The sequence below is a fragment of the Girardinichthys multiradiatus genome, chromosome 10 (genome assembly GCF_021462225.1).
Source record: "Girardinichthys multiradiatus isolate DD_20200921_A chromosome 10, DD_fGirMul_XY1, whole genome shotgun sequence".
Taxonomy (NCBI): Eukaryota; Metazoa; Chordata; class Actinopteri; order Cyprinodontiformes; family Goodeidae; genus Girardinichthys; species Girardinichthys multiradiatus.
Genome location: NC_061803.1, coordinates 14711772 through 14783860, shown reverse-complemented (window position 1 = coordinate 14783860; position 72089 = coordinate 14711772). Strand labels below are relative to the sequence as shown.

The 72089-nt window shown below is 38.4% G+C and overlaps 1 protein-coding gene across 2 annotated transcripts; it reads right to left on the bottom strand.

Annotated features, from left to right (window-relative positions):
* Positions 1-18367: 18367 nt before the first annotated feature.
* On the bottom strand, positions 18368-68008 carry cpxm2 (carboxypeptidase X (M14 family), member 2). Of its 2 annotated transcripts, XM_047376338.1 has the most exons (15): positions 67522-68008; positions 64277-64375; positions 59027-59136; positions 47471-47610; positions 39641-39725; positions 39402-39530; positions 38578-38728; positions 37382-37470; positions 30514-30637; positions 30142-30338; positions 28871-29050; positions 25850-26147; positions 25401-25540; positions 24245-24344; positions 18368-19603 (listed from the first exon to the last, which is right to left on the bottom strand). In XM_047376338.1, the coding sequence occupies exons 1-15, from the start codon at positions 67796-67798 to the stop codon at positions 19347-19349; spliced, it is 2376 nt and encodes a 791-aa protein (XP_047232294.1). In that variant the 5' UTR covers positions 67799-68008; the 3' UTR covers positions 18368-19346. The 2 variants fall into 2 exon arrangements, with proteins under 2 accessions (XP_047232294.1, XP_047232295.1); XM_047376339.1 differs by lacking the exon at positions 39402-39530 and having other exon boundaries at positions 67522-68006.
* Positions 68009-72089: the final 4081 nt, after the last annotated feature.

The following is a 72089-nucleotide window of genomic DNA, read 5'->3' as shown; positions in this document are numbered from 1 at the left end:
TTTGTAGGACATTTTGTTGCAGTATGAAGCTGCAAATCTTTTGTGGGATCGTGCTACCATCTTTGCACATCTAGACTGAAATCTTTGCCCATTCTTCGTAGCATCAATATGCTTTGAACTCAATCATCTCATTGTAGCTCTGGCTGCTAAAAACTGCTTTTAGCTCAGTTTAGCTTCTGATCAACGCTAACCCTGCCCTTGCTTTAGAAAAGAATCCACACATGATACTACTACCACCATGTTCCTCAGTGAGGATGGTGCATTCAAGCAGTGGCGCTTCTAGACCAAGGGGGCCAGGGTGGGGCCAATGTTTTTTCATGGGGGCACAGAGCACAAGAATAAAAGCAAAAAAAAAACAAAAAACGGGGCAATATTTCATTGATTTAGTATTATGTCTTCAATAAAGGGGCCATAACAGGGACCAGTTTTACAGGGGCACTGGCCCCTGTTGGCCCCTGTCTAGAACCGCCCATGCATACAAGATGACTAGCAAAATTATTTTCTGGCCCACACAGTGTAGGCCAAAAAGGTCCTTTTTGGTCGCATCTAAGAGCACCATCTTCCACATGTTAGTGGCAAACTGGACCTTATATGACTTTCTTTCAACAATGACTGTCCTTTTTACCACTCTTTCATAAACAGTAGATGCACAACTACTACCTGTCCTATTGACAGTTTCTCTCGCTTGAGCTGTGGATCTCTGCAGCTCCTTCAGAGTCCTCTTGGCTCTGGTATAAATACTAAAATGTGATCTTAAAGTGCAAGGCATTGCAAGATCACATTTGCCCCAAACCTAGTCAGTCTAGCCAAACAGTAAAGCCTTAACACTTAATTTGTAAATTTCTGCCTCTATAACTATGGAGGCCACTGTTTTCCTCTGTAGTTTTAAAGAAATTGTTTATGCAGAATGTGTTAACTTTTACAAGATGTGTTTGAACATTAAATATGTGGGAATACCCAGAAATGTTTGTAATTAAAGATAAATCTCCATGTTCAAATTACTTAAATTAATTTCAATTCACTGCAGCCCTAATCAACAACAGATCATCTCAAGGCACTTTATAAATGAAACAAAAATCCAATTTATTTACATAAATATTTGAATAAATTAGTCCAATTCGTTCCATTCATAAAGATAAATTCAGTTTCAGTTTTTTACATACCAATTGATCCTAGTTCTAATATAATGCAGTGAAAGTTTGATTATAACGACAAATGGTAAATTTATCTAATGAAGCCCAGGTGAATGCATAAGTCAAGTTATTAACTCTCCAGAAATCTTTGAAACAGCTATTTTAATTCTAAAACTGTTTCTGTTAAACATTTTCTGTACAGATTAAACTGGGAAACTGATACATGCATCAAATAATTACATTTTATGATATGAAAAATATACATGCTTTTCATATATATATATTTGTTTTCTATTTTATTTGTTGGATCTGGAGTTAGGTGTAATTTAGTACACGTTGATCTTTGTTCCTCATATATTGGTAAATAAATCCCATAAGGGTAACACACTATTTGGGTGTGAAATTATACAATACTGCAGCCTGGTGTTGAGTGGTCCACTATTCAGACTTGCGAACAAGAATTTGATCATTGTTTTTCATTCCAAGTCTTTTTGGAGAAGTTATTTCATGCAACTGAATCTCCATCTTTGTAGTGTATGTATTCTCTTAAATCAAATGGCATTTAGTGAAGGATTCCAGGAGACCATTGGTGTCTTTCATACGGTATATTGTGTAGCTGTAAAAGATGACAGTTTGATCTTTTTAATCTCAATGAATAGATTCTATTTTGTGATTGTTTATTAAGTCACTTTGCTTCTTCCATCACTTATTGCAGCTTCCTGTTTATGTCATGAAGTTCTGTCTAAGCATGAGTTTTTCTGACTTATTTGTCCACCTTAATGTTAATCATTTTCTTTCTGTATCAGAAAAGAAGTAGCTGACAAGATTTTTTTTAAATATAATTTACCAAAGAAAACTGAATATTATATGTACAACGCCTTATTTCTACCACTTAAACTTTTCCATGTTTTGTGAAGTTATAACCACAAACTTCAACATATTTTAAAGGAATTTTATGCGACGCACCAACAAAGACGAGCATAAATGTAAAGTGTACGGTTTACAAAGAATTTCTGAGAAGTATGGCATGCATATGTATCCAGACCCTTTTTTAATCTGATACACCTAAAGAAAATCCAATCAAGTTAACGGAGGAAGCCTGTGTGTAGGCTTATTGAAAGAAAGCCATAAGATGTCATGTCTGCAGTTTGTGGAAGAAGGTGTTCTGGTCAGATAAAACCAAAATCTAACTGTTTGTCCACATGCAAAATGCCATTTGTAAAATAAAACTGACATTGCATCTCACCCTGGTGGCTGCATCATATTGTGGAGATGTTCTCTTCATAAAGGAGAGGGAGAGATGTCGGACACTTCAGAAAAAAAAGTTTGTGGTTGTACCATGAGAAATGTGGAAAGGTTCAAGGGATATGATTAGTTTTGCAGGACAAGGGATTATTTAGTGACATGGATTTTAGTGGACTATTGTACATTTGACACATTTTAGTGAAAAGTGTCAAATAAAGATGAAACAGTGCCAAAGTGACTCCTGTTAACCAGTGATTTATACACCACACATGTATCTACATTTCTAAATGCAGATATTTGTTTTAAACCTAATGTTGTAAGTTAACACGGATGCTCTTCAATACGTTGAAGAGGCGATGCCTTAACTTTTGTAACGTGTGGTGATTTTTCCATTTACTTTAGCACATATACTCTAGAAAGAGAGTCAAAGACTGCCTTATTTATTTCTGTCTATTTTGTTACATCTGCTTCTGTATTTTTCTGTAAACACATGCATTACAAATATCTTCATTATAAAGGAGGTACATATATAATATGTCAACAGACTGAGATTCCTAAAATTATTTTTGGGTCATTTGATACCTGTACTTGTAATTTATGCCGTAATTTTACAGAATGTCCTGCTTCAAATGTAAATGAGATTTTAGTTGTTGCATATTGGTGTAACATACCTCATTCTGTTTGTTGGTGACTTGACTGATTCAAGTGTTTTGTTATGGACCTCTTAATTTATTTAATAAACATCAGTTGGAAGTTGCTAAATATGACAATAGATAACAATGTGACTTTATTTGGAGATGAGGGATTTTGTTGATTTTGGACGTTATTTTGATGGCCACATTGCAGTAGGTAGTTTTTTAATCATGCTGCCTAGAGTGTATGCTTTTTGTTGACCTTAATTAAAAACATAATAAAAACTGAAACACAAATCATAAAGCACACAGAATAAAAAAATAGTACTTTTATGTTTTGTCATTAAATCCACACTTATTAAAAGATAAAATTATTTCATAACTGTTTTTGCATCTAAACGCTCGTAGATCAGGGTTTCATACCTCACCTGATGGTTTAAACAATTAGTATTTATTGACAGTGTTTTTTTTTAAAGTTTTTACAAACAAAATGTAGCAATCAGAGATCACAAACTGTGCTCTAAAGAGTCAGTATTTAATACAGAATAATCTATTCCAGATATTTAAAAGAATTAGACTTTAATATATAATATATCTAAGTTTGTAAAATAAACCCCAAAAAAGTGAAAATTGCCTTTGAGGTCCACAGAGGTTCACATATCTCAAAGCCAATTCCAGCATCATGTTGTTTCATGATTTTTGGGTCATACAAAGAGTATAAATCATCTGCACAAATGTTTTCCTTTCAAATCAGAATCAGAATCAGAATCAGAAAAGCTTTATTGCCAAGTACGTTTTTGGACATACAAGGAATTTGTTTTGGCGTAGTCGGTGCAATACAATACAAATTAAACAGTATAAACATATCTACAATATAATATAAATATAAGTGCACAGTTTTAAGTGAGTGAGAGTAAATATAGAGCAGTATAAGATGCAAGTGCAGCACGTGGGACGGCGTGATAAGCGTCTCTGATGGTGGTGTAACAGTGATCCAGAATGTTGTCCTCTCTGGTCGGACATTTTATAAACTGTCTGTATTTGGGGAGTTCGTGGGTGAGATTACCTTTGTTAAAGTCGCCAACGACGATAACTAAGGAGTCCGGGTTGGTCCGCTCCACACTTAGTATCTGGTCGGCGAGCATGCGCTGTGCGACCTGCACGTTAGCTTGCGGCGGGATGTAAACACCGACCAGGATGAATGAAGCGAACTCACGGGGGGAATAGAAAGGCTTACAGTTTAAGATGAAGGCTTCCAGGTCTGGAGAACAGTGCTGCTGAATCACTGTCACGTCGTTGCACCAACCACTGTTGAGGTAAAAACAGATTCCTCCACCTTTCGCTTTGCCGGAGAGTTCCGTGTCTCTGTCCGCTCTGTAGAGCTGGAATCATGCCAGCTGCAGCGCAGAGTCCGGTATTAATCCACACAGCCACGTCTCCGTGAAGCACAAAACTGCCGATGAATAAAAGTCCCTGTTTTTCCCCAACAACAGTTGTAGTTCCTCCATTTTGTTGGGAAGTGAGCGCACGTTAGAGAGAAATATTCCAGGTAACGGTGTTCGTAGTCCACGCTGGCGAAGACGTACCAGCACCCCAGCCCGTTTCCCTCTCTTCCGGCGTTTCACCGCGTGAACAAAGGTGAGCGCACCTTTGACCAGAATGTCCAAAAATTCCAGAGCAGTAGGCAGAAAAGTGGGAAATAACTCCTCTGGTGTAGTAGCCCTGATGTTCATGAGTTCTTCTCTGGTGAGAGAGCTCCGGGTACCATCACAGAAGACCGTTTTAAAGCAAAAAACAAAACAAAACAATGCACACCAACACGCCGAGGCGACCATCTGCGGCGCCATCTTGTTGACAAGGTGGCGCCAGAATGTTGTTAGATATGCCAGAAGAATTTAGAAATTTGAGTCTGGAATAGAATTGAATTTTGAAATGGAAGATTTGTAAGAACCCTGACACTGGGGTTCTCACACAGTGCATTTAGAGAATTACCTGTTATGATTTGGGGGTTTTTTGGTTCCAGCTTTTTTCTTTATATGTTTTTCACTGCTCAAGTTTTGAATCATGCTTTTGTTTATTATTTTTCTGGTCATGTTTTAGTCTTGTTCATGTTTTGTCAAGTTTGGTTTTGTTTGTATATTAGAGTCTCTGTTTTTGCTGCAGGCACGTTTTGTTCTGTCTGTCAATTTAAGTTTATTCGGTTCACCTGCTCAAAGTTAATCTGTCTCCTTGCTCCACCTGGTTTTCACTCCATATATACACACCTGTTCAGTTAGTCGTTGCGGAAACATTCTCAAACCAAGTCTTGTTTTTTTGATCATGCCATGCCTGTCTTGCCTGCCCGTTTGTTTTGTTCCTGCCTCCTGCTGAGTGTGAGTTTTTGTTATTAAACCTTTTTTCACTTACCATCACACTGCCTGCTCGTCTGCATTCTGGGGTTCTATATCTCACAAACCTTAACATTACCCCAATTTTCAGATTATTTACAGCTTTAACCTTCCAAAACAGTTTATCCCAGGTGCTATTTATATTATAAATAATGTCTAAAACAATTTAGGAAATGCATTGTTGGCTCACTAGTTAGGTGTAAAACTTGTCTTAAATGCACTATGTGTGACCAGTTAGACAGATAGTGGTTTTGTGGTGGTTGGTAGGCCATGGTATCATCTTTTGGGCCCCTGTCAATCTTTAACTCGCGCAGCTGAGTTTAAGAAACTTAACTCAACTGGGACTTTAATTGGAACTCTGTGCTCAATTGAGATTAAGACTGAGCTTTTCACTGTCATGTTTAATCATTTTTAACCTTTATATCTTTTTATGTTATGTATTATCTATTCATTTTTCCATTTTGTCCTTTTCTCCTTTATATTTCTAACTTTATTTCGCACTGATGAGTACTGTGTGTAGACTGGTGGAGTGTTGTTTGTTTAATCGGCCTGTTAAGGAGGTTGTGGCATAGCAGACAATGGCCCTGACAAACATCAGACATGGTTGCAACCTGCTGGTCAATTACGGTTTCATTGGAATTGACATTTGAGCAAAAGCATTTTAAATGCTTTCACCTTCTCTATAGTGCGCCTTTGATCATTTTTATGGCCATTTGCTCTTTTCTCACAAGGGCCTTTATTAGAGAAACCAAGAAAACTCATGCATTACCTTGAGAAGCTAGGATACCTGAAGCATCAAGAGAACACTTACATGAGACTATAAAAAGGATTCAGTGATTCCAAATTCTCCATCTCCATGTGGCCAATTCAAGACAAAAATAGTTCACCAGACAAGGACTCAACCTTCTATGAGTATCTCAATCCCCAAATCCTGTGAAAAAGCAGTGTAGTGAGATCAACAGAACATAAGAGAGGACTTGGTACTATAAACAATCTCGAGGGATTGTGCAATAAGAATGATCTGAATGCTTCAGGCTTGTGAAATGTTACAGAAGACTAAGTGCTGCAATGCTGGCAAGGGGGTTGTAGAGAGTTTTGACAACAGGAGTACTGATGAGTCTGGCTCCAGTGTTGTTAAAAAAGATATCTCATTGTAGTTATCCTCATTTAATAAATTTATTTAAAGTAAGGATTGAACTTTCCTAGATTTTACATGTAAGTATGCTGTTGCAGAAAGATGCATTTTAGGTTTTACACACATTTTTGCAAGGGTCTTAAATAAGCAACACATCACATATGGTACACATATAACTATCAATCTATCTTTCTGGGAAGAGTTAGAAGGGGCATTTCCAAACATCATTGTAAAACTTGAACTTTATGCACTTCTGAAAGGGTCGTTGAGGTCAGATGAGCAGATGCTTCTCCTTGAAATTACTGCACAGAAGAGATCAGACTTTCTCTGTGACTCCAAAAAAACCTTGGAAAAAGTCTGTCCTTTCTCATTACATGCTCACTGACACTCAACACCTTCATAACTTGCTTATAAATGAATGAATAAAAAGGAGATAGTTCAGTTCGTTGAGTCCAGTTGGAAAAGGGACACATGTAATACATAGTGTTTTTTATTATTTTGATATGCCTTTATTCATTTGCCTTTTTGCATTTATCATTACACTTACGTGCGTTGTATTTTTGATTTGTCAATGAAATGCAGTCCAAAAATGAAGTGAGTCTTTAATATTAACTCAAAGTCTGGTAATGTACAGATGCGCAGGGAAGCAAGAGGGAAAACCTCAGAGTCCAACAAGGTAGAATCCAACCAAGAGGAATGATGCATTATAAACTGATGGGTCTGGTTATGAGATGGAAAATTGCTGAATGGGACTGCAGAGTGTTGAACTAAGGGGGAAATCCAATGACTGACAAAAAAGATATGGAATTCCAGGGGAATAATAACTAAACAAAGACAGAGTGACTAAAAACACAACAACAAAGAGATGAGAAACAAGACAACAGGAAGTAAATGAACCAAACAATGCATGAGAGAAGACAGACTATCAAAACAGGAACTGAGAATTAGACTGAGGTTGACAACTAAAGAACAACAAAGAGCAAAATATTCAAACCCAAGCTGAAAAAAACTTAAGAAGTAAATTGAATTCAGCTCGCAGGGAAAGTAGAAAGGAAAATTAAGATTAGAAGAGTTAGCAAGTCCTTAAGTTTGTAACATCAAGTTTAAAAACTCTGTTTGCTTGTTTGTTTATATAAGAATAGATCACAAAACTACTTCTCTCTGTTGAGAATTTCTTGAGGACTCACAGTTTAGCTGTACACGATCTCTCTCTCTCTGTATAGTTCACTGCACACACATATTTAAAATAATCTTATGAGATATTCCTGCTGTGTGTGGTGTGTCAAGAGTGATCTAGTCTGCTCGGAAGGACATCGGAACTGTTCTGACCTCAAAACAGGAAAATACAACATGTTGGATTGTCTTGGCCCGATATCCTACCATGTGGGGTGTTCCTTGAGGACAAACAAGCATGCAGCCTATTGAATGGGACGTATAGCCAATCAGAAAGCAACATGACACAAACACGAAAGCGAATTACTCTGTACTCATGTTTTATCTTGTGAGGGTTTGCAAGATCTGAAATTTGAACGTTTGTGAGTGAAATCTGTAGGACCTAACCTCTTATACCTAAGATTTTTTTATCATGACGTGTGATGTCTCTCAGGTTTTGAAAATTAGCCAACAATTTGAAAATCCTGCCAAGTGAACAAGGCCTAAAGCGCACAAAAAAAGAACAACAATCATTCTGTGCATACATGTTTAATACAATGGATGACGTAAAACAAAATTTTACTTTTTCACTTTGAGGTTTATATAAAGTCCACCCAGACAACCTCATGAAAGTCTGTGTCTTAGTAACAACAAAACATTGTCTTTCCAGACCGAGTTACATTCATGGGAACGAAAAACTTGAATGCCATGCATCAAACCAGTAGTGCTGTGGTGATTATTGTTCTCCAATCATCTGCTAGGTCACAGTCCTAGAGACAAATCTTCACATATCTGTCAGGTGTTCTGTGGAAATATGAAAGAGGGATTTATGTAGCATCTTTAAGTACACAGCAGATAAGATTAAACACAGTGATTTTGTATTTAAATAAACACATTTCCTTTAGTCTGTAGCTCAATATTAACTGTTAATTACAATTAAATATAGATTAAGTTTGAGGCTGCAACATGGAAAAAATGTAAAAAAGGGATATTACAACTTTTCTCAGGCACGGTGGGCTTAAAAAATAAATAAACTCCTATCTGATGATGATGTCTTTCAAAACACACCAGAGTCAGGTATAAAAGCAGCAATAGAAAGGTTTGATAAGAGTTTTATATACCTGCAGAGAATTCACCTGCAATCAGTCCTAGTCACAGGGAGGCCATTTTTCCGTTCACACTGCAGCCCAGGTAGTAATGAAATAACATCAGCAGCTCACTGAGATAGCCCCGGTTGGAAATGGCTGAGGTTCAGTACAGTGATTACCTCCCCAGGAATCAACAATTATTCTCAGATGGGTGGCGCTGACCCTGACACAGCTTAATCATGGTTGGCTTCAACACGCTCGGACAACTGACCACCCTGGGAGACAAATAAGCAACAACTCGTAGTAAAAAAATGACACCTCTTACTGGAAAAGAAAGAAATAGAGTCACTGAAGCACTTAATGTATTGAAACAATACTCATAAACTCCATTAATAGTCTAAACTAATTTAATGCTGTGATGCAAGAAAGATTTATTTTTTAATTAAATGAATTAATAAAATATATTTATTTAGAGTGTTATTTAAACAAATTTTCATTTCACCAGTGCAATAGGAGCCATAAATGGCAGTAACAGTAAACCGACAAAATATTTATTTAGTATTTTTTTTCAGATACAGATACAAAATTCTCAAATTTAAAACAAAACTCCAAGGACTTACTGCGCCCTACATAGAGAAAAACTTACTCTTACACTTTTTTTTTCTCTTTATGCCATATTTGCTTTTTGTTCAACTCTTTATGCTAAAAAAATGTAGGTCATAAATTCTCATTATGCACTCAAATACAGATTCTTACATGAACTTAATAAAAAGACAATATATTAAATCATACTAAATATTTACTGTAGGGCTGCATGGTGGTGCAGTTGGTAGCACTGTTGCCTTGCAGCAAGAAGGTCCTGGGTTCGATTCCCGACCGGGGGTCTTTCTGCATGGAGTTTGCATGTTCTCCCCGTGCATGTGTGGGTTCTCACCAGGTACTCCGGCTTCCTCCCACAGTCCAAAGACATGCCTGTTAGGTTAATTGGTCACTCTAAATTGCCCTTAGGTGTATGAATGAGTGTGTGCTTGGTTGTTTGTGTGTTGCCCTGCGATGGACTGGCAACTTGTCCAGGGTGTACCCTGCCTCTCACCCATAGACTGCTGGAGATAGGCACCAGCTCCCCTGCAACCCACTATGGAATAAGCGGTAGAAAATGACTGACTGACTGTTTACTGTTTGAGGTAGTTAAGGTTAACACAATTATTTATATTTTTTCAGTGAAACAAAGAATAAGTGAGAGATTTTTTAACTTTATCCAAAATCCTAAGTTATGCATTTCCGTAGTATTCAGTGTGATTTGTGTTAAACGTTTTCGTTGTCCTTGCACAAGCTTCTCACGGAGGTTTACTGGAATTTTGACTTCCAGAAGAAATACAATGCTAAACTTTTTTATGTGGTTTCTGGTTTTGATATTGTATTGATATGTATCACACATTAGCTTAAACTATAAATAATAATTGCATTGTATTTATTAATACGTAACACCTGTCCCTAAAGAAATAATCTAATAAACTCTGAAAATAACAGTCACAACACAATACAAATTATTAAAATATCAAATATTACTGAACACAACTAAACCCTTTCCACAATTTTTTGAGTTAATATGAAATTGAATCGGATTTCATTTTTGTGGCATTTGCTGAAATAAAAATGTCTCTTCTTTTAATAAATTTGTTCTGAAAAATATCTCAATCTTTGCTAATGTGCCTATCCACTCTGACCCTGGTGTTTAAAACGAGGAAGGTTGAGAAGTAGCTCAGCAACACTCTGTGGCAACTCACCTTCCTGGTATCCAGGTCGGTGCTGTAAAATATCAAAGACTTGACCAACATCTAAAGAAGCCTGTATCTCTGTGCACATCTGCTTAATATCAGTGCTGCAGACCACATTAGCTACACTGCACATTGGGCACACTTTCCAACCCCCTTACCTCTACTGACACTAGCTTTACTCACAGCAATTGTCTGCAGCACATATGGAAAAAGTCTGGACAGCAATTTGTCCAACAAGCTCTTATTACAGATGAAAATAACTACCATTTCAGCATACTGCACGTCTTGTTTTACACATATTCAGCACTGTAGCTGGCTTTTTTGTTGTATCTCTTATTACAGCATGTTACTGTGGCATCAAAGTTCTTCAAGTTGTTAAAAATAAAAGCAGACCAAATTCACTATATCATTATTTTTGATAGAAATTATATTTTCACATGGCAAATAATTCATTTACTTGTGTGTTAGAAAATGAAGAGACCCAATAGTCACAATATACTGATTTTGTGTGTATGACTCAGTATTGAAAGGGAGGAATTCACAATAACAGCAGTGTATAGTTCAACCAATGAAGTCATTTAGTCTGTGAATGAAAAGGTGGGCCATGTTTAATGATGAAGATAGCAGATGTTTAACATGCTGGTTTTAGACATGAAGAGCGTACCTAAAAGGATTTAAAAGCTGATCAGAAAGAAGAAATACAAAAAAAAAAATGGAAAAGGAGGTTTACAGTTACTTCTGAGTAATCTAACAATTAGAAAATGCCTATGTGAAGCTAAGTTATCCACAAGTCCCACTGTTAAAAAAATGATATCCTGAATAGTTTGCAAACACACTAACTGGCCTAAAGAGAAATGTGTCACGGAGTGACATTTTTGGACTCTGTTTGTGGCTTTGTGTTTGTTTACCTTTTGCTTAGATGTTTCCATTTCGGTTTTTGTATCATGTTTTCTTTTCTCCCTCTTCCGCCTCCTAGTGTTTTCTTCTTAAGTTCTTTTATGGTTGTTTTCTTATTACTTGGTATGGTTTATTATTATTATTATTATTATTATTATTATTATTGTAATTATTATGTAGTTCTTAGTCTTCCCTGGATTCTCTAGTTTTATTTCTCTTTAGTATCTTTGTGTTTAATTGTGTTATATTATTGGTTCCTTTGTACTCTTCGTTTACTAGTTTATTTTCTGTTTCCTTTCCAGTTAATTCAGTCAGTGTGGTTAGGTTTGTTTACTTTTGTATTCAGGTTTTCTTTATGGGTTCTTTGTTTGTTCTTAGGTTGTTATTGTTGTTCCTGTTCCCTCTAGTTTCTCTGTTTACTTTAGTCATGATTATTCTAGTTTTCTTATTCCCCATTTGATTATTTATCTTTGTCTATAGGTTTGCTTGGTCTGTGTTTCTGTTTATTGTTTATTAGTTACTTTGCCCATCCTCAGTCTTTGTATTTGTTTCACCTGTTCCTTCTGCTTCCCTGCCTCCTTGTCGCACCTGTTCCCTGTTCCTTTGTTATCTCACAGTATATAAGTTGGTTTTGTGTCTTTGTTCGTGGCTGGTTCCTACTGTCATAATGGGGTTTGCGGGTGGACCAAAGTGCAGACAAGAGCTCGGCAGGATCATCTTTGTAATTCAAAGATTTATTTACAAGGTCAAAAAACGTAGCAAAATCACTGCAGGTTTCCCAAGGCAAGGCATGGCAAAAAACAAAGCATAATCATGGACGAGAATGAGGTGTGACGAACACAAGGAACCAGCACTGAACAAAGACACAAAACCAACTTATATACTGTGAGATAACAACGGAACAGGGAACAGGTGTGACAAGGAGGCAGGGAAGCAGAAGGAACAGGTGAAACAAATACAAAGACTGAGGATGGGCAAAGTAACTAATAAACAGAAACACAGACCAAGCAAACCTATAGACAAAGATAAATAATCAAATGGGGAATAAGAAAACTAGAATAATCATGACTAAAGCAAACAGAGAAACTAGAGGGAACAGGAACAACAATAACAACCTAAGAACAAACAAAGAACCCATAAAGAAAACCTGAATACAAAAGTAAACAAACCTAACCACACTGACTGAATTAACTGGAAACAGAAAATAAACTAGTAAACAAGAAGAGTGCAAAGGAACAAATAATAAAACACAATTAAACACAAATATACTAAAGAGAAATAAAACTAGAGAATCCAGGGAAGACCAAGAACTATAATAACTACAATAATAATAATAATAATAATAAACCATACCAAGTAATAAGAAAACAACCATAAAAGAACTTAAGAAGAAAACACTAGGAGGCGGAAGAGGGAGAAAAGAAAACATGATACAAAAACCGAAATAGAAAAATCTAAGCAAAAGGTAAACAAACACAAAGCCACAAACAGAGTCCAAACATGTCACTCCATGACAAAATGGTGCAAAACAGCTTGTTAGACAACCTTCAAACATGAAACTCATGCAGCAGAACACTACAAAGATGGGTGGCTCACACATCATGATATGGTAATGTTTCTCATACCAAGATGTTAGGCTTGTTTATTGTGTAGCAGGGATAACAGATCAGTTTTAATGTAGCCGTATACTTCAGGTGGTCATGTTGCCTTATAGAAAAGAGAAAATACCCTTGAAATTCAACAAGATAACAACCCCAAACAACAAGCAACGTTTCTTCCAGACCAACAAGATTTATGGTATGCTTTGTCCAGCCCGATCCCTGGACCGTAATCCAACAGAAACCTTGTGGATGACATCATTCGTGCTGTTTCTGAGGCAAAAGAAGAAATACTGAGGAAATTGTGGAATGTCCTCTATTTGTAATGGGCTGAAATACCTGTCCACAAGTGCCAGAAGTTGGTTGCCTCCATCCAACACAGATTCCAGAAACAGTGCTTATACAACTATTTCAGAATGTACAGAAAAATGCAGACACTAACGTGATTTTGAGCAGGTTATCTTCTTTCCTCACTCTGTGTATGGCAATAACAAACCTGTTAAAGTCTCTTTATTTTGTTCTTCATACTAGATGCTGTAGTGTTCTCAATGCATTTGTGTCTGTATGAACGCTATTATAAGAATCTTTTTTTAAACACATTGCCATTGTGTTGAATAAAACTGTATGTGTAAAGTAGAGATGGACCTGTCAGAGATGTTGTGGCCAAGTTCCCTCTTCCTGTTGTGTTAAGCTGTGACCTGCGGGTTCTGGTTTTGGCCACATCCAGGAAATAAAAAAAACAACAAAAACACTTATTTTCTTAAAATTGTAAAATAACATATAATATGGCCACATGATTTTCTCAGAAACAGCCTAAACGTGGAGAGTTGTTTCCCTCCTTTACTGACAATCTACTGTCATTGAACAGAGGTATCTATACCTGAAAAAATAATTACATTAATCTGCTTTACCCTTTAAAAAGACAGATCATAACTTCTTCAACAGAGTTGATATTAGTTAAACCTAGGATGGGTGTTGCATTGTTTTCGGTTTTGCTGCAATAACATGAAAAACCTTGATGTTCTGAGCATGCTCTATTACTAACTGAATGTTTAATAGCTTTAAGCAGCAAAGACTACTCCATCTCTCTGACTTACAAATGTATGTCTCCTGCTTCACAACCAGACTTTGATGTATAGCTGCAGAAAGCATCGTAGTATTAACACTTTCTGACAAGTCTCACACAGTCCAGTGCTTTGAGATGATGACAGGTGTGTGAGACTTTGTTCAACTTTAGAAGATGAGAAAAAAAGAGGCTGGAGTCTTCTACTAATTACATGGCGGCCAAAGAGAAGGAAGCCAGAGTTGTCAGAATGAGCCAGTGATCCGTAAAAGTACCGGCAGAGCTCTGATAATTAAAGTCTTTCCATCCTGACACTCCCAAGATGCAATCTCACTTCTGCAGAAATCATCTTTAAAATCTTTTAAATTACCCACTGTCATTATAGCCCTGTTATGGGCATGTAGTTGACTTTATTTTCCATCAGAGATGATCAGTCAAGCATCATATTTAAATAAAGTAATAATGAATGTTTCGTACCAATTACCGGTGGAGGTAATGTCCATTACTGCAAATGTATTTACCTTGATTCAGTTTCTGGCCTTCCTGTTATGAGGTTGATCCTAACAAAAAAAAAAGATGTAAGCTTAAGTGTTAGCATGCCAATATCTTCTTTAAGTGATCAATTGTTAATTCAATCCATCAGCCTCCTCAACTTCCACTTGAGATTACTGGGATGAAATCAAGGAACTTAACCCTTTCATGCACATACTATGATAACCTCTCTCATTTCTCACATATACCTAACGTTGTCAAACAATTTAAATTAGCTTTTTTTTATTGCAAAAATTAAGTTTTCAACTAAAAATAATGAACAATACTATACAGTGTTGGAGTTCGTTACTTAGAACTCCTGCGTGTTGGTTTGTTTTGGAAAAGCTATCCTATACTTTATAGTACAAATAAAAACACAAAGACTGCGCAGTCAAGTTTTTCTGGCCAGCCAGGAGAAACGCTGCAGCCCCGTTGCTGCTCACCACGAACGCTTCTGCTTTCCTCCCCAACTTCAGCAGGTTTTTTTCAAACGTAAGGCATGTACATGCAAAGAAAAAACATACACTTTTATCAGATGTCAGTTGAACTGTAATATGTCTTCACTGTTGCCGAGCAAATTATATCTAAGTCAAACACACACAGAAGGCCTGTTAGCCAGGCCACTAAGTTACACAATACATTTTATTTCACACATTATTAAACATAAGTTGAGCATAGCAATTCAGACCCTATTAAGTATTTTAAATGTTTCCAACAACAGTCATAGTCAATAAATATGGTATGTCTGTTATGCCGAGACAGGAAATGTGAAAAAAAGTAAAATGATTGCTTTATAGATTCTTCTTCTGCTACCAGATGTTTAATACAGGTGGATTTGATCTGCAGCACCATCTACTGTTTAAGTTAAGAACAGCAATGCTGCTTATCGCAAGCAAGAGTAAAGACGCCAAAAGGATTTTTTTATGTTCATACCCTCTCAAGATGTCTGATGCGTGAAAATCATACCTTCACGTGCCCTGCATGCCACTTATGCAGCTGTAATTGCAGCAAAGGGTGGCGCTAGAAAGTATTAACGCAAGGGGGCCGAATAATATTGCACGCCCCAATTTTCAGTTTTTTATTCGTTAAACAAGTTTGACACATCCAAAAAAATTCATTCAACTTCACGATTGTGTCCCACTTGTTGTTGATTCTTTACAAAAAATTAGAATTTTATATCTTTATGTTTGAAGCCTGAAATGTGGCAAGAGTTTGAAAAGTTCAAGGTGGCTGAATACTTTCGCAAGGCACTGTATCTAGCGTGTTGAAGGTGAAAACCGAGAAGCACTGCACTGCTCCTATTGTTCATTCAACCACTGTTAAACTATGTATTTTAACAATCAAAATATTTCTATAAAAACAAGAACAATATTGTTCATGGTAGGGAAAAAAAGAGTAAAAAGAGTAATCACCCGCCTCCTGCCCATAGACTGCTGGAGATAAGCACCAGCTCCCCCGCGACCCACTATGGAATAAGCAGTAGAAAATGACTGACTGACTGATAATGACTGAGTAATCACCAAACCCGGTAACAAACCCAAACAAAATCTATCAGTATGCACACTGAGAAAGGGCTGAGTTTTTAGATTTACATTTTTTTTATCCTTAAGATGTTTCAGTTGAAAGAACTCAGTTTGCTCAGTATATATTAACTACTTCAGCCTCTTCAGCTCCACTTTTACTACATTTAGTATTTCTCAATGCTTTCTCAGAGAAATTTATAGACATCATCATTACAGCATCATCTTCATTTGACTTCAAAATGTCCTCCAGTTGCTTACTTATAGATCTTTAGCCTTATAAAACAGAAAGGCACTATCTTCAACTCCCTTGACAAAAAATGCGGTTTTGGCTAAAAAAAAAACAGGAGTTACAGCCTATCAACAACAATATCCTCTTTAAATGCAGTCAGTATTTTCGCCAGCAGGAGAGTAACAATAATGGTCAGAATTTTAGGTAAAATATAGCCACTGATTCATGATGATCAATTTAATGGACATATTATTATTTTTTTTAACAACAAAAAGCAATACTTCAAATTTTCACCAATTGTGTTAACAGTTACTTCTTAATGGATGTTATACAAATTTTTGTTTTTATCTCCACAGAGTGTGCCAACATAAATGTTAGATTGCTGACAATCATGTTCGCATGCTAATGTTGCACTTAACTGGTCTTAAAGGTCAGACCAGGATCTGGAAAGGGTCTAGCACCTAACGCCCTGGTTACACAACAACAATATATTTCTGTTTTTTCTACATGACATTTTAATTCAAATCTACAAAAAAAAAAATGATTACGATCTCCATTCACACAGCAACAGTAGAGCAGTGAAAATTGTGTAATTCCCCCGCCATGCTGCTAGCTGGCGGCATGTTCTTAGAAACTCAACAATATGCACAAACATTTCCTGCTTACAAAAAGGGGGAAAAAATGAGCACTTTGTTGGAGAACTGTCATTAGATTCAAAAGAGTCAACAGCACAAGTCAGTATTCTGCAATCTACCATTGTTATTGTTTATATTTGTATATATTGTCTCTATATATCTTTAAATATTATCTTCATTATCATGTTGTCGCATCTTTTGTATTTGTAGTTGGAACAAAGTGAACTTGTAGTGTCATGTTTTGTAGAGTTGGAGATGGACCAAGGTGCACACTTGAGCGATGATGCAGCATAGTGTGGATATTTTTAATAAAAAAGGCTGATGAAGCAGTCAACAGCGGAACAGAGTGAACAGACCAACTGAAGAATCCAGCGACAAAGAAATGGAAAACAGGAACTTTAATACAAATGAGATGAAATGGAAATCAGGTGAATGTAATTAACAGAAACACAAACAGCTGTGGATCATGACACGTAGCTTCGGCAACCTTCGTTCCATGTCCAGTTGAGTTCTTTCACTACACAGTATCAAATGGGGGAGCAATTATTTTCTGAAGGTTCCCGAGGTGGGTAGCACTGTTGCCTTGCAGCAAGAAGGTCTTTCTGCATGGAGTTTGCATATTCTCCGAATACATGCATGGGTTCTCTCCGGGTACTCTGGCCTACTCCCAAAGACATGTCTGTTAGGTTAACTGGTCTCTCTAAATTGCCCCTAGTTGTGTAAATCAGTGTGTGCTTGGTTGTTTGTGTGTTACTCTGCGACTGGCGCCCTGTCCAGGGTGTACCCCGCCTCACACCCATAGACTGCTGGAGATAGGCACCAGCTTCCCCGCGACCCACAATGGAAGAAGCGGTAGAAAATGACTGATTGACTGAAGTTCCCTAAAGCTGGATTCAGTGCTGTTTTCTAATAGAGAAAGCAACATATTGAATGTCTTTTTTCTCCCACTTTAGTACAACAATTAGATAAATTTTAAAGGAATGCAGTTTGGAGACAAGATAGAAACACATTTTTACTTACAAATGAATGCATTTATGAGGCATAAGGAACAATGAGTCATCAGCTAGAGCCGTTTATATTATCACAATTCTTATTTTTGCGATTTTAACACATTTAAAAAACCTTAAAAATTATTAATGTATGGAAGTTTCTGAAGCTTTGTACCATTTATGCATTGACTATGCTCTCTCTAAAAAAAAAAAAATCGGATTTCTATTTCATTAAAAAAAATTGAAGGTGTAACAAAAAGATGAGCCGCAAAATAAAATGTGAGACAATTAGGGACAAAATAAATGGTTTCCAGTTTTCCTCTAATAAAATCCACACACGGGACCAGGTAAGCAAGTTCACTTGTGCAAAGGTTTATTAAAAAAAATATATAATAAAAATAATAAAGAAAATGTATTAAAAAAATCCCATATCAAAGTGCAGATAATAAAGCTTTTATGATGATTTACATACCACTGTTACATAAGTTAATAAGTACAGGTGCAACTCAATATATTGGAATGTCATTAATATCATCGAAACCTTTATTTGTTTAAGTAATTATATATAAGAAAGTTAACTTCATATTTTGTGTGTGTTCATAACACACAAAGTGATATATTTCAAGTGTTTATTCGTGTTTTTGTTGATTGCTATGGCTTACAGCTAATGAAAGCCCAAAATTCAGTTTCTGAGAAAAAATAGAATATTACATAAACTAACAAAATGTTAATAAAATAAGTGTGTTTAAAAAAAGGTGGACAAGCAATTGGCATGACTCCATTTGTTATCCGATGTAAGCTATTATTGTCCAAATTACCAGAAATAAAAGGTTGAAATATATCACTACGTTTAATTGATCTATGCAATGCAGGTTTCTCTTTTTAAATTAAGTTACTAAAATAAACATACTTTCTGATGATATTCTAATTTATTGCAGTGCACCTGTATGTACATAATGGCAAATTCATTCAGGCTTTGCATTGGCCATTTGTTTATGTTCATTTGGAAAAATAAGCTCTAATGTGATTTTAGCTTAACTGTTTAGTTTTTGTCACAATTATGGGGGCAGAAATCTTTATACTGCTTCAAGATACAAACAAACTCTGAAAGCGTGGCTGTTAACCATGTGGGGATGATATGTCTTTTGAGAACCCAAATATCAAATAATGTACAGATTTAAATTCATTCATATTTTGAGTCTCCAAATACTAATTCTTCTGACACCACTCTGAAGAACCTGACATATGTCCAAACCTGAGCCTGAATTCCAGCCCGGTCATCAGAGCAGATGTTTTCTTTTAATTCCTCCGTTGGTTTCTTCATGTAGTCATTATGTTCCCAGACGTCTCTCTCTGGGCCTGTGGGCCTGAAACTGCCTCACCGGCAACCTGATTGGCTGCTTGTTGTATTTTTCCATTATTTCCCTTATTCGAAACAAGTTACTTCGGCCAATGGTGAAGTCACACCTGGTGGCTCCTATCGCATAGCCCACCTCACACTTCTTAGTGACGAGGCTGTAGCCCTCAGCTCTGGCTGTTACTCGGTACTCTCCAGGGTTTAATAAGCGCCAGTAATCACCATCAGCAGCTGTGAAGAAACCCAAACATAGAGCAGCTGAAAAATTTGTACTCTTGTATTTGCAGGTTGCAGAACTCAATCTATTAATTTACTTTAACGTCCTTCTTGGATTTAAAGCCCTTTCAAAGTGATACAGATAAAGCTGTCAGAATGACCAAAGTTGTCCCTTTCTATATAGAGCATAGATGAGCGCAGTTCTTCCCCTTCCCTACATGTTGCTGCACACAGCCCAATCGGTGATTCACTTTTCCTTCAGTTACATAAGAAAATAAGTTTGGAAATATTTCCTGTTGCAAAAATATAGACATAGAAACTAGGGAGCGCAACCTATAACTCTTATTGAAGTAACGCTGTTTTAAAACAAACTGAGCAATAAGGACTATGTCAGTGAAGTGGTTGACTCCAGGGTGGCTGTCAGGGCAGACAGCCAGATTAATTAACCAGCTCATAGCAGCTTTTTAGATACCCAATGTTACTTTGACTAAGAGCAGAATGGCACAAATGTAAAATATTCTCCACAATAGGCACCTGAAAACTGCTACTAATTTTAGTGGTTGTTCATTCTGTATTTTTGCTCTATAATTAAAAACCAAAATATACTATCACTGCAATAGTGAATACTATAATATTTTAGTAGCAGTTAATAATTGATTTTATGTTTCTAATAAAAGCAACTAGATTATAGAAAATATCCGTGATGTTTGGCACAGCCATGGGAGGCACAAAACAGACTGAACTGCACCAGGGAAAACAAGAGACTGGAAAAAACTATGAATCCCAGAATGCACAGTGTTAACCAATTTTAATGACAGCTGGAATCCCCATGCTACAAAAGAGCTACAAAACTCACTGCCCAGCAGCATTTCTTCCTCTTGCAGACAGCTCTCTACAGGCTGCATTAGCTAAAAGAGGCGCATGAATGTCTTGATCTCATTGGCCAAGTAAAAGACTGCATCTTCAACAAAAAACATCTGATCCAAGATAAAGAACGGTCTGCTGTTTGTGAATCTGGTGACCGTACCTTAGTTTATAAATAAGACTATCCACCTGAGCTCCTGCAGAAAGAATCGGATCATAGTTAATTAAGTCGTCGAAGCAGTTTTACCCCACTTCTCTGAGAGAAGACGGCATTAAAACCGCAGCCCTGTACACTTGAGGCATACGTCAGTTTGAGCAGATGCTCGCCCCCAGCTACAAGACCAAGAGTGGCTGAATAGACTTGGTTTTGGGGCATAATAACATTCTGAACAGTCTTCTCTGTTTATCTGTTCATCCTAATGGATTTAAGCATAAAGTGTGGAAATTGTATGTTTGGCTGCTCATTTGTCAGGATAAAGGAAAATAGAGAAAAAAACTAACAGAACTTTCAGTTTTTGAAGTAGGAGATATTTTTAGACAGCTGTACCTGAGCTCAGGAAGATAGCTTACAGGTCCTTCTCAAAATATTAGCATATTGTGATAAAGTTCATTATTTTCCATAATGTCATGATGAAAATTTAACATTCATATATTTTACATTCATTGCACACTAACTGAAATATTTCAGGTCTTTTATTGTCTTAATACGGATGATTTTGGCATACAGCTCATGAAAACCCAAAATTCCTATCTCACAAAATTAGCATATTTCATCCGACCAATAAAAGAAAAGTGTTTTTAATACAAAAAATGTCAACCTTCAAATAATCATGTACAGTTATGCACTCAATACTTGGTCGGGAATCCTTTTGCAGAAATGACTGCTTCAATGCGGCGTGGCATGGAAGCAATCAGCCTGTGGCACTGCTGAGGTCTTATGGAGGCCCAGGATGCTTCGATAGCGGCCTTTAGCTCATCCAGAGTGTTGGGTCTTGAGTCTCTCAACGTTCTCTTCACAATATCCCACAGATTCTCTATGGGGTTCAGGTCAGGAGAGTTGGCAGGCCAATTGAGCACAGTGATACCATGGTCAGTAAACCATTTACCAGTGGTTTTGGCACTGTGAGCAGGTGCCAGGTCGTGCTGAAAAATGAAATCTTCATCTCCATAAAGTTTTTCAGCAGATGGAAGCATGAAGTGCTCCAAAATCTCCTGATTGCTAGGTGCATTGACCCTGCCCTTGATAAAACACAGTGGACCAACACCAGCAGCTGACACGGCACAGGTCAGGTGCTTCTGCCGCTGTTTCTGGTTCAAACGTGGCTTGACCTGGGGAATGCGGCACCTGTAGCCCATTTCCTGCACACGCCTGTGCACGGTGGCTCTGGATGTTTCTACTCCAGACTCAGTCCACTGCTTCCGCAGGTCCCCCAAGGTCTGGAATCGGCCCTTCTCCACAATCTTCCTCAGGGTCCGGTCACCTCTTCTCGTTGTGCAGCGTTTTCTGCCACACTTTTTCCTTCCCACAGACTTCCCACTGAGGTGCCTTGATACAGCACTCTGGGAACAGCCTATTTGTTCAGAAATTTCTTTCTGTGTCTTACCCTCTTGCTTGAGGGTGTCAATAGTGGCCTTCTGGACAGCAGTCAGGTCGGCAGTCTTACCCATGATTGGGGTTTTGAGTGATGAACCAGGCTGGGAGTTTTAAAGGCCTCAGGAATCTTTTGCAGGTGTTTAGAGTTAACTCGTTGATTCAGATGATTAGGTTCATAGCTCGTTTAGAGACCCTTTTAATGATATACTAATTTTGTGAGATAGGAATTTTGGGTTTTCATGAGCTGTATGCCAAAATCATCCGTATTAAGACAATAAAAGACCTGAAATATTTCAGTTAGTGTGCAGTGAATCTAAAATATATGAATGTTAAATTTTCATCATGACATTATGGAAAATAATGAACTTTATCACAATATGCTAATATTTTGAGAAGGATCTGTATGTTCTTGTATAAATCTAGACATTTACACAAAACATTAAATGGAACAATACCATTACAACCAGCCTTTAAGGAGATTTAAACAAGGGCTGCACAGTGTCACAGTTATATTGTTATTGTAATATCATTGTGCACAATATTAATATAGCAGATGAACGTTCTGAATGCAATATTGCATTCCAAGTGTTACAAGTTCACACTTTGCATGCCAACATAATACTCAGGGAAGTTGGATGGAGTCTCACTACAGTTTTACCCACCCATGACACAGACTAAAGTACCCAAGATTCTAAAGGTCCCAGAGAGCATTGGAAGCACTGATGAAAAAGGACAGGAATGGGGAATGGGGACAATTTTTTGCAGCTGCATGATTTTCTAATGTGCAGCTCAAATTTAAACATACAGTAGTTGATTATTTACATATAATTGCAAACATAAGCAATCATTTTCTGTATGTAATAGATTGTGTCATTGCAAATGAGTGTCTATATATTCCATATAATCTTCTGCTGTATGTTGCTGTGGAATCCAGAATAGAACCATATTTACAGAGCGAAACATGCAGCTTCAAAGCCAAAACAGTGCAGGTGCTATCCATGCAAGGGGTTGTTGAATATTGCAAAGTTTTAGTGTGATAGCTGAGATGTGCACAATTGAATAATCGAATTCTGGTTTCAGGAGTACTGAAGGGTAATAGGGTCTGGATAGGGTGAGCTGCGGGAATTCTGCTCTAAACACACCAAGAAAGTGTGAGGGTATCGTTTTTATTGTTTTACGCAATATTGTGGTGGACAGAAGGATTAAGTTTGGTGTTCTGCAACATGATATCAGATGAAGGCAGATCGTGCTCCACCACTCTAAATGTGACTGCTAAACATTTTTGTAAAGTATGCTACTAAACAAAGAGACTACAGACTTTATCAGTGTAAGGAACTACGCTTCAGGTTTTGCATGTGTCTTAGTGCATCATTAAAACTCTGGTGTGACTCTGCGTCTTTAGAATCTGTCAGAAACAGCTTTTTCTGTCTTTTATTTGTATGTGATGCAGATTAACCCATTTGGGCTCTCACATTTATGAAACATGATTGAATTGATTTAATTTGCAAAATGATTAATATTGAATTTCAAAACAAATCAGCTTTAACTTCTGAAAACCATTTGTTGAAATCAATCAAGCAGAGCAACCCTCAATTTCTTGTCATAAAAAAAGATTTTACTGTGATCAAAGGAAAAACAGCATCAGGATTGATAGTTTCTCAACACAAATTTAATGTTGAGGATAAAGTAGAGCCTTTATAATTAATTTCAAAAAGTTTGTATACTTAATCCGAGGATAGCAAGGTTTTCTCACAGGAGGCTTAAACTTTCTCTGATTTCCTTGAATAATGATGCTTAATGTCCATTTGAAAATTTGATTTCACACCCTCCAAAGTACCAAGTACGGAACCACTTTAGCTTTAAAGGGTAAATATTTCCAAGCATCAGAAGAAATCGCCTTGAGTACTCCTAATCAATAGTTAGATTCAGAGTCGGAGGCCTTCACGTTTGCTAAGATCATACGCCGAGTCACTCAAACCCACTGTTCTGCTTAATTACATTATCCACTTTCATCTTTTATTCTACTATACACTGTAATATTATCTTGTTGCACAAGTAACCCGCCTGAGCATTACCTTATGTTTATTCAAATATAAAATCTAAAAACAAATGTCAAGAAAAACAAACTAAAAAGTAATGAGACTAGATTTCATAAAATCATACTTTTTGCCAAACCTTTCCAAAAAACAAAAGATTACCTGTGCGAATATCATGCCCAATGCCTTCCACAGAGATGGTGGCGTTGGAAATTCCTCGTCCTTGTAGGTCCCTGACTACACCTTTGATCCCACGATGCACCTGTGAATGGAAAACATGACATAAGTTTACTTTACCAAGCACCTGGTGTGCAAAGTTTAAGTTTGTTTCATTGTGATTGTATTCAGATTTTATGATGCTGTGATCTTTAGTAAAGAAAGATCATAGCATAATATATTGCTCCTCTACATGCAGCATCAATATTTATTTAAAAACTGAGTCACGGCAGGATTGGGGTTCCTCTGAAGATTGTATTTCCAAAGCGAATAAACAATGAGTTTTGTTTTTATTTGTTTGTTCATTTTGTTTAGAATTAGAATCCTGTTATGCCTAATTCTCATCTTTAAAACTTCTATGATATATAATCGTTGAAAGGGGAAAAGCCTCATGCTTTTATGTTTTTTTCTGAGTAAAGAAATTTCAAGGCAAAGTGACCGTCCGTCCGTCCGTCCGTCCCTCCCTCACTCCCTCCCTCCCTCCCTCCCACCTAAAAATCGTAAAAGTGTGGCACCACTTGGTGGACAGCTATGTCTAGTTACGTTGGTAACTAGACATAGCTGTTCACCTAAACTGACCAAAACAGGATGGCCAATGAGAGCTTTAAATAGGAAGTAGCCAAATGTCCTGTGTTATCTCTGGAGGAGCTGCAGAGATTCACACCTCAGGTGGGACAATTTGTTAACAGGACAACCATTAGTTGTGAGGATGGTGCTGGCAGCGTCGTGCTCTGAGGATACTTTTTTTTAGCAGAGAGATTTAAGCTAATCAGAGCTTATGGGGGGTAGGGCTGAAGCTTACAGGACAATACTGGAAGAAAACCTGCAAAAGTGTAAAGATTAGGGCAGAGGTTCAACTTCGAGCAGAATAATGACCCCAAATATAGAGCCAGAACTACAATTGAATTGAATGGTTTAGATCACAGCATATTGTCTTTTAGAATGGTCAAAGTCCCACCCTAAATCCAATTGAGAAAATGTGGCAAGAACTGAAAATTACTGCTCTCTAAATAATTTGACTGAGCTAGAGGTATTTTCAAAAGAGGACGGCATGAATATCTTAGTCTCTGAAAGTGCATAGGGGTCTGAATTGACTCCGTACCTGCTCCATGAAAACAAGAAGAGACTCTCGATTGTTCTCCCACTCCTCTGGCAGCTCGCTTTCATGGGGGAATTTGTCACAACCCACATACATTGACAGCTCAAAGCAGTTGGTGTGCAGGTAGCTGAAATCATTCATACCTGCCAGCAAAAATACACACATATCTGGTAAGTATCCGAATGCTCACATATAGGCTAAAACTATGATGATTAATTAAGCTAGAAAATTTATTTGAACTTTTTGTCTTCTCTGTTCTGTCTATTTTGTTTGTTTGAGTTGTTAGATGACACTTCAGGCTAGAATCTAAAAATAGAATTACAGTACTGCAGATGCTCTCATGTCTGCTCCACAAGAAATGGCTCAGAGGCTGCACGTGGAGCTGAAAAAAGCCCTTCATAACACTGTGTAATGATTAGTGACAAAACCCGCTGCCGGATATGGACACTAACTGCCGGCCGCAGTGTGCCAGGATGCCCCGTTGATGGTTCCGTCCTCCTTAGCGAAGTCTTCTGTGTGACAGACCCGTCGGCTGGCATCAGTCATCAAGCGGTGGGTGGAGGCGTAGGAGAAGGCCAGCCAGCGGAAGACGTGTTCGTCATAGGTGGGGGTCTGCTCCCTGGTCACCCCCTGGGAGCGGGTTCTGTCATATGGGAAGGTCACCACCAGCTCGCCTCCCTGGAGGTTTCCACCCAGCACAAAGGGCATTTTCTCCATCCATGCTATCAGCGCTCGTGTCTCCAAGGCAACCTGTAAGGGGGGCACACAAGAGGCATGGATAATGTAATTAGTACAATAAGCTAAGCACTGTGATTGCTAATTTAACTCCCTCATGCTAAAATTATCTGTGCTCTCAAGGGGGATTGATAAAGCTATCAAAAAGGCTGTTTACACAATTCACGCTGCATAAGCTTGTAAAGAGTAATTATTCTAATAGGCAAATGTTTACACCGAACAAACATTTGCATTCAACTTAGAGGAATTTCCCATGTTGTTGGGGCTCAAGACAAGTAATGAAACCAACATTCCTCTCTGTGAGCACTACCAGTCAGTGGGGCAAACAAGGATAGGATTTACAGTTCTCTGTGCACAGTTGGGAATCCCAGCTCTGCAGCTGGAGCAGCTATTCTGAAAGCTTAGTGTGACTCATCCATGGCTCGCGCTAACGTCAAAACACTCATGAGGGTGAGCTTTTAATAGCCCACTCGGTGTATTTCAGCTCATGGCCTCTTCGTCATACAAAGCAAACTCATCATCTGCTTCTCCCAAAATAGACAAGTGCTGATGGGCCCTTGTGACTGCTTTACCCTTTTCAAACAGTTGATGGTCTCCACTGTGAGATATGTTTGTTTATCTGGAAGATAAAGAAGCAGGAAAAGAACACAATGCTATCCTTGGGTGAGCTCTACACACACACACACACACACACACACACGTGTGTATATATATATATATATATATATATATATATATATATATATATATATATATATATATATATATATATAGTGATGGTTAGAAATAAAGATTTGAGCTGAACCACTGAGAAGTCTCACTCGTTACACTGTTCCTTTGGCTAAATTGCTTGTCATCAGATCGCAGCTAAAGTACCACAGTGAAATTTTCTCTGTATGAAAAGATATACCACTGCCAATCTCCCACCTGTTGCTGTATATCTGAACACCAAACGGTTGGATGAAAAATGGCTCCTTTGCCTTTTCCTCATGTACTAGAAATACATATTTTGCTGTTTGGAAATATTTCCAATCTCAGCAATTTTGTGGAACTTATCACTGCTATTGAGATAATACAACTTTAAAACCACTGTTATTAAGCTACAAGCGGACTTGCAAGCAGGTTTAAATAAAAACAATTAGATCATTCAGTTTAATTCAGTTCAATTCAGTACAGTTTAAGAAGACTTTTTATTAATTACAGAAATAAAACATCCTGTTAAACCTGCTTGTTAAATATTTGTGTTAATACCTTGATACATGAAACCATGGCATCATCACTCAAGAATATACTGTAAGAATCTCTTACTGGCCTATTTCTTGATTACAAGGTTTTAAACTCAAGACAGTGCAAAATAAAAAGCAAAACTAGCTCTAAATTAGTGGTGTAGCATATATGACGATAATGACAAAAATGTTGCTGGTCAATGTGTTTCAGAATCCCAGTCAGAAGTTGGTTTGTGATGGGGTTATACAAGCAAATAAAATGAGTATGTCAGTGTTCAGAGTTGGTTGGAACCAAAATGCAAGCAAGCACTAGGGTGCCACATGGTGCAATTTAATCTTCTTTCTTCTTTAATAATAATAAACGAAGGCTTTACAGGAATTATCAAACATCGACAAGGAACCAGGAGACATCAGGAAGACAACATGTGAGAAACATAAGGAACCAGCGAGGAGTAAAGCAAAGAACCAAACTAATTTACAGGGAAGGAGCTGTGTGAACCAATGGGAATGCTTATAGGTGTGCTGGCCAGGTGAAGGAAACTGAGTTAATGGAGGTTGCTATGGTGACAAATGCTGAGGAACGCAGGGACACGGGGAACTAGACTAGACTGAAAACATAAACAAACTAGAAACCAGGAAGCTGGAAGCTGGACACTGAGTAGGGAAGAGACAACAAATACTGAACTCACTGGGGGTGAGCAGAGAAAGCGAAGATTTAAAATAAATAATAACTAAAACATAAGCAATAAGTGGAAACTAAGCCTAGCAGGAACAAATAACCAAATACTGATAACTGCCAGAGAATAAGTAAACAGAAGGGACTAACCGAGAGAACTATACTAGAACTAAGGCTGAGGAGAATTACTAATTTTAAGGGAACCAAACACTGAGTAAAAAACTAAACGGGATCTAAGGACAAGGAAGGAACTAACAAACTAGTGGGGCGGAAAAGCAGAAGAACTAATAAACAAGAACGCAGCAAGGACCTAACCAACAGTAAAATAAACACGAGAGTACCAGGTAAGACACTAACTAACCAAAGAAGGGAAATAAACAAAGAGAACTGTATAAATAATAAACCTGAGGAAGAACAGTTCCAAAGAATAAACAACTGAGCAAAATAATAACCAAAGAAACCAAATGACAAGGGGAAAGTGAACTACTAACTAAGAGGCAGCAGTGTATACAATGCTAAAACACCAGGACAACAAAAGGAATAAATAAACACAACTTCTAAACCAAAGGAACAGAAACACTTAACAGAAAAAGTAAAAAAAAAAACACAATAACCAAAATGGCAGATCCTGACAGAGTAGCTATTTTCATGTGTATAATCTGTGCCAGTCTGTGTCATACCCTTTTCCTCACCAGCCTGCAGTGGCACCTACTTGCAACTAAGATAGCTTTGCAATACATGCTTCAAATCAGCTGCTCGGGGGAGCATAAATAATTTGAAATGTTGAAATTTTAAATATAATTTACAGTACAGCACAGACAATCAGTACGGCTTACTGAGGCATTCTTGGACAGGTACCACTCTGGGGTGGGGATGTGGTGGGTGAGCATTTTGCGAGGAATCCACTTCTTTGCCTCAGCCTCCCAGAGAATGGAATTGAGATCTGGAAAGTTGTGGTGGATATCTATGCCATCATTAGTCCATCGACCAAGAGACCAGCCACTGAGCTCCGAGCCCTGGATCAAAGAGTACATGGAGATAATGGTGGATAAAGTGAAATGTGTGTCGTAAGGTTCATCCAAGCCAGGCGAAGCAGATGTGTCAGTGTCTGATACAGGAGGTGCACTGATCACATTGGGATGCATTATACTTGTTCATACAAAGGAAGCATTTGGTAAAAAGAGACAAAAAAGACATTTAGATCTATCATGGGACACAAAGCCATGCTTTCAAAACCCAAATGTTTCGTCAGTCAGGTGACCAGGACTGAAAATGTTTAATAATGGCGACAAAAAAATAGCTTAAAGCTGCTTTCCTTCCAGTGGAACGTAGAAACTGAGACAGACCTACACAAAATCACCTTTTATATATTGGTTGTTATGCAATTTATTTTGACTGAATATAGCTTCTTTGTATTCAAAGTAGCAAATAGCATTTGTATATATCAAATTATTGCATAAGTGTTTAGTTTCAGTAACACTTCTCACATTTTGCCATATGAAAATCAAAAACTGTTTTATTGGGATTCACAATATGTGGCAGATCAACAGAAACTAGTGAATGTTTGGTATTTAAAAGGAAACAAACAAATCTGAGGTTTACTGTGCATTTGTATTCAGCCGCCCTGAGTCATTCCTTTATAGAAACACATCTCTACCAGATTTAAATAACTAGTCTGATTTTTTTCTCCATTTAATGCATAGGTGAATTAATTAGATTAAACTGGTTAATCCATTTTAATGCTGTGCATTACTAGTGAGTACAGGCTGTTAGCAGAATCAGTTGTAGGATACATACTCGGTTTGTTCTCATCCTTAATCTTTAAATGAAATCTATGTGACCACATTAATGAAAGCCACTGCTCTGGAGCTATGACTTATTTAATCATGGCCTACTACTAATTTAACTAAAACATGTTTCAGTGTTAAATTATAGCAGACAAAGCCCAGATGTAGTCGTTCTTCACTTCACGTATTCCATTGTATCATTTATGATCCAATTCACAGATTCACTCACAGCAGACCCACCAATTAAACACACACAGCCATATTCTCACCACAGACCAGTAAATTAAATGAGGTCACTAATGGCTGTCTTGTAGACGTACCACTTCAAAGGCTTTCTCGTATCCATCAGGGTTGACAGATGGCAGTAGGTGGATTCTGGTCTCCTCCACCAGGTGACGTATCCGCTGGTTGCCAGATAGATATTCCAGACACATGAACTGCATGAGCAGGAGGAGGAGCTCTCGTCCCAAAACCTCATTTCCATGTGAACCTGCTGTGTAACGAAACTCCGGTTCACCTGGTCAACAGAATCACAGGAGAAGAGCAAAGAGGAAAAGATAGCTGGACAGCACTTACGACAACCTGAGCATAATATGTTCATGCAATATATTTAAACTTTTTATGTTTTGTTTTTTTTTTCCATCGAACACATCTCACCAATTAAGGCATAATTTGGCATTAAAAGCACTCACCAACTTCATGTTCGCCAGGGTTGTCGGAGATCTCTATGGCGTACAGTTTGAGACCACTTTGGGATTTTCCTATGTTATAAATCCGTGTGATGTTGGGGCACATTTCATTGACCACTTTCATTAGCTATGGAAGATAAATCATGAAGCATTAGTCCCTCACAAATTCTACAAAAAATAATCCAAGACCCTGGCACTCTAATGTGGAAAACCCTTCCTTGTCAAGTTGAGCTGAGATACTACACAGGCAAGTAGCAATTAATAAATCATAGTTCATTCATATGGCACATTTCAAAACATTTTTTACTGCAGTGCTATACAAAGACTAAGCATAAAACAACACTTGTGTGAAATCAATAAAAATACAATAAAATATCACAGAAATGAAATAAGTAAACTAAAGAAAAGTCCAGATTTTCTGCAGAATTAGTTAAGAAAAACAATTAAAAATAAATGCTCTAGCTGGCATAGGTGGGTTCTTTAATAGAGTGAAGACCACCACCAAAAAGTCTCTGTCAACTCAAAGATTTTGCATGGGAATAGGGTGTTGCTAGTGCTTAAGCAATAACCCTGCAGGAACCAGATTTCCACCTATTTCTGTTTTAATACATGCTAGTGTTAAGAATAATACAATGTTCGTAAGCATTGCAATCCATGAGTTCATTGTTCTGTGGATGCTTTTCAAATGATTGAAAATAAAAAGCAATATTAACTCTTATCTAATGCTTGAAAAGATATTTGACTGATATTCTCTCAGAATATAACAAAACTATGATAAAAATGAGCAGCTGTTATTTCTTTGTTTGAGAGACATTCCATTAATCAGCAGGGGATCAAATACAGTGCCTTACAAAAGTATTAATACCGTTTGAACTTTGTTACATAGTTTCAAGTTATGGCCATAGACTTCAAGGCATTTTATTAGATTTTTATGTGACAAATCAATATAATGTAGTGCTTTACTGTGAGATGAAGGGAAAAGGATACATTTTTTTTTAAGGATTTTTACAAATACAAATTGGAAAGGTGTGTAATGCATATATATTAGGACCCTTTTAATCTGATTCCACTGGCATACAGTGCTGTGAAAATGTATTTACTCCATTACACATTCCCTTTTTTCCTTTTTCACACTTAAATGTTTCAGATCATGAATCAAATGTTATTATCAGACAATTGCAAACTGTGTAAATAGAAATAGCAGTTTTCAAATGATGATTTACAGGGGTTGGACAATGAAATTGAAACACCTGTCATTTTAGTGTGGGAGGTTTCATGGCTAAATTGGACCAGCCTGGTAGCCAGTTTTCATTGATTGCACATTGCACCAGTAAGAGCAGAGTGTGAAGGTTCAATTAGCAGGGTAAGAGTACAGTTTTGCTCAAAATATTGAAATGCACACAACATTATGGGTGACATACCAGAGTTCAAAAGAGGACAAATTGTTGGTGCACGTCTTGCTGGCGCATCTGTGACCAAGACAGCAAGTCTTTTTGATGTATCAAGAGCCACGGTATCCAGGGTAATGTCAGCATACCACCAAGAAGGACGAACCACATCCAACAGCATTAACTGTGGATGCAAGAGGAAGCTGTCTGAAAGGGATGTTCGGGTGCTAACCCGGATTGTATCCAAAAAACATAAAACCACGGCTGCCCAAATCACGGCAGAATTAAATGTGCACCTCAACTCTCCTGTTTCCACCAGAACTGTCCGTCGGGAGCTCCACAGGGTCAATATACACGGCCGGGCTGCTATAACCAAACCTTTGGTTACTCGTGCCAATGCCAAACGTCGGTTTCAATGGTGCAAGGAGCGCAAATCTTGGGCTGTGGACAATGTGAAACATGTATTGTTCTCTGATGAGTCCACCTTTACTGTTTTCCCCACATCCGGGAGAGTTACGGTGTGGAGAAGCCCCAAAGAAGCGTACCACCCAGACTGTTGCATGCCCAGAGTGAAGCATGGGGGTGCATCAGTGATGGTTTGGGCTGCCATATCATGGCATTCCCTTGGCCCAATACTTGTGCTAGATGGGCGCGTCACTGCCAAGGACTACCGAACCATTCTTGAGGACCATGTGCATCCAGTGGTTCAAACATTGTATCCTCAAGGCAGTGCACCAATACACACAGCAAGACTGGTGAAAGATTGGTTTGATGAATATGAAAGTGAAGTTGAACATCTCCCATGGCCTGCACAGTCACCAGATCTAAATATTATTGAGCCACTTTGGGGTGTTTTGGAGGAGCGAGTCAGGAAACGTTTTCCTCCATCAGTATCACGTAGTGACCTGGCCACTATCCTGCAAGAAGAATGGCTTAAAATCCCTCTGACCACTGTGCAGGACTTGTATATGTCATTCCCAAGACGAATTGACGATGTATTGGCCGCAAATGGAGGCCCTACACCATACTAATAAATTATTGTGGTCTAAAACCAGGTGTTTCAGTTTCATTGTCCAACCCCTGTAATTTATTAATGGCTAAACCTATCCGAATGTTGTAATAGACTGCCCCTTTTTTAAATGATGAATTAACTGTCAACAATTTAATTTTTCTTTTTTTTGTTTAACTTTAGTAGTCACACCCAGGTATGTCTGTCAGACATGTAGAATCAAGGAATCACTCAAACAGAACATGTCTGAAAGCATGAAGTAGGCTGATAGATCTCAAAAAGCAACACATCATTCCTCATCCTGAAAAACATATTAAACCAAGTTATTGATATCTATCATTTTGGAAAACACACTGAGACCCAATATCCACAAATGGAGAAAACATGGAACAGTGGTGAAGCTTCCTGGGAGTGGCTGGCCAACCAAAATTACATTAAGAGTAGATTAAGGACTCCTCCAAGAGGTCACAAAAGAACACACACCATCTAAAGTCCTACAGACCCCACTTGCCTCAGTTAAGGTCAGAGTTTATAATTACCAATACGAAAATATTGTTCTGTCTTTTCACATTTTGCTACTAGAACAAAAATGTCAAACAACAGATGTACTTTTTAAGGAAGAGATAGCTTTTATTATCTCATCTTAAATGATTACCTTTTTTATAAATGTTTTATCAAAACTGTTTTGTATCACTGGCACTCTGGTATCGTATCACCGGTACAGTATTTTGTCTCTGACCAATAGAACCAGGTAAGTTGGCCAACGTTCCCAGCAAAAATTCAGGAAGGATCCCGGACCAGCATGTGGCCCCTAAAAAAAGGAAAGTGCCGAGGAAAGCAACCTCTGTTATGTTACGTTCAGACTATTCTCTCTTTAAATATTTCCAACTTCTTCCTTGAGGTCCTTGGTATAAAGTGAAGAGACACGGAGTCTCTTTAGAACCTACTTCTATTGTTAAGCTTACTAATATCAGACCATCAGCACTGTTGCTCCATGACCTCACAATGCACTGGTTTGATGCTCACAGATCAGACGGGGATTGTTCAGCTCTGTTTTCATTTTAGTGTGATGAATGTGTGGCATTGTGAATTGTTTTCTATATTGTTTGGACATGCTGTAAATAATTTTTTCATTGGGGACAATAAAATTACCATTAATCATTGATTGAAAGAGACTTGGCAAACAGGGAATACAGGTCCTTCTCAAAATATTAGCACATTGTGATAAAGTTCATTATTTTCCATAATGTAATGATGAAAATTTAACATTCATATATTTTAGATTCATTGCACACTAACTGAAATATTTCAGGTCTTTTATTGTCTTAATACGGATGATTTTGGCATACAGCTCATGAAAACCCAAAATTCCTATCTCACAAAATTAGCATATTTCATCCGACCAATAAAAGAAAAGTGTTTTTAATACAAAAAATGTCAACCTTCAAATAATCATGTACAGTTATGCACTCAATACTTGGTCGGGAATTCTTTGGCAGAAATGACTGCTTCAATGTGGCGTGGCATGGAGGCAATCAGCCTGTGGCACTGCTGAGGTCTTATGGAGGCCCAGGATGCTTCGATAGCGGCCTTTAGCTCATCCAGAGTGTTGGGTCTTGAGTCTCTCAACGTTCTCTTCACAATATCCCACAGATTCTCTATGGGGTTCAGGTCAGGAGAGTTGGCAGGCCAATTGAGCACAGTGATACCATGGTCAGTAAACCATTTACCAGTGGTTTTGGCACTGTGAGCAGGTGCCAGGTCGTGCTGAAAAATGAAATCTTCATCTCCATAAAGCTTTTCAGCAGATGGAAGCATGAAGTGCTCCAAAATCTCCTGATAGCTCGCTGCATTGACCCTGCCCTTGATAAAACACAGTGGACCAACACCAGCAGCTGACACGGCACCCCAGACCATCACTGACTGTGGGTACTTGACACTGGACTTCTGGCATTTTGGCATTTCCTTCTCCCCAGTCTTCCTCCAGACTCTGGCACCTTGATTTCCAAATGACATGCAGAATTTGCTTTCATCCGAAAAAAGTACTTTGGACCACTGAGCAACAGTCCAGTGCTGCTTCTCTGTAGCCCAGGTCAGGCGCTTCTGCCGCTGTTACTGGTTCAAAAGTGGCTTGACCTGGGGAATGCGGCACCTGTAGCCCATTTCTTGGACACGCCTGTGCACGGTGGCTCTGGATGTTTCTATTCCAGACTCAGTCCACTGCTTCCGCAGGTCCCCCAAGGTCTGGAATCGGCCCTTCTCCACAATCTTCCTCAGGGTCCGGTCACCTCTTCTCGTTGTGCAGCGTTTTCTGCCACACTTTTTCCTTCCCACAGACTTCCCACTGAGGTGCCTTGATACAGCACTCTGGGAACAGCCTATTCGTTCAGAAATTTCTTTCTGTGTCTTACCCTCTTGCTTGAGGGTGTCAATAGTGGCCTTCTGGACAGCAGTCAGGTCGGCAGTCTTACCCATGATTGGGGTTTTGAGTGATGAACCAGGCTGGGAGTTTTAAAGGCCTCGGGAATCTTTTGCAGGTGTTTAGAGTTAACTCGTTGATTCAGATGATTAGGTTCATAGCTCGTTTAGAGACCCTTTTAATGATATGCTAATTTTGTGAGATAGGAATTTGGGGTTTTCATGAGCTGTATGCCAAAATCATCCGTATTAAGACAATAAAAGACCTGAAATATTTCAGTTAGTGTGCAATGAATCTAAAATATATGAATGTTAAATTTTCATCATGACATTATGGAAAATAATGAACTTTATCACAATATGCTAATATTTTGAGAAGGACCTGTACATGCATGCATCATGTGAAAGAGTCTGATACATGAGTAATTCAAACAAAAATTAACAAATCTGATTAATCTGAAGATGGTTTGATTTTCTTGCTGCATTTCTTTTTACTAATAACTTAAATAGTGGGTGCTTCAGCAAAATAAGCACCACATTATTGGAACCTTCAGTGACAATATTGTTAAAGCTGTGACACGGAACTTATTTAGTTTCCCTGCAGCCAGCTTTGAAGAGGCAGCCAAAGCAATTATGAAGACAGGCTCAAACAGGACCTGATTAAAATAGCAACAATTATCATTTATGCACATGGCTGTCAGTGGTCACACAAAGTACAGCGGCAGGAAAAAGACCAACCAGCTGTTAGATGAAGCTGCTGCATCCATGGCCACAGCTGCTGCTGATGTGGTTAGCCAGTCAGGTGTGACTGGGTTTTAATTAAGTGCAGGTTAAATCTTCACTTCACTGAGCAAGTAAATCACTAAACAAATGTCAGATTTGTCAATCCGATATAAGATTACAAAACAGGGCTGAGAGTCTTGCTCTCACTCTAATAAAGCAGGGAACTCCTTTGATAAATATACCCAGAATCAATACAAAGTATCCTGTATTTTATGAGCTATATTTCCTGGCTTGCTTTATTACACGAGTGTGTTTTTTCTCATACATACATATCAAACTTGAGCTAGAAAATGTGCTTGTTTAACTCTGGTTATGTATGCCTCTGATACCAATAAAAGACCTAACTTCTTGGATGCACTGTGTGAATAATATGAATACAATATATTCCACTTTGAAGAATGTCGGGGAAATTTATTTTCCTCATTCAGTGACAGGGTATTCCCAAGGCCAGTATGGTTGCGGTCTAAGAAAAGAACAACCCTTATGAAGCATAGGGAATATATTTTACACTCTATTACTCTCTTGGGGCTTGTATAAATATGTGAGACTTGAAAATGTCTGTTATTAAACTATTAGGACTTCTGCGTACTGTATTGGGGAGAGTCACGCTCCTTGGTGCCTAGACAAAAAGCAAAATGGCAAGGGTAAAAAAGCTTTTGAAAAGGAGGTTTTAAAAACAGTCCTCTCTTTTCTTTGTAAGGTCAAATTGAGCCTAGGCACAAAGTGGAACACATTAGCCATAAAGGGTAAAAAGAGAAAAGCAAAGTCCATTAATACACTTTGATATTTCTGCAGAAGCATTTTAGGGAGTTGAATCAGAAAACAAGCTACTATTTTACAATAAGCTGTCCAATATCTAAAGAATATTTCCTATTAGTATGGTAAACAGCAGCCATGAAAGCTTCTTCTCTCAACTACATTACAGATGATTACCATTCACAGTGCTTCTACTATCACAGCCACTCAGCCGAACCATGCACACTGACAAATACAGCTGTCCTCCTTCTTGGTACAAACAAGCGTCTGTTTGCGACAACTATATGAATAAGTAATGACACAACCCCGAAGATTCTTTATGCATTTTTATGCAGCTCCAAGTGCTCGGTTCATTTGTTCTGCTGCCTTCTTTGCTCTTGTAAAGGACATAGCTTGGCTGGCTTCGGCTCACAGTTTCCACACAATGTTTTATTGCTATATGCTCTAGGTCTTTATGCTGAATGGGAAAAAAAATCTTGGTCCTTTTAACAAGGTAATATCTGTTTGCATGGCTTACCTGCCTCATCTCTTTGTAGCTGTGGTGCCTAAAGTCCAAGTCGTCAGTTGTTATGACTTCATTGCGCCTGTGATAATAATTGTTAGGATCTGCAACAAGATTATAAAAAGTTACAGATACTCACTGATCTAGAGAAGTAAATATAATTATTTTTTATTAGGAGTGCTACATCAGCATAGGAAGTGGAGAAAACTTTGGCTACAGCAAGACATTTGTGCATTCTTTGTTTTTTGCAAGTCCAAAACCCAGGTCTGTATACATTTTGGCCCTCAGACATGATTATGATTAAAAGAACAAGACCCCCTACAAAACAGCTGAAATTGGCTTCTTCCATAGGATGACTGGGCTCAGACTTATAGATAAGCTGAGGAGCTTCATCATCTGGTGGAAGCTCAGAATATAACCCCTCATCCTCTGCAATTAAAGGGGTCAGTTGGCATCTGATCAGGTTACCTCTTGGATAACACTCTTTGCAAATCTCATGGACACACACCCCTGGGAGGAGGCCCAGGGTAGAGCCAGAGAATCCTTGAGGGACTATATCAACTTAAAGTAGGTAAGAGGATGTAAGGATGGACGGATGGATGTGACAGGAACATAAAAGCTAGGAAAATAGGACAATATCTTCTTCTGTTGAGGGAACATTTACCGGAGATCATCTAACCTTTAGCAAACATTCCCTCAACTTTCCCTTGTTGCAGGGGTAGCATTTTAATTGCCTTGATATTATCAACATATCATTCATATCATTTAGCCATACACTCTACTGAAATAACACTTTGTAAAAGAAAACTGTGTTTATACAGTATTTTATGCCATTGTTTATGAGTACTTTGTACAATAGGTCCGATTTGTTTACAGCAATCCTTGGATACAGTGTGGTATTGTTACCAACAGAAAGAAAGATATAGTCCATTTTGATTTATCAAACTGGATGACCTACAAATTAAAGCCACAGGTATTTTTTGTGGTAATGTTTCCTCTACAGTCCTGACTCTGAGAAAGCAACATTGGATAAAAAAAATCCCTCTCATTATTCAAGGATTGCACATAAATAACAAAATATTGTCCAGAAACAGTGTCCCAGTTATTAAACAGTGTCAAACTTTCATCCATGCTAATCCTTAGCACAGACAGCCAAATAATAACTCTTCATCATTCGTTTGATTTCTGTCTCTCTTATACAAACCCGTCACCTGGCAAAGGACAGCCAAGGATCTCCATTCTCATACAGATGCTACCACCGTAAAACCATGAGCAGGGGTTGACTCGAATGTACCGAGCAACCACAGGTGATGGAAAGATGTTCTGGATGGGAATTTCTTTTTCCCTGTTGCCGCTGAATATCTACTAAGGCAAACACAGGGTGAATACACAGTCAAGGCGTGAAGGACAAAGGATAAAGCTCTTCATTCAACAACTATAAATGAGCAAACTTAGCCCAATATTGTTGAGGGACATTCATTTCCTCATAATCTTTAAAAACAATTTAAACAGTTCGGATAAAGAACGAATAGTTAACGAAACTTAAAGATTCCTTTCCCAGTTTTCTGCTGAATATTCATGCTTGTGTATGCTATCAATGAACTTTAACACCCTGGGGACTTTATTGGAAATCTCAACACCCACAGATGGAGTTCTTCTTTGTACCTTTGTGGTATTTTAAAAGGCCAATATAATAGACTGACATTTGGCACAAAGGATGAGTGGGTGGGAAAGCTTGTAGGAGAGGCTTAACTACTATAGGTGGTTTAATCACCCACACTGATATCAACTGCCACAGTGTTGCAAGAAAAAATATTAATTTACTGGCTTGCGAGTCAAAGTAGTGACTAAAAGCTCTGATTATATTCAAAAAGGCCCGATTTGGTTCACCAGCAACAGAATTGACAGAAACGTTCTCAGTGACATTCTGCAGGCAAGGTGATATTCCTGTCCATTCAGTTGTATAAAGTCTCTCATTAGAGAGAAAAAACAAACAGTTCCCATCTGCTGGAGCAACATTTATATTCACTATTACCTCACAGTTCATTAAGCTTGGAAATAAGCAGGCATTTACATCTTCCCCTGTAATTATTTTCCAGCAAGAATTCATTTTTCTATTTGGTCCAATCAGCCGAAGACATAGAAAGCAAGTCTCCATATGTAGCTAGTTAACAAGGAAAAACAACAACAACATCAGTGCAAATGTTTACAGTTTCCTTCAGTTTGTATACTCCAAGTTAGAATAATTATTTTTATGTTTTTATTATTACTCACCAAGTCCACCGAGCCATTCTTAAGGGTTATCCAGGTATGACTGTCGTTGCTACCCATGACCTTGTAGGATGTCACCCAATCGCTTCTGTTAACATTGTAGGAAAATGAGGGCATTAGACAAAAAAAAATCTATTACTAAGACTAAGGTAACTGGGGAAGATGCCCCCAAGGTGACCTTTTAATTAAGGCATACATTCAGATATGTTTAAAGTATGAAGTGAAAGTCGGTTTTCTTTTGACACCTGGCCTGCCAATTCAGCTATTTTTCTGAGGACTAGAACACATAAAAGAGAAAAAATATGCTGAATTTTCTTTGATCAAGATTCTATTTTTGAATATGAAGAAAATAAAGAAATCACTAGATTATCTATATTTCTGCATCAATGCCTATGTCCATAACATTAATCTTATTTCATTTAACGTTTATCCTATTTTATTAACATGCTGTGGGCTGACGCATTTTATTGAATTGTAGGAGTTCATAGTTTTGATGCATTTAACCTCTTGAAAACTAATGTAGCACATTCGCCTCAAACAACCACACAGCCAAGGTGTATGTATATCTTAAATGCGAGCTGATGCATGTTTAGCACATACCAAGGAACATCATGGAATTACTTTGCCACCATCTACTGTAGTGGTCAGACTTACACTCAATTTATGTGGAATTTACATCATTGTTGTACTGGATACATCAAGTTCTATCTATTTTAAGTGCTATATTCAACAATCTTAGAATCTGGCTGACATAAAAAAAAAAAATAATAATTAACTGGCCTATTCCAATCCCCGGCTGATTGATCTGTGCAACAATGGAATCTAATTTATTCAACAAAAGATACAAAAATATATTGGAATTCCTTTAATTACATTTAAATAACAGCTGGATGTTAAAGAAACATTTTGAAAAAAACTATTTAACTTGTTTTCTTGACAAAATCCGTAAAACACCTGAATTCTCTTTTATACAGTGGTGATATGTATGTTCCGACGAACACCGATGCTGCCATGCTGTACAAACAATGACACTCTTCATTGTGGATACTGTTACTGAGTGAAGAAAAGTTACAGCAACTGCTCTTTTTCTTGTCTTTGTGATGTGGCCTTTCAGCTAATGTAAACAATTAATGACTACTCATCACACAAAGACTAGAAAAAAATAATTTTATTCTGAAATTACAGTTCTTAAAGATAAATTGTAATCATTTGGAGATTGGGAATCAGCCTCAAAATTCTGATCTTAGTAACTGCATTATTGTTTTTATCAATGTTTTTAAATAATCTGTTAAACATTTGCTTCAATTAATATTCATTATTCAAAATGATTTTTTTTCCAGCCCAGATAATTATTTGTCGTAAAAAAAAATATAAAATGTATATAAAAAATCTCATCATTTGCAGTTGGATTCAAAATAACTAAAAAAGCAATAGTAACAGAGAGATCCTGCTATTCAATGATGCAGATGTTTTTTTACAGTCTGATTTATTTTTAAGAAAAGCTGGGAATGATCCAGTCTGCTATTTTTAGTTTTGAACTGTTTAGCTTAACATCATGTTCTCTGTTGGATTATCTTAAGAGAACTAAGCTTGTTTCATCATATTATCTTGAAAACAAAACAAAACAAAAATAGATGGTGAGAAAATTAAGCATTCCTGAGTTTCATCATTTATTCAAGTTAGAGATGATCTACCCATGTAGCTATATTTGACATTGCATTTTTTTCTCTAAGTTGCCAGAATTTGTGTATTGCTTTAAAAATCTGCTCAACTTTGTCCCTGACTTGTGTGCTGTGTTTCTTAGTCTCCACGGTGCTGTTTGTTCATTAATGTTCTTTGACAAACTTCTGAGTTTGTCAGAACAGCTGGATTTCTACTGAGATTAATCTACACACAGGTGGACTCTATTTACTCATTAAGTAACTTCTAATGGTATCTGGTTACCCAAAATACTGCATACATATTCATGCTTCACTTGACCTCAGATATCCTGTTAGTAAAAATAAAGCCATGGTACCAAAATAAAGATGTAAGTAAGTTTAAATCAAAAATGAAAAAGAAGGAAAAAGGAATCGCTTCATGTCGAAGACAGCAAACTAGAGCATTAAACAGACAAATGACCCCCATCGTTCTGGATGAACACTGAGTTCGTCCAGTAGGAATTCCCACTTCTGTTAATTAAAGCCCTCCTATAGATAGAAAGACCCTGAGCTGCCACCACAGACAGCTACATGCCCTACAGAGTTAATTGCAGAAGAAAAGTCTAAGGCTTTGGTGTCTTCTGCACCTTTAGATAGCACTTGCCCTTCAAGGAAAGTCCCAAATATAGCTTAATAAATAATCCTCCTTTAGTCTCAAACTTTATAGCAGTTTCTACTTCCCTTTCCAATTACAGATCTCACAGGCATAAAGTCGTCACTTCAGTGCGATGTTAGTTGAGGACACCAGCAGAGCCAAAGCAGTTATTGCTGTTTTGTGTGAACTAAAGAAGCTTAAAACACAATATGCGTATCCATCGTACTCCCCAGTTCTTCCTATTTTCAAATAATAATAACAATATATTTTATTTAAAACTTAAAGCAACAATTATTCCAACTGCTGCAGAAACAAAGCTCAGAACATGGGGATAGAACTTGTATAGTATACTGTTCTCAACTTGTCAAAAATCTCCTTTCATGCCCATCTTAGTTCCCAGTCCTGCATTCAGTTAGAAAAACAGAGTGAGCTGTAGAGAAGAGAGCATAAATGAGGAACCAGGAGTGGATGGACCACTGCAGGATCTAGAGAAATTGTGTAAAGCGGAATGATCAAAGGTCCTTTTCTTTTATGATTCAACCCTGTGAAATGTTATTGGATGTACCTTAATTGTTGGCATCAAAATTTTTGATGCCAACAATTATGGTACATAGGATTTAATGTACAAATATATTTCTTAGCATGTATAAATACATTTAAATTGCCAGTAATTGTGGATGATGTTTTACTACTAAAGAGAATGTATCTTTCAAAGTACCTTCACAAAGTAAAATATTACCTGACTAAACAGGATCTTTCAAATTATTATTATTTTTTTAATTACTGTTAAATTATTGTGTATCCAAATTACTTTAGAAGTAGTTAATTCATGTTTGTGAAAGTAGTCTGGTCTATGGAAAGTTGAGTGGAAGGAAAAAATATGAAAAACTCACTCCAGATCCAGATTCATCATCAGAGGTTTCTTACTGTGGCTAAGCATAAGAGGGAATGGACTGTTACACAGACAGACAGACAGACAGACAGACAGACAGACAGACAGACATGTTTGATCACTGGACAGAAACTGATAAAGCAACTAAAGGTCAAAGAAAAACTTTAAGAGACCTCAAGAAAACCTTGAAAACTCTTCATCTGGACAACTTTAAAAGAACATCTGACTCTTGAAGCAAATTCTAATTTAATATCCAAAATTTCTTTTTATATTAAAAATGTTATGTGCAACTTTAGAAAACCAGCAGTTGTCTCTAGAAGAGCATGCTTCACATTTGCCCTGCAGTGTTGTGTGATGTGCACCAGGTGCCGTCTCTGCCACCAGCAACACGTTTTGGACTGCAGCTTCAGTGACTTTAACAATAAATTCCCAGCATTATTAGACAGCATTGAACATAGTCATTTTTATTAGTCAATAAAAAAAAAACTTTTACGCTAATATATCTATTTTATAAAGGAAAGTTTGCTCTTTTTAGGTTATGATTCCTTAGGTTTCTGATCTATAAACCTTTACAAGTCTAGAAATTGCCCCACAATTTGTAAAAATATGTGCAGAACAAACAAAATGTAACTTTTTATGTCCCTCTATTTTCCTCCTCATAAAACTTTGCATGCTTCGCAATCTATTTCTCCAGCTATATTTTAATAATGTAGTGACCTTTTGAGACATATGAAAGAGCCGGTCTGCACCCAAATCAATCACATCCGTAAATCCTTAATCCTACAGCGAGAAGATCAGAAATGACTTGTGACAAGGGCACTCATGAGAGAAAGTTCTGCAGCATGTGGGTAGCATTGAAAGCCTTTACCTTGTTTATTTGTGCTGTCCAATTTTCCACAAGGTTTAAAAGGAAAGGCGGAGTCATTTTGTGTTCTGCAGCAATTATTGCCATCCTTTTCCACTCCCAGTGTTCATGTCTCAGTCATTGGGAAACTATAGTATATTTAATGAGATATTTGGCAGTTAGCTGGGTTTTGGTTTTTGTTAGCTTTGTTAATGACATGCAGGTTTTTTGCACAAGTATCCTTTGAGTGTTGCCACATTTTGTGATATTGCAACCAAAGACTTCAATGTGTTTTATTTGGATTATATGTGATAGGGAAAAACGAGATAGTGCATGATTGTAAAATGGAAGGAAAATTATATTTGTTTTTCTTTTTATAATTTTTTACACATACAAAATCTGAGACGTTTAGCATGCATATTTATTATTTTTCTCCTATTCCCCTAAACAAAATTCAGTGCAACCAATTTCTTTCAGAAGTAACCTAGTTTGTAAATATTTTATCAAAACCTCAGAGGTTTGTTAGGGAACATTAGTGAACACACAGCATCATGAATACCAAGGAACACAGCAAATAGGTCATACAAAAGTAGGGGAGATGTTTAAAGCAGGGTCAGGTTGTAAAGCAATATTATTGAAAAACCAGTGGGGCAATGTTTGGAAAGAGCATGGCTCAGTTGTAATCCTACCAATACATGGGTATCCAAAAAAACTGGACAGGATGAGCAAGGAGCACATTAATCAAAGAAACAATCAAGAGGTCCATGTTTACTCTGGAGGACGACAGCTACTACTCTTGCACTATAAAAATCTGACATAGTTTGTGTTGGATAAGGACCCAAGTGGCAACAGGCCATCACAGGAGCAAAGTGGATTTAATGACGAAAAATACACTTACAGGGCACAAAAGAAACACAGGAACCAGGAAGACAACGATGACAACAACAATTATAACAGATGACCACACAATGAAGGCACAGTAAACAGGAACTTAAATACAACTGAGGTGAAAGGAACAACATGGAAAACAGTGGCAAGGAAAAAAAACATTGTTGCCAAAAGAAGTTCCTTCAGCATTTTTTTACAAAGCAATGTAAAAGCAGCAGTAAACATGTGAAAGAAGGTGCTGTGGGCAGATAGGATGAAAAATGCCAAATGACTTGTACAAGCCCAATTCCAGTGAAGTTGGAATGATGTGTAAAATGTGAAAAAAAAACAGAACACAATGATTTGCAAATCCTGTTCAATCTCTGCAATTGAATACACTACAAAGACAAGATATTTATTGTTCAAAATGATAAACTTTATTGTTTTTTTTTTTCTTTTGCAAATATTGACTTATTTTAATTTTGAGGCTTGCAACATGTTCCAAAAAATCTGGAACAGGAGCAACAAAAGTATCAGAGTCTGAGTCTGTGTGTATGTGCAATTCATCTCTCAGGTCTGGAAGCAGTTTTGTTTAACCTTAGGAGCTAAAGTTTCATTAACCTCCGGTTATCACCCTCAATCCAACGGACAAACAAAAAGACTCAATCAACAACTTGAATCCACTCTACGTAGTCTCACTTTCACTAACCCAACAGACTGGTGCTCATACCTACCATGGGTAGAATATGCGTTGAAGTCTCATGTTTCCTCTGCTACAGGACGTTCACCTTTTGAAGCATCCCTAGGTTAACAGCCGCCTTTGTTTTCTGCCATTGAGACAGACATCACAGTTCCCTCGGTCCACCAACACATCCGTCGCTGCAAATCCATATGGAACTCCACCATCCAAACCCTCCAACGAACCGCAGAGCAAAACAAACGATTTGCTGATCGACGACACCGACCTGCCCCGGAATATCAGCCCGGCCAAAAGGTTTGGTTATCAGCACGTGATGTACCATTGAAGTCTATGTCACTAAAACTTTCGTCTCGCTTCATCGGACCTTATGAGATTGAGACAGTGATCAGTCCCCCAGCGGTTCATCTCCACCTACCTGCAAGCCTTCGCATACACCCTACGTTTCATGTAACCCAGATTAAGCCTTGGATCACTAGTGCTTCGTCACTGGGAGCATAAACCGGCTGAGATGCAAAGTTTCGTTGCCATTTCCTGCCTGTCTCACAGGACAGCGCCACGGAGGCACATATCTGGAGCGACAAAAGCTTGCGGGCGAACATTTGCTCCACAAGTCCATTCCCGGAAGAGCTTGAAAGCTGAAAATCTGTCTGATACGAGAAGATCAGGAGATTTATTTGCCGATCGAAGACCACACCGACACCCGGCGCAGGTGGAAACCCACAGAGGTTCTATGTCCAAGGAGATGACTTTTTCTCCTTGTGTAATGCAGTCGACTAACGGTTCATCTTTTCCCCTCCTGGACGGATGAGAAATTATCGTTTTTTCTTTAATTTGATCACAGACGCTTGGTCCCCCTCCCCTCATTTTTCTTCAAACCTGATCCCTCCTAAACCGGTGGAGAGCAGAAATCCACGTCAAAGTAATTTCGTTCTTTTCATATTAAACCGGATAGGTGCATTTAGAGGTGTGGGCAGGATGAGGCATAGTTAAGGTGATTTAGAATCACCAGTAGTTAATCTAAGGTATTAACTTGTTGCATGCAATACCGATTGAATTATATATGCTGAGCTGAGTTTTGAGTTGGTGCGCAAGCGCTGTTGAAATGGGGCGTGTTCATGTTTTGTCCGGCTGATCTCAAATCAGCCAGGAGTTAGAAGTTGGACTTTTGAAAGTTTTTTATTCAAAGCAACTGCAGTCTGGGCCTCGTCTGAACACTCTTTGTTCCAGTTTTATTGCTGGAGATTTTCCACTGAGTTCCCGCCTCAGTGTTTATGACCCTTTGTTAAGATTTGGGACGTTCAGCTGGTTGTGGCTAAAGGGGCGTGGCCCCACCGTTTTATCAGGTGATCGCTGCGATCAAGACATCAGCACAACAGGAGGACATCTCTTTCCATTTTGTCCATAAAACTACTGGTTTGCTCTTCATAGACACTAAATGCGCATATATGTTTTTCTTTTATTATTATTGTTAGGTAGTCATTTTTATTCCCTTTGTGTAGAACGGTGCTTGTTAGTTAGGTGATGGTTTTGGACCAGAATAATTGGATTATCAGGATTATTTGGCTTCAATAAATATTTATAATTAAGAGAAGCATTTGTGCTTATTTCGTACAAGAGTGATTTATCTGTCAAAACAAGGTCGAAGTTCCCCCACCTTTGGTGAAGCAGTTGAATAAACAGTGACAGTTTGTGGTTTGGTTAATAATTTGTAATTATTAAAGAGCTTTGAGCCCATAATCACAACACCAGAGGACATCTCTGATTTCTATTTGTAAGTAATGATTTTGGATAAGAAATTATTATTATTTTTAAATTATGATTTTAAATTATAATTCTTGATAAATATTAATTAATCAATAATCATAATCCTTACATCTACAGTTCATAATATCATAAAAAGTTTGGAGAATCTAGAAAAATGTCTGTACATAAGCAGGGAAAATTAAAACCCATGCCCATGATCTTCGATCGCTCAGGAGGAACTGCATTAAATACCAACATCATTCTGTAACGGATATTATCACGTGGGCTCAGGAACACTTCAGAGAACCATTGGCAGTTAACACAGTACATCGCTACATCTACAAGTGCATTTGAAAACTCTACCGTGCAAAGTGAAAGCCATCTATCAACAACACCCAAAAAAACATTATTATGATCTAGCATTCAACATGGACAACATGATTGTGAAACTGTCTAAAATTCTCTATGAATGCCTACAAGCTTCCTACTTACGACCAAAGGGAGCTCCTGCCTTGGGTGATAACCCCCGTGAATTTTGTCAGCCTCCTGGCATCCACCTCCAACCACTGAAGTGGGTCATCTCTCCCTGCACACCAGGCCCCATCGTACAAGTCATCTTCATAAAGGCCAGCCTGCAGGCCACAAAATGCCATGTCAAGCAGTATTTCACTGTTGAACCATATTTATGTAAGAGTTAACCTGAAGTCAGATGGGGTTTTAAACTACATTTCTAACCAATGATTGTTTAATACCATGCAGATGTTTTTACATGAAAGGAACACAAGTTTAGCAAAAAAAAAACTATTAAGCCTTTTTCAGTTTTCCACATTCTGTTCTGTTTCTGGTTCTTAGTCTGAAATTGATTCACCTTTGTCACCATTTATCTGAAATCAATACTAAAGACTGTGGAATCAAATCTCTGTTTTCACCATAGTCAGAGCTTTCATTTAGAACTAATGCACATTTGGCAGTGATAACAAAGATGTCTTTTTGTGGGTTATGGTGCCAAGTGTCTTGGCTTGGCTTGAGGTTTTTCCTGTTTTTCTAGACAAAAACACTTAAACTGTGGTTAGTAGACAGCCATCTTCAGGTCTCTCCAGAGATTTTCTGGGTTTGTGTTTAGAGAGTATTAAGTACATCCCTTTACTTTCTCAAGCCTTTTCTGTGTGTTCTTCATTTTAAAATCTTGTTGAAATGGAGCCTGTGAAGTTTTTAGGATTGTGCTATATTTGTCTGGTTCTTTCATTGCTACTGTGGTCAGGATAAAACTTTCCACTTATATAAAAGTACATGTTTTTTCAGCCAGCATTCCATCATCACTGCATGAGGTTGCCACCGTTGTGCATATCCGAATAGATTAAAGTAACTGAGTGACATTTAGTACCTAATTTTATCCAGTTATTTTACCCCTTCACACAATTGCATACAGTGGGGAGAACAAGTGTTTGATATACTGCCGATTTTGTAGGTTTCCCCACTTGCAAAGCATGTAGAAGTCTTTAATTTTTATCATAGGTACTCTTCCACTGTGAGTGATGGAATTTAAAACAAAAATCCAGAAAATCACATTGTGTGATTTTAAGTAATTAATTTGCATTTAGAAATTGCATGAAATAAGTATTTGATACATCAGAAAAACAAAACTTAAAATAGGTACTGAAACCTTTGTTTGCAATTTCAGATATCAGACATTTCCAGTAGCTCTTGACAAGGTTTGCACACACTGCAGCAGGGATTTTGGACCACTCCTACATTCAGATCTTCTCCAGATCCTTCAGGTTTTGGGGCTGTTGCTGGGCAATATGGACCTTAAGATGTTTCTTATGGAGCCACTCCTTAGTTGCTCTGGCTGTGTGCTTCGGGTCATTGTCATGCTGGAAGACCCAGTCACGACCCATCTTCAACGTTCTTACGGAGGGAAGGAGGTTGTTGGCTAAGACCTACCAATACATGGCCCCATTCATCCTCCCCTCAATACAGTGCAGTCATCCTGTCCCCTTTGCAGATAAGCATCGCCAAAGAATGATGTTTCCACCTCCATGCTTCATGGTAGGGATGGTGTTCTTTGGGTTGTACTCATCCTTCTTCTTCCTCCAAACATGGTGAGTGGAGATTAGACCAGAAAGCTCTTTTTTTGTCTCATCAGACCACATGACCTTCTCCCAGGGTCATCCAGATGGTCACTGGCAAACTTCAGACGGGCCTGGACATGCGCTGGCTTGAACAGAGGGACCTTGCGTTGCTATGAATCAGAAAAAGACGGACCCAAGATTCAGCCAGACATAGTACTGAAAGTTTAAAAGGTTTATTCAGCCACAGGAAAATGTCACACAGGTAACACTCCTCACAGCTTCCAGGAATCACTGAGGCAGAAAGAGGGATTAGTGACTTGTAGTCTCTCCAGATTTTGCAGGGATCAGAAAAGCCACTAACCTGCTTTTGTCTTGCGTGGAACTTGAAACCCAGAGGGGAAACCTCAGTGGGCGGCAGGCGGTGATCTCCACAGCACAGGTGAGAAGTGACTCCAGGCTGAATAATCCGAGGGCTAGGCTGGCTCAATAATCCAAGGACAGAAACAGGGTCAACGATCGGAACAAGAGGCGTCAGGCAAGGGGCAGGCAGAGGCATAAACCAGATGCAGGAAACAAGGTCGACAACCAGAATCCAAATAGTCCGACAGGGAGCAGGCAGAGGCATAAATCCAAAAAGCAAGGCAAGGTCAAGAACAATGATCAGACAGGAAGGAACGCTGGATATCTACTCACACAATGGCTTTCAAAAATCAGGCACGTCTGCTTGTCAGAGTCAGTATATATCAGGGAAGACACAGGTGCTTGGCATTCCACAGATTGCACTACAAGTCGGGGCTCCACGAAGGGCTTGACCTGAGAAACGTGGAACATGGGGTGAATCCTCATGGAGTTGGGTAATCTCAGTCGTACAGCGACAGAGTTGATGATCTTAGAGATTGGGAAAGGTCCAACAAATCAGGGTGCCAATTTCCGGGATTCTACCCTTAATGTGAGGTCCTTGGCGGAGAGCCAAACTTTCCACCCCACCTGGTACTTAAGGGCAGGGATCCGTCTCCGGTTGGCCATTCTTGACTGAACCAGTGACATTCTGATCATCGATCTCCTGGCCTTTCTCCATATTCTTTGGCACCTTAGGGCAGCCGCTTGGGTGGACGGAACATTAGCTTCTCTCTCCTGAACTGAAAACATGGGTGGCTGGAAACCAAACACAACATGAAAAGGGGACAAACCAGTGGCACTTGATTGCATAGAGTTCATGGTGTTTTCAACCCAGGGCAAATTTTGTGACCACTTGGTCGGGCTAGACTCACATAAGATACGAAGTTTGGTTTCAACTTCTTGGTTAGCTCTCTTGGTTTGGCCATCAGACTGAGGATGAAACCACTGAGGAAAGACTAACAGAAATTCCCAACAAAGAACAAAACTCCTTCCAGAAACGTGACACAAATTGGGGTCCTCTATCGGAAACAATGTCATTTGGGATTCCATGGAGCCTGAAAACTTCTCGGGTCAATATCTCACCCATCTCCTTAGCAGATGGAAGCTTCTCCAATGGCACCAGATGAACCATCTTTGAAAATCTGTCAATTATGGTTAGTAGCACAGAGTGACCATTAGAAACCGGTAGACCTGTCACAAAATCCATCGCAATATGTGACCATGGGTGAGGGGGAATTGGCAAAGGGTGCAACAACCCCGCAGGGGGGCGACGAGAAGGCTTAGCTCGACAACATTGAGTGCATTCAGCAACAAAGTCTTTGACATCCTTGACCAGCGATGGACACCAAAACTGAGTTCGAACTGTCTGAATGGTTCTGCTGATTCCTGGATGAAAAGCTAAACGAGAGCAATGATAAGATAAGTTTGTTATAAGAGAATAAACAGAAATACTCCTTATTTGGACCCAAGGAAATGTTATGTTATACATGAGTGACATGATATATGTATATGTTGAACACACCCTTGAGGCTGGTATAAAACGAGCTGAAAGCGGAGAGTTGAACAGACTTGGGCTTGCAGGTGCGTGACTGGAGTCCATCTCTCACTCTGCGCAGAGGCGAACTCAAAGTTGGTTGTACTTGTGTTTATTTCACTCTTTTGAAACCTGTACCCAAATCAACGGACCCGGAGAAGCAAAGACGGCTTTGACAGGAAGACAGGAAGAAATTAAAATGACCGAAAAACAGAGCCCACCTGGCCTGTCTGGGGTTTAGCCGTTTTGCTGATTTCAGGTACTCCAAGTTCTTATGGTCAGTCCACACCATAAACGGCTCCTTAGTCCCCTCCAGCCAATGTCTCCACTCTGTCAATGCCAACTTGACAGCCAATAGCTCTCTGTCTCCCACGTCGTAATTCCGCTCAGCCTGTGACAGAGTCCTTGAAAAGAAGGCACATAGGTGAACACGATCATCCTCACCTCTTTGGCTTAATACAGCTCCGACCCCAGTGCTTGAGGCATCCACCTCCACAATAAACTGTCTCTCTGGGTCAGGAGACCGTAACACTGGAGCTGACGTGAAGAGTTCCTTTAACCTATTGAAGGCCTTCTCTGCATCCTTATTCCACACAAATTTCACCTTGGAAGAGGTAAGAGCGTTTAGGGGAGTAGCAACCAGGCTGTAATTTCTAATAAACCTCCTATAGAAGTTTGCAAAGCCCAGAAATCTTTGAAGCTGCTTGCAATCAGTTGGAACAGGCCATTCCAATACGGCCTTGACTTTGGAGGGGTCGACAAGCACTTGATCTGGGGAAATGATGATGCCCAAAAAGGAAGTGGTAGTTATGTGGAACTCACATTTCTCTGTCTTGACGAACAACTGGTTTTGGAGAAGACGCAGGAGAACAGCTCTGACATGTTTTCTGTGGGTTTCCAGATCTTGAGAATAAATCAGTATGTCATCAAGATAAACAAATACGAATTGACCCACCATGTCTCTTAGAACGTCATTGACCAATGACTGAAAAACTGCAGGAGCATTAGTAAGTCCAAATGGCATGACCTTGTATTCATAATGGCCCGTAGGTGTGTTGAAAGTCGTTTTCCACTCATCTCCTTCTCCGATTCGGACCAGATGATATGCATTCCTTAGATCCAGCTTAGAAAATATCTTGGCTCCCTGGATCTGATCAAAAGCTGTGTTCATGAGTGGCAAGGGATATCTATTGTTAACTGTTATCTCATTAAGGCCTCTATATTCAATGCATGGTCTCAATGAACCATCCTTCTTCCCAACAAAAAAGAAACCAGCACCTGCAGGAGAGGAAGAGGGTTGAATGTGCCCTGGCTTTAATGCCTCATCAACATAGCTCTTTATGGCCCTGTGCTCTGGACCAGACAATGAATAGGTTCTGCCTTTAGGGGGTGATGTGCCAGGAACAAATCAATAGCACAATCATAAGGTCTATGGGGTGGCAGAGCTGTGGCCATGATTTTATTAAAAACCTCCTTTAAATCATGGTATTCTTGCGGTACCTTGGATAAATCCGGATAGGTCTCCTCAACCTCATTCTCCACACTGACCTCCGTAGCAGCAGACAAAAGACAGTCAGCAGAACATGACTCGGACCAACCCAGAACTTCTTTTTTCTTCCAGTCGATGTGAGGGTTGTGTTTCTGCAACCAGGAGGCACCTAGGACTACAGGAAGTTCAGGTGACTTAATGATCATGAAAGTTACTTTTTCTTGATGATTACCTCCAACTGTTAAGGTAATCTCCTCCGTCCTGAGATGTGAATTGTTCATGCTGTGACCATCCAAAGCTAGCACGTTTCTTGTGTCAGCTGACGGAATAAGTTTTATGCCGTTCTTATTTGCAAATGTTTTGTCCATGAATTCAGTATCTGCTCCTGAATCAATAAACACGGCCCCCTGGAGAGACAAAGAAGAGGTTTGAAAATGGGCAGGAAACAAGAAGGAGGAGGCAGATAGTTGACTTTGGCTCAGTAGAAACCTCCCTTCCTCTGCTGAGCCTGTCCTTTTAATGGACACCTGAGTGTTAAATGTCCCTTCTCTCCACAATAAAAACAGAGCTTGAATCTTCTCCGACAATCTTTCTCCTCAGGGGTAATCTTGGTTCTGCCCGATTGCATGGGCTCACAATTATCATTTTCCTCAGTGAGAGGTGACCGACTCCTCTCATACCAGTGTGCAGAAACTTGAGTTAATGATGAGCGACCCCTCTCATGGCGCTTCTCCTTCCTTCTCTCTGCCAGCCGAATATCAATGTGAGCAGCCAAATCCTCGAGTTGTTTCAGGGAAGAAGGATAATCACGGGTCGCTAGCTCATCCTTGATGTCTTCGTTTAATCCTTTCATGAATGCATCCATTTGTGCTGCCTCATTCCAACGGCTCTCTGCGGCCAACAAATGAAAATCAATTATATAGGTCGAGACAGGTTGATCACCCTGTTTGAAGGACAATAATCCTCTTGCGGCCTCACGACTTGGAATGACCGGGTCAAAAACTCGAATGAGTTCCTTGGAAAAAGTTTCATAAAGATCACAAGATGCAGACCTGTTATGCCATTCAGCAGTTCCCCACTGTTTTGCCTTTCCTGCCAGCAGAGATATAAAAACGCCACCTTGGAACGTTCAGTGGGAAAGGATGATGGCTGAAGCTCAAAATGAATTTCACACTGAGTTAGAAAAGCTCGACATTGGTCTGAGTCTCCCCTGAACATCTCAGGTGGAGAGAGGCGTGGCTCCCTTACCTCTGCTGTTGTCCGTGTTACTTGGGCGTGGTTTCTTTGTGACGGTGGCGGCTCGGAGACAAGATTGCCAGAACGTAATATGGAAATTATTTCCTCCATGCCGGAACACAACCAGGAAAGGGTCTCATCAACGTGGGTGTGCTACTGTTGTGCTGGCGATGGGTCCATTTTTGGCCAGATTTTTCTGCTATGAATCAGAAAAAGGCGGACCCAAGATTCAGCCAGACACAGTACTGAAAGTTTAAAAGGTTTATTCAGCCACAGGAAAATGTCACACAGGTAACACTCCTCACAGCTTCCAGGAATCACTGAGGCAGAAAGAGGGATTAGTGACTTGTAGTCTCTCCAGATTTTGCAGGGATCAGAAAAGCCACTAACCTGCTTTTGTCTTGCGTGGAACTTGAAACCCAGAGGGGAAACCTCAGTGGGCGGCAGGTGGTGATCTCCACAGCACAGGTAAGAAGTGACTCCACGCTGAATAATCCGAGGGCTAGGCTGGCTCAATAATCCAAGGACAGAAACAGGGTCAACGATCGGAACAAGAGGCGTCAGGCAAAGGGCAGGCAGAGGCATAAACCAGATGCAGGAAACAAGGTCGACAACCAGAATCCAAATAGTCCGACAGGGAGCAGGCAGAGGCATAAATCCAAAAAGCAAGGCAAGGTCAAGAACAATGATCAGACAGGAAGGAACGCTGGATATCTACTCACACAATGGCTTTCAAAAATCTGGCACCGTCTGCTTGTCAGAGTCAGTATATACAGGTCCTTCTCAAAAAATTAGCATATTGTGATAAAGTTCATTATTTTCCATAATGTCATGATGAAAATTTAACATTCATATATTTTAGATTCATTGCACACTAACTGAAATATTTCAGGTCTTTTATTGTCTTAATATGGATGATTTTGGCATACAGCTCATGAAAACCCAAAATTCCTATCTCACAAAATTAGCATATCATTAAAAGGGTCTCTAAATGAGCTATGAACCTAATCACCTGAATCAACGAGTTAACTCTAAACACCTGCAAAAGATTCCTGAGGCCTTTAAAACTCCCAGCCGGGTTCATCACTCAAAACCCCAATCATGGGTAAGACTGCCGACCTGACTGCTGTCCAGAAGGCCACTATTGACACCCTCAAGCAAGAGGGTAAGACACAGAAAGAAATTTCTGAATGAATAGGCTGTTCCCAGAGTGCTGTATCAAGGCACCTCAGTGGGAAGTCTGTGGGAAGGAAAAAGTGTGGCAGAAAACGCTGCACAACGAGAAGAGGTGACCGGACCCTGAGGAAGATTGTGGAGAAGGGCCGAGTCCAGACCTTGGGGGACCTGCGGAAGCAGTGGACTGAGTCTGGAGTAGAAACATCCAGAGCCACCGTGCAAAGGCGTGTGCAGGAAATGGGCTACAGGTGCCGCATTCCCCAGACCTGGGCTACAGAGAAGCAGCACTGGACTGTTGCTCAGTGGTCCAAAGTACTTTTTTCGGATGAAAGCAAATTCTGCATGTCATTCGGAAATCAAGGTGCCAGAGTCTGGAAGAAGACTGGGGAGAAGGAAATGCCAAAATGCCAGAAGTCCAGTGTCAAGTACCCACAGTCAGTGATGGTCTGGGGTGCCGTGTCAGCTGCTGGTGTTGGTCCACTGTGTTTTATCAAGGGCAGGGTCAATGCAGCTAGCTATCAGGAGATTTTGGAGCACTTCATGCTTCCATCTGCTGAAAAGCTTTATGGAGATGAAGATTTCATTTTTCAGCACGACCTGGCACCTGCTCAAAGTGCCAAAACCACTGGTAAATGGTTTACTGACCATGGTATCACTGTGCTCAATTGGCCTGCCAACTCTCCTGACCTGAACCCCATAGAGAATCTGTGGGATATTGTGAAGAGAACGTTGAGAGACTCAAGACCCAACACTCTGGATGAGCTAAAGGCCGCTATCGAAGCATCCTGGGCCTCCATAAGACCTCAGCAGTGCCACAGGCTGATTGCCTCCATGCCACACCACATTGAAGCAGTCATTTCTGCAAAATGATTCCCGACCAAGTATTGAGTGCATAACTGTACATGATTATTTGAAGGTTGACGTTTTTTGTATTAAAAACACTTTTCTTTTATTGGTCGGATGAAATATGCTAATTTTGTGAGATAGGAATTTTGGGTTTTCATGAGCTGTATGCCAAAATCATCCGTATTAAGACAATAAAAGACCTGAAATATTTCAGTTAGTGTGCAATGAATCTAAAATATATGAATATTAAATTTTCATCATTACATTATAGAAAATAATGAACTTTATCACAATATGCTAATTTTTTGAGAAGGACCTGTATCAGGGAAGACACAGGTGCTTGGCATTCCACAGATTGCACTGCACTGCAGCAGCCACCAGGTGCATCTAATCTGCTGATTGCAGCCAGGGAGACAGGGTAGAGCAGACGTGCCAGATTCGTGACATGCGTGCGCTGCAGGATTTTAATTCAGCGGCGTAGTGTGTTAATAATGGTTTTCTTTGAGATTGTGGACTGTTAGGTGATCAAATACTTATGTCATGCAATAAAATGCAAATTAATTAATTAAAAATCACACAATGTGATTTTCTGGATTTTTGTTTTAGATTCTGTCACTCACAGTTGAAGAGGACCTATGATAAAAATTAAAGACAACTACATGCTTTGCAAGTGGGAAAATCTGCAAAATCGGCAGTGTATACTTGTTCTCCCCACTGTATCTATTTTGCGTTTTATACGATTTAAATAATGCTCCAGGATCATCTTTCTATTTTTCTTTTTCAGGAGACACTTTCTGTGGAAGGCGCCATTGACCTGTCAATTTGGCAGTTTTTACCATGATTGTGTTAGCCATGTAGAACATGGTGATAAATTAAACATTTCTGTATTAAAGAAACGTTTTTATTGGTCCTATGTAATCAGGTTTTCTGGAAACTCAATTTTGGCTCATCAAAATTAACAGACATAAACACTTGAAATACATCACTCCTGTGCAATAATACACTGAGATGCACCTGTTAGAGTGTGCACAATCATAATTATGTTCAGGTAAAGATGTGATGGAAATACAAAGCACATATTAAATTAGGATGCAGCAGTTTGCACAGTGGTTGAAAGCTTGCACAATTTAAAGGGGTTATTTATCTTATTAGTGTAAATAAATACACCACAGAAACTTGCCTCTATGTATTAATTATCATGTCTAGGCTGTAGATTCTGTTTGTTGGAATTAACACAGATTCATTATGCAATGTTCTATCTGAAGGCCTTCTAACAATTTCCAAACTTTGTGTTTTTCAGCTACATCTTGATGTCAAGATATTTATTGCTGCCCTGTTTGTGTCTGGAATCAAAACAAACTGTTGCACCTACATAAAAATAAACCAGAAACAATGAAAAGTGGCCAAAGGAAGCCTTTAACATCTGCTCAGTATGTGTTTCTCCCGACACAATCTTTGTCCTCCTCTGAACTGTTCACTTTAACACACAAATTTGTGCATCTAACAGACAAAAAGCCCATTGTTTTGCTGAATCAAGACCATGTGTTTGTGTGTTTCATTGCTTGTGCAGCTGGATTTGGAGCAGTTCAACTTGTGAAGCATGCTTCAGAAGACTTCCTTTAAAGAGCATCTCCTCAGTAGGTCTTGGGATGTGTCCTACTCTTTTGAAGACATTTAGTCAGAGCAGGGGCTTTCAATCATTGTTTTCAAAGATTGGGTCTGACGGAATATTTCTTTTTTTTTTTTTTTTCATATTCAATTAATTTTATTTGACCAAATTGTCTTTTTCCAATTAAAATTTTTAGAATTCCATGTTTTAAAAAGCAAACATATGGTTAAACTTAAAACATCAAATCATATGGCAGGTTTAGACAATTTCAGCAATTCAAGAAAAACAATAAACAACATTCTAGTAGGTTTAATGTAATGTTTTTGAAAAACTCTTAAAAATCTGTCTGTCAATCATTTTTAAGTATTATTGTAATAAATGAAGCAAGCATGTTTTATATGAAAGTAAAGGAACAATCAGTTTTATAAAGTAAAACTAATCATTAGTATTACATCTAAATACTACATGGTCTGCAATAGTGTTGGAATTGTGTAATACTTTTTCACCAATAATAATATTCAGGATGATTTGTTTTCCTGACACAAATGATATTTTGCCCCAGCAGGGGTTTCTAGACAGCCTTCTCTGCTCCAACATGGGGTTAGGTGGGTTTTAAAAAGCTGTTACAATGTTATAACAACTCATTACCTAATATATGTGTAACGTCATTAATGACCAATGTACTAGGGTTGTGCTGCTCTGTCTTCAGGTTTTTCTCACATGCTGGTAGAGCCTCAGATCGTCAAATATCGTATAAACTTGGTCCAGATTGACTTTCCACTCAGTACGATCTGGACTGGAGTCTGGACTATTACTGTCACTGTTACCGATATTTAAAGGGCATGTTTTATAACCAGAAAACAAAAATTATTGAAAGTGTGAAACATAAATAAATTACAGTTGGGTTTTACATTGTATTTTGTCTGTAGGCATCAGAGGAACAGTGCTAGTCAGTGCACATCAGTCTAAATGCTAGTAAACAGTTTTGTGTTTTAAATTACAGTTTTGCTCACAAACTGTCATTCCCCACTGTGATGAATTACATACAGATTAGGCTCACCACAGAATGCTTTAGAATCCCTCTCGTAGGTGCCAGTTTGTTAGGTGTCGAGAACTACTGCACTGACAACAATTCTCCCTACTTCCTGCCCCTTACTGGGCACATCTGCATTTTATGAGCCAACATTCCAGCTGCTAGTTTTGGTGTCACATTTTTTATTGCTTGACCATTGCGTTATGTACTGATGTATGATTTTGGTGTCTCAAATTTAAGGTCATCACCCAAAGCAACTTTTGGCTACGTTCTCCAATGGCTTGCTCACTTTTTTTTCTAGCAAGCTTACATATTTCTCAATTTTGGACAGGTAAATGAATATAACAATGGTGAGCTAAAAGCCTGAATACAGTTGAAAATTTGCAAAATAATGATTTATGCCCTTTAAATATTTCTTGAACTTGGCATTTATAAGATATGATGTCTTTCCAAGATGATTACGCAAGACGTTTAACTGAAGATTGCGTCTATCGTCCGCCTGATTTATCTTTTTTGCTACTTTTTAGGAGAATCAAATTACTTAAAATACATTAAGTTGTCAAGGAAAAGTGAGACATCCTAGGCTGTTGTGCAAGCCGCAACATATCCATTAAGCTTGGCTAAGCTTAGCATCACTTTAAATTCTCATCTTACCTGAATGTTAAGACGACCTCTGTGTGCACCAAGACCGTAGCGTTTCGTAGATGAAGCGTGAAGCTGGAAATCATCAATCTTCAGAGTCTCCAATCCAATGGGAGGGCATTCTAGGCAAAGAGAAAAAAAATTGGCTTGTGATGGTAATGTTAATGTAATGTAATAATATGTATTAATGCTACACATTAGATATCTGCATATAGTATGTACAAAAGCTCCTTTCACCAGGAACCATAAAAGCCTACATCAGCAGTAATGAGTGTTTTGGACTTTTGGTGCGCTGAAGATGTGTGAAACAAGCAGAAAGCAGCTGCATTCAGCAATCATCAGGCAACTTCCCCCTGTTGCTGATTTAATGACGTTTAGGCCAAGAGAAGAGTTTAATCGCTCATTGCAGTGCCTTTGTGTGCCAAAACAATATCCAACCACAATAATTGGGGCCTGCAGAAAGAATAAGTTAGGAATGCAATTTTTTTAAAGCCCATCAAGCCATAGTCTAAACACATTCTATAGTAAACTGTAAATGAAGCTTCAGTCTGTGCTGAAACAGAAATAAATGCAGTAATGTCGGCGCTGCTCAACTCAGCCATAGGAAAAAATAGAGTTGAGTCAACACATAAAAAGCACCAACTTTGATACATTTTAGAATGATTTTATGGAACCGACTAACACAAAGTAGTGCACAGTTTCAAAGTGGAAGGAAAATTATACATTGTGTCCATTCTTTCCAAATGAGGCCAAACTTTTTGTTTCCAGGCCAAACATTTTGGCCTGGACACAAATGTGGTAGAGACATACCCCATAACACTGCAATTACATCAAACATGGTCTAAATACAAATTCAAGCCACACTTCACACATTTCTGTTTGTAAAACTTTGAATTAGATTTTCCTCCAACATCACGATTTTGCACTACTTTGTGTTGGTCTATCATGTAATCACCCAAGAAACATAAAAGTTAGTGGTTATATTTTGACAAAATGTAAAATACAAATTGTAAAACATTTACAAGGCACTGTAACCTCCTTTGGCTCTGGAACTGCCTTGAGGTACCCCAGAAAGACATTGGAGAGTGACACCAGGGAGATGTATATCTGGGTTTATCTCAATAACTGGACCTCAGATAATACAATAAAAGTAATAAATGTTTTTTTTGTGTTATAAATACTGAAAGGTGTTTTAACAAAATCCCATTTACCTCCATCACTTTGACACAGAAATCAGTCAAGCCCAGATGACTGTGGTGTCAGTTCTGTCCGTCCATTAGATTAGAAGACAGACAGCCAAAACGCAGCTACATTAACAAAAAAGCCACCAGGGTGTCGGCTATAAAACTCTACACAACCACACTTTGCCAAACAGCCATTTTTTCAGGTATCCTGGCTAAGGTCAGTATAAATGATTAGCAGACACCTATATAAATTGCAAAAAATATAGGGTACTCCGGCTTCCTCCCACAGTCCAAAGACATGCCTGTTAGGTTAATTGGTCACTCTAAATTGCCCTTAGGTGTATGAATGAGTGTGTGCTTGGTTGTTTGTGTGTTGCCCTGCAATGGACTGGCGACCTGTCCAAGGTGTACCCCGCCTCTTGCCCATAGACTGCTGGATATAGGCACCAGCTTGCCCGCCACCCACTATGGAATAAGAGGTAGAAAATGACTGACTGACTGATAGGGTACAATAATTTGGCTGGCAAGACATTGTTTTGGAAAAACGTCCACAAAACATCTATCTTCTAAGAAAAAAAAGCTGCACATGCCTGAAAATGTTTTCTTTTCATGCCAGAGGGAGTTGCAGTTTGTTTGAGCAAATGCAAGCATTTAAGTGACTGCAGAAACTGAGATGGTGCTGACTAAATGCAGCTCTTTGTGTAAGAATCTCTCATCTCTTTACACTACAGTGGATGTTAACCAATAGGGGCCAAATGGGCAAATCAAAGCTGACGTGTGAAATTTCTGCAGGCCAGCAGCTCTTTCTGGGTACATCAAGCTGGAGCACAGCAATGGAACATCAGAGGAAGAATTTCCGATTGAACGCCAGTCTGTTTGTACATGCCGCACATGTCGCTGTCACACGGCCAGGAATGCCTTCACAAATGAACTCCCTCTGGTGAAAAATAAGGAGGATGTGCACTTGCTTTTTACAGTGTTCATGCAAGAAACTTTGAAATAAACTGCTGGAATAATGTAGAGTACAAAAAGGAAACAGCTGTGCAAGGACAAGCAGCAGACATCTGTATGAGCAAGAGACAGCATGTGTAATAAAGCAGAATCATTTGGGAGTAGTTTAGTTTGTGGTTTAAAACCAAAGTATAAAAGTTAATTAATGCAGGCCAACTCATAAAACATAAAAGTCACTGTTTGACCTTTTAGGGCTACAGAACGTTTGTCCAAAAATGCATCAGAGTTGCCGATCAACCTATTTTGCAAAAGGAACAAGGGTAGCTCCACAGATACATTCATACAAAGCAGATGGGTATCAGCCTGCAAAGCCGCGAATCATTATCAACATCTGTGTACAATTCAGGGAGACTCACACAGGAATAAAGTATCTGGCTTCAAGAGTAATGTGTAATACAAATCATATTTCAGAAAAACTGACATTTATGTCTTCCTATAGGGCTCTTGGCATGTCACTCCACTCACAGGCTATCCAGATCATTAGTTATGTTCTCCACATCTGGAGATTTGTTCTATACTTTGCATGTATTCAATATTCATAACACGCTGGTTGTAAGTGGAAGCATTAAACTACCTCTAAACAAAGCGTTCCAGTTTAGCATGACACGCATTTCTGAGAATAGTTGAAAAAAACAAAAAACTCTCTTTTACATACAAAATGTATTATATGAGACCAACTGGAACAGGTACAAAGTATCTTGCAGTCATAGGACCCATGTTCTTATCCTGAAATCAAGACTATCCACACCCCTTAAATGTTTTCACATTTTTACTTCCACAAACTTCAATATATTTTATGAGGATTTTATATAAAAGATCAACTCAAAGTAGTACATAATGGTGATGTGGAAGAAAAAAATTATCCATGCTATTTGAAATCTTATACAAATAAAGATTAAAATTGTGTTGCGTGGTATTCTTTGTAAAAAAAAACTCCAACTCAATCAGATTGAATAATGAGCATCAGTGAATAACCATTTTCAAGTCTTGCTATATATATTCCAAACGATTTAGCTCTGGACTTTGACTGGGTCATTTTTAATACATGAACTTGCTTTGAATGTTTTGATCTAAATCATTCTATTGTTGCTCTGCCTGTGTGTTTTAGAGATATTGATCTGTGGGAAAGTGAACCTCACTCCAGTCTCTCATCAGTCTTGTTTGATGAGAGCACCTTCTTCTACATCTTTTCCGTTTCCCTACATGGTTTGTAGCAAAATTGCAAACAGAAATTCTTATAGCTTTCTTTTAACAATGTTTTTATTCTTGCTATGCTTCCATAAAACGCCAAAACCGTCAAATGCCCAGTTGCCCTGTCAACAGAATCTCAAAACTGGGTTTTGGATCTCTGCAGCTTCACCAGAGTTTGTATAGGACTCTTGGCTGCTTCTCTAATTAAAGCTCTTCTTACCCTGCCTGTCAGTTTAGGTTTATAGCCATTTTAGCAGGTTTACAGTTGTGCCATACTCATTCAGATAATAGACTGAACAGTGCTCTGTGAGATGTTCAGTTTGAGAAATGGTTTTAGAACCAAACGCTGCTTAATTTTATCCCTGATCTGCCTTGTGTGCGTCTTTATAGTATTGTTTGTTCACTAATGCGCTCTACCAAACCTCAAAGACATTCACCACTGGATTTATACTCAGATTCAATTTTACACAAGTTGACTCGATTTATTAATTAGCTGACTTTTGAAGGCAATTAGTCACTCTGGAATTAATTTAGGTGTATTGCATTATGCACAGCACACTTTTTGGAATTTTGTTTGTAAACAAAAACTGTACACCACATTTTTCTTCTACTTCCCAACTATGGACCTTGTGTTGGTCTTTCACATAAAATCCAAATAAAATGTATCAAAGCTTAAGGTTGTAATGTGACAAAATGTGGAAAAAATACTTTTTACAATGCACCACATCTTGAAATTTGATATTCACTATTATTGTGTCTGTTTTGGCTTCTCTTCTATGCATTTTATTTCCTATTTAAAATAAATAAACACATTAATAAATAAATACATTACATTGTGGTAGTCGGTGCATTGTTTTATGCTGCTGTGTGTTAGGGCCAAAGCCTCAAGGACAAACACAACAAGGAGTTGAAGAAGCTAGAGGAAAAAGTGAGTTAGCTGCTCAGCAGGAGGCATGATTTATATGGAGCAACTTAAAAGCTCCCTGGTCTTTGCATATCATCAATAACGATTAAGATCAATTACAGTGTTAAATCAGATATTTGTTTTATTTTAATATGACCTTATATAAAACTTCTTAAGCTCTGTTCAGACATTTGGTTTTGGTGTACCACCCCATGATTAAAAGTGTACCCCACCTGGATACCACCGTTATGATTCTCTGGAAAGACATTGATTTAAATGTAGGGCTCTACCCATGTTTGATTGCATCCCATATTTTACACTAAGGAATAAATGTTGACTCGGTGTATCACATACACTCATTGAATGAAGTATTTATTTTCTGTCTGGGCCACAACTGCAAGCAAGCAAGCAAAAATATCTGACATCCAGAGTGCTAAATTAAAGATCTCTGGAAGGTTCCTTACAAAAGCTTTATTATAATCACATGGATTTGCTGCTGTCCTCTACTAACCACCTGTTATAAAGTTCAACTTCTGAAGTTATGAGTGCACATTCTAATGCGTAGGTACAGTTAAAAAGGGGTGATAAAGTAAATATTTTTCAGAGGTCAGTCAAGCAGGTTTACTTAATTTGTAAGAAAAGCTACTGAGGCAGCTGGTCTTTATTGCATTCCATTGAATACAAACACTACACCTAATGGCCAAAGAGGACATTAGTGCCTTTGTGGCTGAACTCAACTTTGTAAAGCATCATTTGTATAAATAAAGCTTTCCTCCTAGGGAAAATATTTTTTCCCAGGACACTACACCTTTCCAAAATATTTGTGATCTCTAAGAGAATCTGGTGCTGTTTTCCCATCCTACCGATGTCCGTGGAGCTGGAGACATTATTCTGGCTCTTTGGAGGAAAGATGGATTTTTATGAGCTCATGAAATTCCCTCAACGAGCAGATAGCTCTGGTTTTTCACTCACCCTCTGTCATCGAGTTGAACTCTTGGACTACTGTGATGCTGTTCGATTCTTTTAGGCTGCTCTTCTTGTTCTTCACTGTCTTTCTGCTGGGTGCTTTCACTAAGAAAGGAAATGACAAAAAAAAAAAAAAATAAATAAATAACAAGTGTCAATAACACATTAATTTATGCAGGGCCTTGCAAAGGTTTTTATGCACTATTAACATTTTATGTTTTATCACATTATAGAAACTTGCATTAATTTTATTGAGGATTATTAGGATTCATTGAAAAGTATTGGCTTTATATGTATTCTGCCCCCTTTTTTGTAAACGCCTAAATAAAATATACTACCAATTACATTTACAAGTTACATTTGATTGGTAAACACAGTCCATCTGTATGTAATGTAATTTCAGTATGAATGCAGCTGTTCTGTGAAGGCCTCAAAAGGTTAGTTAGGGAACATCTGTGAAAAAAACAACACCATGAAGGTCAACGAACAGAAGACAGGTCAGGATGAAGCTGTGGAGAAATTTAAGCCATAGTAAGGTTATAAAATAATACATCTCACGGAGCAGTGTTCAGTCCACCATGTTAAAATGGACAGAGTTTGTACAACTAGAAACCTACCAGACATGTCCATCCACTATAACCGAAAGGAGGGCATTAATCAAAGAAGCAGCGAAGACAAGACAAGACATGAAGAGGTAATGACATAAATATGACAAAAATATGTGAATGAAGGTTCTATTTCAAATAAGATTAAAACTGACAATGCAAAATCCTATGTATGGTGGTCATAACACAGCACCCTAAAAACAGTATCACCACAAAAAACGTGGGGGTGGCAGCATCATGCTGAGTGTATGGTTGTCTTCTGCAGGGAGAAGAAAACTGGTCAAATTTAATGGGAAGACAGATGGAGATAATACAGGGCAATCCTGGAAGAAAACATGTCAATGGCTGCAAAAGTCTTAGAATCATTGAGCAGGACATTGATTCTAAACATACAGACAGCTACAACAGAATTGTTTAAATCAAAGCATATTCATGTACTGTATTGGTACAGCCACTCCCAATACCTGAAACTAGTTGAGAATCTCAGGCCAGACTTGAAAACTGATGGTTAAAGACATATTTCATTCAGTCTGGCTGAGTTTCAACTATTTTGCTGAGATGAATGAGCAAAGCTATCATTCTTTAAATGTGCTGTGGCACGTATGCTGTAACTGCCCTTAGGTATGATCATGAAAACATCCTGTAGAGGATTTAGGTTTCAACAATGGGTCAGATTCCACAAACTGAAGATGGAAGTAAGTCTTTCGCCTTTTACCTGGCTAAGTTTTTGAATCTTGGCAGGTACCATGTGACAAAACCCCTCAGACATCAAAAGGTCGTTGTCATTTTCTCAGAATTGGTAAAACAAGATAAGGACTGTTTAAACCCTCAAAGCTATGAGCTGCAGATGTGCTTTAGCGTAAAAGATTTAAAAAGTGGCAGCATGTGGTGAAAAAGTCACTGGACTGAAAAATGGGAGCATAGTGTGATAAAAAGACAAGAAAACTCAAGGTTAAGAAACTGCTGCCACAGTACCTTCTATTTATAGAAACCAAGGAACAGTCAAATTATTAACTTCATATATTTAGGTTGACTCAAATGTTACATTTGTCTGCCGATATATTAAAAATATATGCTCATTCTGTGCCTTGCAAAAGTATTCATTCCCCCTTAACCTTTGCCACATTTTGCCACATTAAAACCACAAACTTTACTGCATTTTTTCAGGATTTTATGTAATAGACCAACATAAAGTAAAGCATAATTCTGGTGTGAAAGGAGATCTATGCATGATTATTTAAATGTTATATAAATGAAAATCTGAAAAGTGTGGCAAGCATTTGCATCCAGTCTCTTTTAATTTGATAGACTTAATACTTTTGTTTCTTTCCCCACTTATAGTATATCTCACCACAAATAGTAATTCTATCCAATCTAAGTCTAAAGAATGTAGTTCAGGAAATAAAAAAAGTATCCATTTCTCCTTAGCTGAGCCCATATGTCTCCAGATTCAATTCTGATTGGCTGATCAGTCTCTTGTGAGGTTTCTTCTCCTGGAAGCCTTGTTTGCCCATTGGCTGTGCTGCATTCAGAACCAGATAACCCAGCAAGATCGTTTTCTCAACAACACACAGACCAATCACCCTGCCAAATTAGATTGTGATAAAGGTTCTTGTTTTCATCATATTTTTGTGCAAAGCAATATTCCAGTTTTTCCCTTTGTACATGTGTTCAGTGTCAAAATGAGTCAAAATTTTTTTAAGAGCATTTTGTTTTTCTATTATAACTCGGTTAGGAAATCCAAATTGAGCAACTACCAATAAATCAAACAAACTGATTTCTGAGAGCCAATGTCATAGGCCGATTTACTTGCATTTAAGTAATTTAATTTTGCTGACAGTTATTACAGTCGCACATTAACACTATAGTTATTTGCTGTAATATCTGAGCAACACATGGCATCGCTGTTCTATGAAACGTGAAAGCAAAATAATAAGTTGTTTTTATCAAAATAGATGTGTGTGTGGTTGGGGAGTGGCTGCATGTTTTACTGCTTTCATCCTCCACACAGTCCCACCTGCAGCCAGTTTCCCTGCTGAAACATGTAAAGTCACATGCCTGATACCTGAGGTCAGCATGACTTCGTTTAAACACTATCTGCCTCCAAATAACATCAACCATCACACCCCTCACTGTCCTCAAATCATCTGGCCGTTTTTTCATATGCTGACATTTGTGCTGCACATTTCTGCTGTGAGGATATTACATGTGCTTCAGCACCTTCTGCCTACCACAAAAGTTTTGATCCTGCTTCAAACAGAAACATTACTCTAGCCTATGCACATTTGGAGAGACGATTATATAGGATGTCATTGGTTTGTACTGATATTGTAAATTTAAATGTTACTATGAGTCTACGGTTGATTTTACACAAAGATATTTCATTTAAAGTTTTAATTTGCTTGCTTTGTTCTTTTCAGAAAAAAATGCATTAATAATTTCATTGAAGGTTTGTTGGATGGACATGTCTCGTTTCACTCATGCAAAGTTTTTAAACTAGTATATATACTTAACAATGGCCTTTGACAATATGAAAGGGTAATTCACTGTCATCTAGTGGCAACATTGTCTGAAAGAAGTTTGCTGAAATGTTTCACTAGAACTTTAGTTTTCCATGTAACACAGTTTGAAGTTCTTTGCTTTTACCTGATTTTGTAGGATCAGTGATTTTATCTTTCTTCTTATTTTCCACCTCTCCTTTAGGCATATTCTTTGCTGGGTTCTGTTTCACCTCTTCCCGAGCATCAGCTGTCGAGGAAATGGGATTCTCCGGCAGCCTAACCTGATTGTACCGTTCCCTTGTGAGCATCTCCTGCATGTAGTAATCCTCATCATCATCAACAGAGGCAAGGCTGAGGTCTGCAAGTCCCACAAGAAGCAGCAGAGCCAGAGGGGTCAGAAGGGTCAGGAGTTGCCCTGTCATTGCCCGAGGAAGGGTATTATCTCCAGCTGAAAGTCAAGATGCAGTCTCCAGATGAGCCTGCTGGTGCTGCTGGTGCTGCCGGTGCTGCGTCCCATCAAGTACTCGTCTTTCCTTCCAATGCAATGAGTTCAGAAAGTTGTCAGAGCACTCCAAGTTTATAATAAAGGCAGTGGAGCCAGAGGGTCCATAGACGCCTCAGTCTGGGAAAAATGCAGAGAGGGAGGGAGAGACAAAGACAGCAGAATATGAGGGAGCAGGCAGGAAGGCAGTGAGACAGGTGATTCACACAGAAACTTTTTTTTCCTGCCTTTCAAATCCACCCAGCTTGCTGACACAATGCGTTGTCATTTTATTGGTCTGTGTTAAAGTGAAATAGGGACAGAAACATGAGTTAACCGGAAGAAAATTTGCTTTATCATCTGGGCAAGTAACTCAAGACACAGCTACTACATTTCTCTATCTTCAAAAGAGAAGCAGGTGTGAGTGCATAAAGTCCAAAGGGACACAAACTGTAAAATGGTAACAAAAAAAGTCAAAGTGCACTCATTGTATTTGGTGTCAGATCAAGTCAGTTTATTAACAAAGCACAAATTCACAGCAAGGCACTTTACAAAACAAATTGGTCAAATTCATATCTATGTATACAGCATTTAATTAAGTCCAATATAATTCAATCATACTGCTTGATTCAGATCTAATTCACTTTAAATAATAATGCAGTTTCAGTCAATAATTAATACCAATTGGTAAAAAGTTATCTGTTTATGAAAGCCCATCCAACTGCATCACCTTGCCACACTCCCTCAACATGAACAAGTCAGTACCAACAAAAGAAAGGAACCACTTTCTTTTCACAGGAATAAACTTTCAGCACAACCATAGTATGAGTGGCAATCTGCCATAATCAGCTGGAGTTGAAATAAACAGTAAGGAGACCCAGCTCAATGCAGAACCACTAAGCCTGGGGTGATTTCCATGAAAATTAAAAACAGAACTCACAATGAAAATAGCACCAAAACGCACAGTTAATAGCTCAGTCAACAAAATAGACACAGCTAAACAGTGAAGTACTGAGGCAGGAGTACTTTCTATGGAAAAGAAACTCAAATAGGATACATAAACTTAATGGCAGCAGTGACTCCATTCAGGAGAGAAACATGACTAAACACAGAATTCTTTAGCCAGGGCTACTTTCTATAGGAAAGAGCAGAGATGGTCACAAGTCATTTTTGCCAAGTCCAAATCAAGTTCCAAGTCTTTGAGGGGCAAGTCAAAGTCAAATCTTAAATCTCTAAAGGTTCAAATACACATTTTCTCATGAAATCAACAACGTATATGTTACGTCTAACCCTCCATCACTGTAGGTTAGGATTTTAAAACCTGTAATGTTTGTCATTAGGTATAAATTACCAAATAAGTATTTAATAACTAAATCTATTAACATTCATAACAATTATATCTTAATCATTTAACATTTAATTTAGCATGCAAATAACTTTTAATGTCTGCATTACATTATTTAGAAAATTAGTCAAGTGTGATATTTACTCCTTTAGAATTGAAAATAGGCATTTATTGTCCAAGGACATAATAGAAAGAGTTTAAAACCCGGTTTATGTTTAATTTCTGAATTAATCAAAGTGCTTTTGTCCTTGTAATGACTAAATTAACACCTGTTTAACCTTGTCTTCATGTTGTTCAATTCTTTAGTATATATTGCACTAAATAGTTTTCTTCTCCTCACTCTGAGCTGGAGAATTTTTTATAATATTGGGAAATCGTTCCTTTAACCCACATTTGAAACATTTGTTTTCAGTTCTAAATATTAAAGTATAATGTTTAAATTTAAAATGTATTCATAGGCAAAAGATATAAATTACAACTGAGTGAACGAGGCAGTGTAGTAAATAATTGAAAAAAAAAAAAAAAAAATGGAAGTGCTTCTATTTTTGTTATTCCCAGCCAAAGTAACCTTGTAACGACATAGCCTGCTGCCGAGAGAATGTCAGAGGTAAGCTGCATTTATTTTGTTCTGAAATGATCCAAAGTAATTTATTACAGCATTACTTTTGAGACAAATCTGTGTGGTCATTATTAAGAAGCCACAGATAACATGAACAGATTGTTATGATTCATTAGCGTCCCATTATCCACAAATTTTACTGGCACATAATCAAGCGCATTATTTTACAGTGAAACATACACAGCAGCGCATTGCCTGTTAGAGCTGCAGTCTGTAGCTTACATACCAGGTTCCTTTCAATCTCCCTTTCCATCAATGACTCAGTCAAGGAAAGAGACACATTTAAACACAGAAGCACTGAGCCAATGGTAATTCTCTGGGAAAGAAATACAGAGAGTACACAAAGTTATTGGCAGCAATAGGATTGTCAACGACTACCTTGAGGAAAGAGACAGCTATAGAAGCAAAGAACCAGGGGTAGTTTTTATGAGTAAGAAGAGCAAGAATTACACAAAATTAATGGCAGCAAAAGCCCCATCAATGACTAGAGACACAGCTAAACACAAAATCACCAAGTTAGGAGTATTTTCTACAAAAGAGATTAAATAGAAAGTAACAGGATCAGAATCCACTACACCGCATCAACTAAAATAAAAAATAAAAATAAAAAACAACCTAATAACTTGTTCTTTTTGCGCATACTGCCTTGCTCTCTGATGAGCTGTCCCTGTTTTGGCCAACACATCTGAAGGCTCAGCAGCACTTTACACTTTAACAAATAGTTGAAAGTTTCCCAAACAAACTGCCTGTGAAGCCAAACATGTTCCAACATAGCGATGGCACTCTGCCCTGTATGTCACTGATCCTCGCATCAACATTGTTTATTGCCCAGAAAGCTTTTACCTCCTATTTAGTTTTTCTGTTCCTCAGTCTGGCTCAGCCACAGCAGTTGATGAAGCCTTGCTCTCATTGGAATAAAACACCCAAATCAAGCTTTAAACTATCACATGACTAAGTAAAGCTAAACTCATTGACAGTTTCTGTTAAATTTAGCAAAATCATAAAGAAACAAATTGTAATAGTTTACTACCACACTTCCTGTTTGTTATGTGTCATATATTTTGGTGTATTTTGATGATATTACTTTGCAAAAGTATTTTGGATCTTAATTAAAAGCTTCTGGACATTCACCAAACTAATGCAAAGACGAAAATCCCTCAGCTAGCCATGAGTTCTAATTTTGATGATAACTTAAACAAAATTGATACTGTGTTCAGAAAGGCCTAAAAAGATGGACGAAAACCCAACTGATACCTGAAACTAAGAATGGGTCTGAACAGAGTTAAAAAGGGGGGCTTAGTCTGCAGGCGAATTACAGAGGAACAGGATCTGGAGTGGGTGGACAGCTCAAAGCTGCCAGCCTCTGTGTACTGCTGGCACATTGCTTTGCCAGCCACGCAGGCACTCAGCGTTCGCCCACTTCACATTGAGACTACACCCATCCTGAGCTGTCTGAGATGGGGAAGGGGAGAGACTGAAGGAGGGATGACAGAAAGGCAGCCAGGAGGACTATAGGACTTACAGCGAGAAGAAGGCTGTGAGAAATATTAAATCCTTCTTCTCTGCACAGCTTCATCACAGCTTCAATTCAGCAGGTTAAACGTGTTAAATGATACAACACGTGGCAGCAAAGACAAGTTTGCTGAGAAATCCACAACACATTGATGCATAGTGGTGCAAATGGTAGGCCAGAAATGGTGCATAACAGTTTGACTTTGTCTCTGTAGTTTTATTAGATTAAAATAAACCATTTATTCATGTTTTTAAACTCAAACATCAACAACTTTACCAACAGAGCCAAGGAAACTTAATCTGACAAAAGAGAAAAGTTGAAAGCTGCCTGGTTATTAGTTTTTGGTCTAAAGTAAGCATCCATCTTGATTTGTGATTTGTCTCTGAGCTCCAGCAAATAGAAGCCTATTTTCCTGCCTCTTTTAAATATTATTGCATTGAGTCTGACTATTTAAAAGTGTCTCTGCTTATAAAGTACCCAAACAGTCATTGTGTGAAAACTGACTGAGCGCCACCTAATACTGCTATTAAGGTGCAACTGAGGTAACATTGTTAATATAACTTCAGTTACCAAGCTACAAATGACATGTCTGTTTAGCAGCTGGGTTCAGGCTGGCCAAGCAGATGGCTTGACTATTTACCAGCTAATATCCTGTTAAACTTGTGTGTTCAAAAAGGGAAAATATTCTGCTCATTGAGCACTTTAAAACCTGTTTTATATTTAGCGAGTGTTCCTGTTTTGTGATTTAGCTCTGT

Excerpts from the sequence above, each read along its gene's own strand:
- cpxm2 (XM_047376338.1), bottom strand. The coding sequence starts at position 67,798 with ATGACAGGGCAACTCCTGACCCTTCTGACCCCTCTGGCTCTGCTGCTT. Across the intron at positions 30,339-30,513 it reads CCCTGGCGAACATGAAGTTG|GTGAACCGGAGTTTCGTTAC; the intron begins GTGAGTGCTTTT and ends TCTGTTGACCAG. Across the intron at positions 26,148-28,870 it reads ACCTGTCCAAGAATGCCTCA|GTTGCCTTGGAGACACGAGC; the intron begins GTAAGCCGTACT and ends CCCCCCTTACAG.